The sequence below is a fragment of the Pogoniulus pusillus genome, unplaced genomic scaffold (assembly GCF_015220805.1).
Source record: "Pogoniulus pusillus isolate bPogPus1 unplaced genomic scaffold, bPogPus1.pri scaffold_64_arrow_ctg1, whole genome shotgun sequence".
NCBI lineage: Eukaryota > Metazoa > Chordata > Aves > Piciformes > Lybiidae > Pogoniulus > Pogoniulus pusillus.
Genome location: NW_026974714.1, coordinates 610830 through 677445, shown reverse-complemented (window position 1 = coordinate 677445; position 66616 = coordinate 610830). Strand labels below are relative to the sequence as shown.

The 66616-nt window shown below is 64.2% G+C and overlaps 2 protein-coding genes across 2 annotated transcripts in view; one reads left to right on the top strand and one right to left on the bottom strand.

Moving 5' to 3' along the window:
• The window catches only part of BCDIN3D (BCDIN3 domain containing RNA methyltransferase), a 2895-nt gene extending 1626 nt beyond the window's left edge, over positions 1–1269 (top strand). The window contains exon 2 of the mRNA XM_064141728.1: positions 1–1269. This exon is cut by the window's left edge and continues 81 nt beyond it. Coding sequence (XP_063997798.1) covers positions 1–519 — 519 coding nt within the window. The 3' untranslated portion in view covers positions 520–1269.
• A 30918-nt stretch (positions 1270–32187) lies between these two features.
• Positions 32188–64444, bottom strand: LOC135174435 (keratin, type II cytoskeletal 80-like). The gene is made up of 9 exons (XM_064141703.1): positions 64109–64444; positions 56447–56661; positions 50878–50938; positions 44822–44917; positions 42828–42992; positions 35884–36009; positions 35558–35778; positions 34090–34145; positions 32188–32688 (listed from the first exon to the last, which is right to left on the bottom strand). Exons 1-9 carry the CDS (start codon positions 64313–64315, stop codon positions 32552–32554), a joined length of 1284 nt encoding a protein of 427 aa, XP_063997773.1. The 5' UTR covers positions 64316–64444; the 3' UTR covers positions 32188–32551.
• Between the last annotated feature and the right edge of the window lie 2172 nt (positions 64445–66616).

Genomic DNA, 66616 nt, shown 5'->3' with positions numbered 1-66616 from the left:
AAGCTCCTCTGCTGTGACATCGACCCCACGCTGGTGGCCAGGGCCCAGCAGGGCAGCCCCTTCCCCACCCACATCTCCTTTGCCACCCTGGACATCATGGACCCCCCTGCCAGGGCCGCCCTGCTGGGCTCCTACCTGCGCCGCTTCGGCCGCTCTGCCTTCGACCTCTGCTTCTGCATGTCCCTCACCATGTGGATCCACCTGCACCACGGCGATGGAGGCCTGCAGCAGCTGCTGGCCCTGCTCAGCTCCCTCTGCTCCTACCTGCTGCTGGAGCCTCAGCCCTGGCGCTGCTACCGGGCAGCAGCTCGGCGCCAGCGCAGGCTGGGCCGGGGGGGCCTGGAGCACTTCTGCTCCCTGGGCATCCGCGGGGACATGGCCCAGGAGCTCAGCCTCATCCTCACCAGGGACTGCTCCATGCAGCTCGTGGCCTCCTTCGGCCCCACCAGCTGGGGCAGGAGCCTGCTGCTCTTCAGGGCGGGCAGGCGGCAGGGCGGGGAGGGGCACGGCCAGTCCTAGGGGGCTGGGACACAGCAGGGGTGGCAGAGAGAGCCCCCAGCTGCCCCCGGGCCAGAACAGACCCCCCCGGGCCAGAACAGACCCCCCCAGCACAGCCCACCCCCCCCCAGCACAGCCCAGACCCCAGCCCAACTCAGACCCCCCAACACAGCCCCCCCCAGCACAGCCCAGACCTCAGACCAGCCCAGCCCCCAGCCCAACTCAGACCCCCCCAGCCCAGACACCCTCAGCCCAGCCCAGACCCCAGCCCAGCTCAGACCTCCCCAGCCCAGCCCCCAGCCCAACTCAGACCCCCCAACACAGCCCCCCCCAGCACAGCCCAGACCTCAGACCAGCCCAGACCCCAGCCCAACTCAGACTCCCCCAGCCCAGCTCAGACCCCCCCAGCCCAGATCAGACCCCAGCCCAACACAGCCCCCCCCAGCACAGCCCAGACCTCAGACCTCAGACCAGCCCAGACCCCAGCCCAACCCAGACACCCCCAACCCAGACCCCCTCAACCCAGCCCAGACCCCAGCCCAGCTCAGATCCCCCCAGCCCAGACCCCCCCACCCATGCTCTTCCCCAGCCCAACTCAGACCCCAGCCCATCCTCTCCCCCTGCTCAACCCAGACCCCAGCCCAACCCAGACCCCCCCAAGCCCATCCTCTGCCCCATCCCCATCCTCTCCCCAGCCCTGTGCAGTCACCCAGCCCTTGGCACTGAGTGTCCCACCCAGGCCTGGCTTCAACACGAGCAGAAGGCACCAAAGCAGCTCCACAACCTCCTTGGACGAGAGCCTCAAGGTCTCTGCCTCTGCAGCTGCAGGGCAGGGAGAAGAAGCAGAAGTGGACCCAGGTAGGGGGGGGAGGCTGCTGGCTGGGGAGCAGCAGGGATGGGGGCTGAGTTGTTGGGGCTGAGCTGTTGGGGCTGAGCTGTTGGGGCTGAGCTGCTGGGGGCTGAGCTGTTGGGGCTGAGCTGTTGGGGCTGAGCTGCTGGGGCTGAGCTGTTGAGGCTGAGCTGCTGGGGGCTGAGCTGCTGGGGCTGAGCTGTTGGGGGCTGAGCTGCTGGGGCTGAGCTGCTGGGGGCTGAGCTGCTGGGGCTGAGCTGTTGGGGGCTGAGCTGCTGGGGCTGAGCTGCTGGGGGCTGAGCTGCTGGGGGCTGAGCTGTTGGGGCTGAGCTGCTGGGGCTGAGCTGTTGAGGCTGAGCTGCTGGGGGCTGAGCTGCTGGGGCTGAGCTGCTGGGGCTGAGCTGCTGGGGCTGAGCTGTTGGGGCTGAGCTGTTGGGGCTGAGCTGTTGGGGCTGAGCTGTTGAGGCTGAGCTGCTGGGGGCTGAGCTGCTGGGGCTGAGCTGCTGGGGGCTGAGCTGTTGGAGCTGAGCTGCTGGGGCTGAGCTGTTGGAGCTGAGCTGTTGGGGGCTGAGTTGTTGGGGCTGAGCTGCTGGGGCTGAGCTGTTGGGGCTGAGCTGCTGGGGCTGAGCTGTTGGAGCTGAGCTGTTGGGGGCTGAGTTGTTGGGGCTGAGCTGCTGGGGGCTGAGCTGTTGGAGCTGAGCTGCTGGGGGCTGAGCTGTTGGGGCTGAGCTGTTGGGGCTGAGCTGCTGGGGGCTGAGCTGCTGGGGCTGAGCTGTTGGGGCTGAGCTGTTGGGGCTGAGCTGCTGGGGGCTGAGCTGCTGGGGCTGAGCTGCTGGGGCTGAGCTGCTGGGGCTGAGCTGTTGGGGCTGAGCTGCTGGGGGCTGAGCTGCTGGGGCTGAGCTGTTGGGGCTGAGCTGCTGGGGGCTGAGCTGCTGGGGCTGAGCTGCTGGGGCTGAGCTGTTGGGGCTGAGCTGTTGGGGCTGAGCTGCTGGGGCTGAGCTGCTGGGGCTGAGCTGTTGGGGCTGAGCTGCTGGGGCTGAGCTGCTGGGGCTGAGCTGTTGGGGCTGAGCTGCTGGGGCTGAGCTGCTGGGGCTGAGCTGCTGGGGCTGAGCTGTTGGGGCTGAGCTGCTGGGGCTGAGCTGTTGGAGCTGAGCTGTTGGGGCTGAGCTGTTGGAGCTGAGCTGTTGGAGCTGAGCTGCTGGGGGCTGAGCTGCTGGGGCTGAGCTGCTGGGGCTGAGCTGCTGGGGGCTGAGCTGTTGGGGCTGAGCTGTTGGGGCTGAGCTGCTGGGGGCTGAGCTGCCAAAGTCTTCCTCCTTTCAGAAGTTCTTTCATTTTGTGTCCCCTTGCAGGACTTTGCCCTTGAAAGGATGAAGAAGTTGGCACCCAGGAGGGGTCTCTCAGCCAAGGCTTTGGGTGGGGGTTGCCAAAGCCAGGCCCTGAGGAGGGGAAGGGCCCAGGCTTGGTTGAGGGTTTGGAGAGCTGTGGTGGAGGCTCCTTGCCTGAGTGTGGTCAAGAATCCTGGGGCCAAGCAGGTGGGCAGAGAGCTCCAAGCTGCCCCAGCCCTGCCCAATCACCCAGAGCATGGCACTCAGTGCCCCCCAGCCAGGCTTGGCACCAACACCCCCAGAGGTGGGCACGGCTCCCCGTCCCTGGGCAGCCCATCCCAGTGCCAATCACTCTCTCTGGGCACAGCTTCCTCCTACCCTCCAGCCTAGACCTGCCCTGGCACAGCTTGAGGCTGTGTCCCCTTCTCCTGCCCCTGGCTGCCTGGCAGCAGAGCCCAACCCCACCTGGGCACAGCCTCCCTGCAGGCAGCTGCAGGCAGCAATCAGCTCTGCCCTGAGCCTCCTCTGCTGCAGGCTGCACCCCCCCAGCTCCCTCAGCCTCTCCTCACAGGGCTGTGCTCCAGGCCCCTCCCCAGCCTTGCTGCCCTGCTCTGGGCACCTTCCAGCACCTCAACAGCTCTCTGCAATGGAGGAGCCCAGAGCTGGGCACAGCACTGCAGGGGTGGCCTGAGCAGTGCTGAGCACAGGGGCACAAGAACCTCCCTTGTGCTGCTGCCCACACTGCTCCTGAGCCAGCCCAGGATGCCATTGGCTCTGCTGCCCACCTGGGCACTGCTGCCTGCTCTGCAGCTCCTCTCTGCCAGCACCCCCAGGGCCCTTTGCTCTGCTCAGCCCCCACCTGCAGCACTGCCTCCAGCTCTGGGCCCCCCCAGCAGCACAAGGACTTGGAGCTGGTGCTGCAGAGGCTCCAGAGGAGGCCAGCAGGAGCAGCAGAGGCTGCAGAAGCTCCCCTGTGGGGCCAGGCTGGCAGAGTTGGGGCTGCTGAGGCTGCAGAGCAGAAGGCTGCAGGCAGAGCTTGGAGCAGGCTGGCAGGAGCTGAAGGGCTGCAGGAGAGCTGGGGAGGGAGTGGGGAGAAGGGCTGGGGGGGGCAGGAGAGGGCCAATGGCTTGGAGCTGGGAGAGGGGAGAGGGAGAGAGGAGAGGAGGCAGAAGTTGTTGGGAGTGAGGCTGGGCAGAGGCTGGCACAGGCTGCCCAGGGAGGCTGTGGCTGCCCCTCCCTGGCACCATCCCAGGCCAGGCTGTTTGGGGAGCTCTGAGCAACCTTCTCTGCTTGGGGCTTGCTCCTGCTGGCTCCAGGGGGACCTTTTGCTGCCCCTCCCAAGCCCTCTGTGCTGCTTGGGCTCTGCTCAGGCCATGCCTGGGGCAGCTTCCAGCTGCTGCTGTGCTGGAGGCTGGGGGGGGGAAGGTTTGGGGGGGTTGGGGCTGGGGGGGTCAGAACTTTTGGGTGCATTTGGGGCTGAGGGCAAGAGAAAGGAGGGAAGTGCTGGGAGCTGCTGCTGGCTCTGCTGCTGCTGCTTGTGCCCAGGGCCAGGTGGGGGCAGGGCTGAGGCTCCAGAGGAGCTCTGGCAGGGGTTGAGGTCCTGCAGCTGTCGCCGTGGGGCTGAGGCTGTGCTTTGGCTGTGAACCCAAGCAAGAAAGAGATCAGAATTGGAGCTTTGGTGTCACTCGAGGTTGATTTCTGTCCTGCTCTGGGAGCTCTTCACTGCCTCCATCCCCAGCCAGGCCTTTGGCTCGGAGGGAGGCCTGGAGCCAGCAGCCCCTGGGCTCCCAGGGACCCACAGCTGATGCCCCTCAGGGCTTTGTGCCCTCTGCTCCTGCCTGCCAAGGGAGAGGGCAGCTCAGGTGCTGGCTGCTGTCCTGGCAGCTCGGAGGCCTTCTCCTGCAGGAGGAGCTCTGCTCCTGCAGTTCTGCCCAGGGCTGGAGAGGAACCTGAGCAGGCTCTGACCTGGTGTCCTGCCTGGGGCTGCTTCTGCCTCCTGCTGCCCCCAGAGGGGAGAGGCAAAGGCAGCCCTGGGGCTGCTCCAGGGAGGCTTCGAGATCCTTCAGCCCAACCTCTGCCCTGCTCAGCCCCCACCTGCAGCACTGCCTCAGCTCTGGGCCCCCCAAGGCAACCTCCTGAAGCTGAGCAGGGCCCAGGGCAAGGCTCCTGCAATGGCAGCACAGAGCCAGGCTGGGGGAGGAGGGGGCTGGGGGCAGGCTGCAGCAGGAGGGCTTGGGTGGGGCAGTGGGGGGCAAAGTGCCCAGGAGCCAGCACTGGTCGCTGGCAGCCCAAAGCCCTCCCTGTGCTGGGCTGCAGCAGGAGCAGGGAGAGCAGCAGCACAGGGAGGGGATTCTGCCCCCAGCTCTGCCCTGCTCAGCCCCCACCTGCAGCACTGCCTCCAGCTCTGGGCCCCCCCAGCAGCACAAGGACCTGGAGCTGGTGCTGCAGAGGCTCCAGAGGAGGCCAGCAGGAGCAGCAGAGGCTGCAGAAGCTCCCCTGTGGGGCCAGGCTGGCAGAGTTGGGGCTGCTGAGGCTGCAGAGCAGAAGGCTGCAGGCAGAGCTTGGAGCAGGCTGGCAGGAGCTGAAGGGCTGCAGGAGAGCTGGGGAGGGAGTGGGGAGAAGGGCTGGGGGGGGCAGGAGAGGGCCAATGGCTTGGAGCTGGGAGAGGGGAGAGGGAGAGAGGAGAGGAGGCAGAAGTTGTTGGGAGTGAGGCTGGGCAGAGGCTGGCACAGGCTGCCCAGGGAGGCTGTGGCTGCCCCTCCCTGGCACCATCCCAGCCCAGGCTGGGTGATGCCCTGAGCAGCCTGTGCTGGTGGAGCTGTTGCTGGGCATGGCAGGGGCTGGAGCTGGCTCAGCTCTGAGCTCCCTTCCAGCCCAAAGCCATTCTGTGAGCTCAGGTGGAAGAGCCAAGCCTGGAAGTGCCCTCCCTGGCCACAGGCTCCTGGGGCAGGCTGCCAGGCTGTGAGTGGGGTGGCAGGGCCTGAGGGGGTGGCACAGGAGGGCTGTGAGGCTCCTTCCTCACCCAGCTGCAGCCCTCAGCCTTCTGCTCCACAGGGAAGGTTTAGGGAGCTGGGAGCTGCTCTGCCCCTCAGCTGCTGCCAGAGCTGCCTGCCCCTGGGGGCACTGCCTGCAGGAGGACTTCTTGGGCTGGGCTGATGGCACTGCCCCTGTGGGGCTGGCAGGAGAGACAATGTGCCACATCCGTGCTCTGTGCCACATCCTCTGTGCCACATCCGTGCTCTGTGCCACATCCTCTGTGCCTCATCCATGCTCTGTGCCACATCCATGCTCTGTGCCATGTCCTCTGTGCCACATCCATGCTCTGTGCCATGTCCTCTGTGCCACATCCATCCTCTGTGCCACATCCTCTGTGCCACATCCATGCTCTGTGCCTCATCCATCCTCTGCCTCTGTGCCACATCCTCTGTGCCATGTCCTCTGTGCCACATCCATGCTCTGTGCCATGTCCTCTGTGCCACATCCATCCTCTGTGCCACATCCATCCTCTGTGCCACATCCTCTGTGCCACATCCTCTGTGCCACATCCATGCTCTGTGCCTCATCCATCCTCTGCCTCTGTGCCACATCCTCTGTGCCACATCCTCTGTGCCATGTCCTCTGTGCCACATCCATCCTCTGTGCCACATCCATGCTCTGTGCCATGTCCTCTGTGCCACATCCATGCTCTGTGCCACATCCTCTGTGCCACATCCATGCTCTGTGCCATGTCCTCTGTGCCATGTCCTCGGTGCCACATCCTCGCTCTGTGCCACATCCTCTGTGCCTCATCCATCCTCTGCCTCTGTGCCACATCCATGCTCTGTGCCAGGTTCTCTCTGCCATGTGCTCTGTGCCAGGTGGATCCCTGAGGGCTCTCCCAGTGCAGCCTGCAGGGAACATTTCTCACTGCTCTGAGGCCTCTCAGCTGATGTTGGCAGCATCACAGCATGGTGGGAAGGGACCTGTGGCACTCCCCCAGTGCCAGCCCCACCCTGCCCCAGCAGGGCACCCACAGCAGCCTGCCCAGGGGCACAGTGCCCAGGGGGGTTGGCAGCTCTGCACACAAGGAGGCTCCACAGCCTCTCTGGGCAGCCTGCTCCAGGCCTTGGCACCCTCACCCCAAACAACTTTCTCCTCCTGCTGCCCTCCACTCTGTGCCCCTTGCCCCTGGGCACCACTCAGCACAGCCTGGCCCCAGCCTCCTGCCCCCCACAGCTCCTTCAGCTCCTGCTGGGCACTGCCCAGATGCCCTCTGGGGCTGCTCTGCTGCAGGCTCTCAGCCCCAGGGCTCAGCCTCTGCTCCTCCCAGAGCTGCTCCAGGCCCTCAGCCTCTGCCCAGCCCTTCCCTGCCCCTCTGCCCCTGGGCAGCGCAGAGCTGGTGCCAGCGCCAGCTGAGGCTCCAGGGCAGGGCAGAGGGCAGGAGCTCAGCCCGGGGCAGGCTCTGTGCCCGCAGGGCTGTGGCTGAGCCTCCCTGGCCCCTGGCTCTGCTCTGCTCTGCTGCTGTGGCTGCCCCTGGGCTCCTGCTGCTGCCTCTGCCCAGCCTCGCTGCCCTGCGGCTGCCAACTGCTGTGCCACAGCAGTGCCCTGCGCGGAGCTCAGCCCCGGAGCTGCCCTGCAGGGCTGTGAGCAGGAGGAGAAGCCAAAGGGAGCCCCCCGGGAGGTGCCCTCTGTGCCCCCTGCCCCTCTGTGCCTCTGGGGCTGGTGCCGCGGGCTGGGGGCAGGGCAGGATCTGAGCTGGCACAGGCTGAGGCTTGGGCAGGAGAGGAGATGCTGCTGGGCACCTCCTGGGGCCGTTGTGTGCCCTCTGCCCCTGAGGGTTGGCAGAGCAGAGGGCAGCAGCAGCTCCCTCGCCCTCTGCCCACACTCTGCTGTGTGCCCCCCAGAGCTGTGTGCCCCTTGGAGCTTTGTGCCCCCCCAAGCTTTGTGCCCCCCCCAGAGCTGTGTGCCCCTTGGAGCTTTGTGCCCCTCAGACCTTTGTGCCCCCCAAAGCTTTGTGCTCCCTTAGAGCTTTGTGCCCCTCACAGCTTTGTGCCCCTCAAAGCTTTGTGCCCCCTTAGAGCTTTGTGCCCCCTTAGAGCTTTGTGCCCCCCAAACCTTTGTGCCCCTCACAGCTTTGTGCCCCCCAAAGCTTTGTGCCCCCTTAGAGCTTTGTGCCCCCTTAGAGCTTTGTGCCACTCACAGCTTTGTGCCCCTTGGAGCTTGGAGTCCCTCAGACCTTTGTGCCCCCCAGAGCTTTGTGCCCTCCAGACCTTGGTGCCCCCCAGGGCAGGTGGCCCAGCAGGAGCTGGCAGGCTCAGAGCTGCTGGATGTGAGCTGCTGGCAGGGTCCTGGCCCTCAGCTCTGCCTGGAGGTGCCCCAGGGCAGGTCCAGCTTGGCCATGAGGAACAATTTCTGCCCTGGCAGAGTGGTCAGGGCCTGGCACAGGCTGCCCAGGGAGGTGGTGGTGGAGTCCCCATAGCTGGAGGGGCTCCAGACCCCTGTGGCCGTGGGTTGGTGCCCAGGGTGGGGTTGGTTGGTGCTGGTCTGGGCGACCTTGGAGGCCTTCTGCAGCCCACAGCATTTTGTGATGCTGAAGCAGCAGCCTGGAGTGGGAAGGTCCTGCCTGAGCCATGGCCCAGGCAAAGGGCAGGGGGAGCTGAGAGGAGTGGGGGTGGTGCTGGAGCTGCAGAGAGGGGGGGGGAGGTGAGGAGAGCAAAGTGGATGAGGCTTGGGAGGGAGAGGAGATGTTCCTGGGGCACCTCCTGGGGCTTTGGTGTGCCCTCTGTGCCCCTGAGGGTTGGCACATCCTGGGTAGGAGGAGAGGGAGCAGGAGAGAGGAGTTCTGCTCTGCATGGATCCATCCCTGAAGGGCTGCAGGAGAGCTGGGGAGGGAGTGGGGAGAAGGGCTGGGGGGGGCAGGAGAGGGCCAATGGCTTGGAGCTGGGAGAGGGGAGAGGGAGAGAGGAGAGGAGGCAGAAGCTGCTGGGAGTGAGGCTGGGCAGAGGCTGGCACAGGCTGCCCAGGGAGGCTGTGGCTGCCCCTCCCTGGGGGTGCTCCAGGCCAGGCTGTTTGGGAGCTGCATTGACTTTGCCCTGCAGGAGGTGCCCCTGGGCACGGCAGGGGCTGGCACTGCCTGAGCTCTGAGCTCCCTTCCAGCCAAGCCCTTCCCTGAACCTCTGAGCCCTGCAGCCCACTGGGGTGGCACTGTCCAGTTGCTGCCCTGCCCCACCCTGGCAGGCTGCAGGAGGTGCCAGGGCAGTGCCCTGTGGCATTGCTGTGCCCTGGGGGGGGCTGCTGGGCTCGGGCAGACCTTACCTGAGCAACTGCCAGCACCGAGGAGGTTCCTGCTCTGGGCCCTGAGCTTGCTCTGTGCTTTGGGGTTTGAGGATCCTGCAGGGCTGAGCTGCAGCTGGGGCTGGGAACTGCCCCTGGGGCTGGGAACTGCCCTGGGGCTGGGAACTGCCCTGGGGCTGGGATCTGCCCTGGGGCTGGGAACTGAACTGCCCTGGGGCTGGGAGCTGCCCTGGGGCTGGGAACTGCCCCTGGGGCTGGGAACTGCCCTGGGGCTGGGATCTGCCCTGGGGCTGGGAGCTGCCCTGGGGCTGGGATCTGCCCTGGGGCTGGGAACTGCCCTGGGGCTGGGAACTGAACTGCCCTGGGGCTGGGAGCTGCCCTGGGGCTGGGAACTGAACTGCCCTGGGGCTGGGAGCTGCCCTGGGGCTGGGAGCTGAACTGCCCTGGGGCTGGGAGCTGCCCTGGGGCTGGGAGCTGCCCTGGGGCTGGGAGCTGCCCCTGGAGCTGGGAACTGCCCTGGGGCTGGGAACTGCCCTGGGGCTGGGAGCTGCCCTGGGGCTGGGAACTGCCCCTGGGGCTGGGAACTGCCCTGGGGCTGGGAACTGAACTGCCCTGGGGCTGGGAACTGCCCTGGGGCTGGGAACTGCCCTGGGGCTGGGAACTGAACTGCCCTGGGGCTGGGAACTGCCCTGGGGCTGGGAACTGAACTGCCCTGGGGCTGGGAGCTGCCCTGGGGCTGGGAACTGCCCCTGGGGCTGGGAGCTGCCCTGGGGCTGGGAACTGCCCTGGGACTGGGAACTGCCCCTGGGGCTGGGAACTGCCCTGGGGCTGGGAACTGCCCTGGGGCTGGGATCTGCCTGGGACTGGGAACTGCCCTGGGGCTGGGCAGCGCTGCCAGGGGCAGCCAAAGGCTTCTGCCTGAGGAGCTCCCAGGGGCAGGCAGCGGAGGAGAGATTTGGAAGGGTGGAAGGAAGGAAGGAAGGAAGGAAGGAAGGAAGGAAGGAAGGAAGGAAGGAAGGAAGGAAGGAAGGAAGGAAGGAAGGAAGGAAGGAAGGGAGGAAGGAATCCTCCTGTCTCTAGGGCACTCCCCAGGCCTCCCAGCCCAGGCATTCTCCAGCCCTGCCGAGGCTCAGCCCTGGCCCTCAGCACCGCAGCTGAGGTGGGAGCCTTGCTGGGGATCTTCTGCCTCGCTGGGAGCTTCCCAGACCTGGCAGGGAGCTGCAGGAGCCAGGAGCAGCTGAGGCTCAGTCAGGATTGCACAACCCTGCCCTGGGGCACAACCCCTGCCCTGCTCCTGCTGCCCACACCAAGCCCCCTGAGAGCATCCAGACCAGCACCAACCCAGCCCCTCGGTGGGCACTGACCCACGCCCATGAGTGCCATGCCCCACAGGGTGCCCCCCCCCGACCCTGCAGGGCAATGTCCTCCTGGCTCTGCAAGCACAAACTGCCCCCAGGGCTGCAGTGCCTGGGCTGGGAGAGCCTCCTGAGAGCATCCAGGGCAGCACCAGCCCCACCATGGGCACCAACCCATGGGCACAGTGCCATGGGCACAGGGCTCTGGAGCCCCCCCAGGCATGGGCACTGCCCCAGCAGCTCCCTGGGCAGCCTGGGCCAGGCCTGCAGAACCCTCCCAGGGCAGGAATTGTTGCTCAGGGCCAAGCTCCACCTGCCCTGGGGCACCTTGAGGCCATCTCCTCTTGGCCCTTGGCAGCACAGCCCAACCCCCCCCTGGCTCCAGCCTCCTCTCAGGCCCTGCCACAGCCCCACAAGCTCTGCCCTCAGCCTCCTCTCCTCCAGCCTCACCCCCCCCCAGCTCCCTCACCTGCTCCTCCCCAGCCTCTCCTCCAGACCCTTCCCCACCTCCACTCCCTTCTCTGCCTCTGCTGCAGCTCCTCACTGCCCTCCTGCCACTCAGCTGCCCAACCCTGCCCCCACCTCTGCCCTCCCCACTGCCCACTGCGGGGGCACAATCCCTGCCCTGCTCCTGCTGCCCACACCACTGCTGAGCCAGCCCAGGCTGCTGCTGCCCTCCTTGCCCACCTGGGCACCCCCTGGCTCAGCTCCACCTGCTGCCCACTCTCAGTTCCTCCTCTCCGGGGCTGGTTGCAGGCTCTGGGCAAGGTTGGGTTCAGCCTTGGAGCCTCCAGGGAGCAGCTTCCCCTCAGCAGAGCTCCCTGAGCTGCAGCCTGGGCACCATGGTGGGGGCAGGGGAGGGCAGGAGGCAGCTTCCTGGTGTGGGCATAGCAGAGGACCCTTTGGGTCAGTGCCCTTGGGGTGTGCCAACCTCTCTCATGTCCACACACATAGATGTGACCTTTGTGCCCCCCAGAGCTTTGTGCCCCCCAAAGCTTTGTGCCTCTCACAGCTTTGTGCCCCTCAGAGCTTTGTGCCCCTCAGAGCTTGGTGCCCATCACAGCTTTGTGCCCCCCTAGAGCTTGGTGCCCCTCAAAGCTTTGTGCCCCCCAAAGCTTTGTGCCTCTCACAGCTTTGTGCCCCTCAAAGCTTTGTGCCCCTCAGAGCTTTGTGCCCATCACAGCTTTGTGCCCCCCCAGACCTTTGTGCCCCTCAGAGCTTTGTGCCCCCCAGAGCTTTTTGCCCCTCACAGCTCTGTGCCCCCCACAGCTTTGTGCCCCTCAGAGCTTTGTGCCCCCCCAAGCTCTGTGCCCCTGGCAACTCTGTGCCCATCCAGCACAGTGTGAGCCAGCAGAGCTCAGCCCCAGGAGGGTCTCTGCTCTGCTTCCTGCCCTGGAGAGCTTCAGGAGGCTCTGCCAAGGAGTTCTGGGTCCTTGCTGGGGCTGCCCTTGGTGCCTGCCACGGGAGGGCCAAGGAGGACGAGTCCCAGGGTGGTGCCCCCTCCTTGCCCTGCTCCTGAGCTCTGTGCCAGGCTGGGGAGCAGCTGAGCTGAGGCTCTGTGCCCCTGCAGCTGCAGCCCAGCAGCAGTCGTGCTGCAGCCTGCCTGTGCTGCTGCTGCTGCCACATCAAAGCAGCTCCAGGGGCTGCAGATCAAACGCAGGCAGCAGGGAGGCTCTGCCGGCTGCCCCCTGGCACTGCCTTCCTCCTCCTCCTCCTCCTCCTCCTCCAGCTCCCTTTCATCTCCCTCAGCTCCTGGAGGCTCCCCGGGCCAAGCCTGGGAGGCTGTGGGGAGGAGAAGCCACTCTGGGGAGGGAGAGGGCAGAGCTGCCTGGGTGCCTGCTGGGGGAGGCTGCCCTGAGCTGCTGGGGGGGAGCTGTGGTGGTGCCAGCAGCTGCCTGTGCCAGCTGAGCTTGGGGTGTGCCCTGGCTCTGTGCCCCCCACAGCTTTGTGCCCATCACAGCTTTGAGTCCTCTCATAGTTTTGAGTCCTCTCAGAGCTTTGTGCCACTCAGAGCTACCTCAGTGCCCCTCAGTGCCACCCCAGAGCCTCTCAGTGTCACCTCAGTGTCCCTCAGGGCCAACTCAGTGCCACCTCAGAGCCCCTCACTGCCACCTCAGTGTCCCTCAGAGCCCCTCAGTGCCACCTCAGTGTCCCTCAGTGCAACCTCAGAGCCACCTCAGAGCCCACTCAGTGTCCCTCAGAGCCCCTCAGAGCCTCTCAGAGCCTCTCAGTGTTCCTCAGTGCCAACTCAGTGCCACCTCAGAGCCTCTCTGAGCCTCTCAGAACCCCTCAGTGCCACCTTAGAGCCTCTCAGTGTCCCTCAGTGCCACCTCAGAGCCTCTCAGAGCCCACTCAGTGCCCCTCAGGGCCCCTCAGTGCCACCTCAGAGCCTCTCAGTGTCCCTCAGTGCCACCTCAGTGCCACCTCAGAGCCTCTCAGAGCCCACTCAGTGTCCCTCAGAGCCATTCAGTGCCACCTCAGAGCCTCTCAGTGTCCCTCAGAGCCACCTCAGTGCCCCTCAGAGACTCTCAGAACCCCTCAGTGCCACCTCAGAGCCTCTCAGAGCCTCTCAGTGCCACCTCAGAGCCTTTCTGAGCCTCTCAGTGTCCCTCAGTGCCACCTCAGTGCCACCTCAGAGCCTCTCAGAGCCCACTCAGTGTCCCTCAGAGCCATTCAGTGCCACCTCAGAGCCTCTCAGTGTCCCTCAGAGCCACCTCAGTGCCCCTCAGAGCCTCTCAGAACCCCTCAGTGCCACCTCAGAGCCTCTCAGAGCCTCTCAGTGCCACCCGAGTGCAGGACCGAGCTGCTGCGGGCAGTGCCAGGGCCACGGGACCCATCCCCACGCAGCAAGCTGCCAGCTGCCAGCCTGGCTCCTGCCCTCCCTGGGCGCAGCGTTCCCAGCGCGGCGGTGCCAGGCGCGGCGGTGCCAGGCGCGGCGGTGCCAGGCGGCTGCTCCCTGCCCGCAGGCTGGGGCGGAGGCTCTGGAGCTGCTCAGCCTCCTCCCTGCCCTCGCTCCGCGTCTCTGGGCGCTGCTGGCAGCGGCGCTTGGGTGGCTGCAGGTCCTGGCAGGTCCCAGGGCGCCTGCACCGCTGCTGACTGCAGGCTCCGTGCGGGGCATGAGTCAGGAGCGGGGAGCTGGGAGAGGCTCCTGCGGGCTTGGCAAGCTCCGAGCTGGCAGCAGAACAGGCTGGGGGGGAGAAGAGGTGGCCTGGATGCTCCTCAGGTCCAGAGGAGGAGGGAATGAAGCTCCCAGGAGCTGGGAAGAGTCCTGGAGAGGGGAAGGGGAAGTGGGAAAGGCTCTCATGGGCTTGGCAAGCTCTGAGCTAGCAGCAAACTAGGGCTGGGGGGAGAAGAGGTGGCCTGGATGCTCCTCAGGTCCAGAGGAAGAGGGAATTAAGATCCCAGGAGCTGGGAAGGCAGAGGATGGGTCCTGGAGTGGGGAAGAGGAGCTGGGAAAGGCTCCTAAGGGCTTGGCAAGCTCTGAGCTAGCAGCAAAATAAGGAGAGGGGAGGGGAAGAGGTGGCCTGGATGCTCCTCCAGGTCTGAAGGAAGAGGGAATGAAGCTCCCAGGAGCTGGGAAGAGTCCTGGAGAGGGGAAGGGGAGGTGGGAAAGGCTCTTGTGGGCTTGGCAAGCTCTCAGTGGTGAGACACTGGCACAGGTTGCCCGGGGGGGGCTGTGGAGCCCTGGCACAGGTCGCCCAGGGGGGCTGTGGAGCCCTGGCACAGGTCGCCCAGGGGGGCTGTGGAGCACAGAAGCACCGAATGTGATCAGAGATCAAAGAGCAAAGATCAAGGATCCCATTGGGTGCTTCTGTGCTCCACAGCCCCCCTGGAGGTGTTTCAGGACCAGGCTGGGTGAGGCCCTGAGGTGCTGAGAGGTGTCCCTGGGCAGGGCAGGGGCCTGGAGCTGGCTGAGCTCTGAGCTCCGACCCCACCCAGCCCAAGCCATGGTCCTGTGCTCCCTGCTGGAGCTGCTGCCTGGGACCTGCCCCAGGCAGAGCTGCTCTGGCAGCTGCCAGATGTGTGTGTGGGCAACAGAAGTCACTCCTGGTCCTCCTCTCCCCTCCTCTTCCTCTTCCTCTTCCTCTTCCTCTTCCTCTTCCTCTTCCTCTTCCTCTTCCTCTTCCTCTTCCTCTTCCTCTTCCTCTTCCTCTCCCTCTCCCTCTCCTCTTCCTCTCCTCTTCCTCTCCACCTCCACTTCCTCTCCACTTCCTCTTCCTCTCCTCTTCCTCTCCACCTCCTCTTCCTCTCCACCACCACTTCCTCTTCCTCTCCTCTCCTCTCCTCTCCTCTCCTCTCCTCTCCTCTCCTCTCCTCTCCTCTCCTCTCCTCTCCTCTCCTCTCCTCTCCTCTCCTCTCCTCTCCTCTCCTCTCCTCTCCTCTCCTCTCCTCTCCTCTCCTCTCCTCTCCTCTCCTCTCCTCTCCTCTCCTCTCCTCTCCTCTCCTCTCCTCTCCTCTCCTCTCCTCTCCTCTCCTCTCCTCTCCTCTCCTCTCCTCTCCTCTCCTCTCCTCTCCTCTCCTCTCCTCTCCTCTCCTCTCCTCTCCTCTCCTCTCCTCTCCTCTCCTCTCCTCTCCTCTCTCCTGTCTTCTTCCTCTCCCCTCCTCCCTTCTCCTCCTCCTCTCTTCTCCTCCCTTCCTCCTCCTCCTCCTCCTCCTCCTCCTCCTCCTCCTCCTCCTCCTCCTCCTCCTCCTCCTCCTCCTCTCCCTCTCCCTCTCCTCCCCTGCCATGCTCCATGCAGTGTCCCTGGGCAGTGCTCCCAACTCCAGCCCCTTCCAGTGCCCTGAGCAGAGCTCTCAGCAGTGTCTGAGCACTGCAAGGAGCCCTCCTGTGCCCGTTTGCTTTGGGCATCTTCACCAGGGGTTGTGTCAGTGCCAGGGGCATGGTGGGGACTGGAAGAGGCTCAGCCAGTGCCCAACCCCACCCTGCTCCAGCAGGGCACCCACAGCAGCTTGCCCAGGGGCACAATGCCATGGGGAAGCCCTCACAGCTCCCAGGTGCCAGGGGTTGGAAGGGACCCAAGGAGCTCATCCAGTCCAACCCCTGCCAGAGCAGGGCCACAGAGTCCAGCCCAGGGCACACAGGAACAGCTCCAGACAGGGCTGGGAGGGCTCCAGGGAAGGAGACTCCACAACCTCTCTGGGCAGCCTGTGCCAGGCTCTGGCACCCTCACAGCAGAGAAGTTCCTCCTGTGCTGAGCTGAACCTCCTGAGCTGTGCTGCAGCTTCCAGCAGAGCCTGACCCCCCCCTGCTGACCCCCAGAGCCTGTCCCCCTCTGCTGACCCCCAGAGCCTGACCCCCCTGCTGACCCCCAGAGCCTGTCCCCCCCTGCTGACCCCAGAGCCTGACCCCCCTGCTGACCCCAGAGCCTGACCCCCCTGCTGACCCCCGGTGCCTGACCCCCCCCTGCTGACCCCCAGTGCCTGTCCCCCCCTGCTGACCCCCAGAGCCTCTCCCCCCCTGCTGACCCCCAGAGCCTGTCCCCCCCCTGCTGACCCCCAGAGCCTGACCCCCCCTGCTGACCCCCAGTGCCTGTCCCCCCCTGCTGACCCCCAGAGCCTCTCCCCCCCTGCTGACCCCCAGAGCCTGTCCCCCCCTGCTGACCCCCACAGCCTGACCCCCCTGCTGACCTCCAGTGCCTGTCCCCCCCTGCTGACCCCCAGAGCCTCTCCCCCCCTGCTGACCCCCAGAGCCTCTCCCCCACTGCTGACCTCCAGAGCCTGTCCCCCCCTGCTGACCCCCACAGCCTGACCCCCCTGCTGACCTCCAGTGCCTGTCCCCCCCTGCTGACCCCCAGAGCCTCTCCCCCCCTGCTGACCCCCAGAGCCTCTCCCCCACTGCTGACCTCCAGAGCCTGACCCCCCCTGCTGACCCCCAGAGCCTGCCCCCCCCTGCTGACCCCCAGAGCCTTACCCCCCCCTGCTGACCCCCAGTGCCTGTCCCCTCTGCCCCCACCCCTCAGGCACTCACAGACACTGATCCAATCCCCTCTCAGGCTTCTCCCCTCCAGACTCTCAGCCCCAGGGCCCTCAGCCTCTCCTCCTCACCCAGCTCCAGTCCCCTCCTCATCCTCACAGCCCTCCCTTGGACTCTCCCCAGCAGTTCCTGTCCCTCTGCAGCTGAGGAGCCCCAAACTGAAGGCAGAGCTCAAGATGAGCTCTCAGAGGGGCAGGAGAACCTCCCTGGCTCTGCTGGGCACAGTCTCCACACAAGGAGACTCCACAACCTCTGCAGCTGCCTGCAGGGAGGTTGTGCCCAGGTGGGGTTGGGCTCTGCTGCCAGGCAGCCAGGGGCAGGAGAAGGGGACACAGCCTCAAGCTGTGCCAGGGCAGGTCAGGCTGGAGGGGAGGAGGAAGCTGTGCCCAGAGAGAGTGATTGGCACTGGGATGGGCTGCCCAGGGAGGGGGTGCAGTGCCCATGGCTGGAGGTGTTGATGCCAAGCCTGAATGGTGCCCTTGGTGCCATGCTCTGGGTGATTGGACTCTCCCTCTGAGCTTGGGTGCAGCTAAGCCAGAAGAAGGGAAAAGTCTCCTCCCAGAATCCCAGCACAGAGAAGGGAGCCTGGAAGGGACCTCTGGAGCCCCCCCAGTGCCAGCCCCACCCTGCCCCAGCAGGGCACCCACAGCAGCTTGCCCAGGGGCACAGTGCCCAGGGGGGTTGGCAGCTCTGCACACAAGGAGGCTCCACAGCCTCTCTGGGCAGCCTGCTCCAGCCCTTGGCACCCTCACCCCAAACAACTTTCTCCTCCTGCTGCCCTCCACTCTGTGCCCCTTGCCCCTGGACACCACTCAGCACAGCCTGGCCCCAGCCTCCTGTCCCCCCACAGCTCCTTCAGCTCCTGCTGGGCACTGCCCAGATGCCCTCTGGGGCTGCTCTGCTGCAGGCTCTCAGCCCCAGGGCTCAGCCTCTGCTTCCTTGCCCCTTCCCCAGCTCTGCCTTCCTCTGCCTCGCTCTCTGCTGGCCGTGGCTGAGCAGGAGGAGCAGAGGGAGGCAGGAGCAGGCCGGGGGGGGGCAGCTGGGTGGGATCTGTGACTGCTCCCAGGCTGCCTGCAGAACATCCCCACCCCATTCCTGGCGAGGCTGAGATGCTTTGCCCAGCACTTGGCACGCAGCAGTCGCCCTCCCCCCGCCCCGAGGGGCTCAGCTCCAGCTCCCAGACCCTCCCCAGCCTGCTCCCACCCAGCTGCTGCCTCCAGAGCCTTCTGCTGGGCTGGCAGGGCAGGGGCAGGGGCCAGGGATGCTGTGGGCAGGAGCAGAGTGCTGGCCTGAGGGGGAAGCTGAGGTTAATCCTGCAGCGTGCCCAGGGCTCAGTGCTGGCAGCAGCTCAGCTCCATGCCCGCAGGAGGAGACCATGGAGGCTCCCTCGGGCAGCTGCAGCTGGCACTGAGCTGGGTGGGAGTTGAGCTGCTGAGGGCTTGGAGGCTCTGCAGAGGGCCCTGGGCAGGATGCAGCCAGGGCTGAGGGCACTGGGATGAGGGCACCAAGGGCTGGGCCCTGCCCTGGGGGCACAACAAGTCCAGGAGGGCTCCAGGCTGGGGGCAGAGGGGATGGGAACTGCCCCAGGGGAAGAAGGAGCTGGGGGGGGTTGGTGGCAGCAGCTGGAGGTGAGCCAGGGGGTGCCCAGGTGGGCAAGGAGGGCAGCAGCAGCCTGGGCTGGCTCAGCAGTGGTGTGGGCAGCAGGAGCAGGGCAGGGATTGTGCCCCTGCAGTGGGCAGTGAGGAGGGCAGAGGTGGGGGCAGGGTTGGGCAGCTGAGTGGCAGGAGGGCAGTGAGGAGCTGCAGCAGAGGCAGAGAAGGGAGTGGAGGTGGGGAAGGGTCTGGAGGAGAGGCTGGGGAGGAGCAGGTGAGGGAGCTGGGGGGGGTGAGGCTGGAGGAGAGGAGGCTGAGGGCAGAGCTTGTGGGGCTGTGGCAGGGCCTGAGAGGAGGCTGGAGCCGGGGGGGGGTTGGGCTGTGCTGCCAAGGGCCAAGAGGAGATGGCCTCAAGGTGCCCCAGGGCAGGTGGAGCTTGGCCCTGAGCAACAATTCCTGCCCTGGGAGGGTTCTGCAGGCCTGGCCCAGGCTGCCCAGGGAGCTGCTGGGGCAGTGCCCACGCCTGGGGGGGCTCCAGAGCCCGGTGCCCATGGCACTGTACCCATGGTGGGGTTGGTGCCCAGGGTGGGGCTGGGTTGGATGCTCTCAGGGGGCTTGGTGTGGGCAGCAGGAGCAGGGCAGGGCTCATGGAATCCTGACTGAGCCTCAGCTGCTCCTCACTCCTGAAGCTCCCTGCCAGGTCTGGGAAGCTCCCAGCGAGGCAGAAGATCCCCAGCAAGGCTCCCACTGAGTTCTCCTCCTTGGCCCTTGCAGGACCAGGGCTGGGCTCTGCCTGCCCCTGCCAGGGCTGCCCTGCTGGGGGTGGCACAACCTGCAGGGCATGCTCCAGATTCCAGCGTGGGTGACTCCAGCAGCAGAGCTGCACTCCCAGCTCGGGCCAGGGCCTGTCCCATGCCTGTCTGCTGCCATTGGCATGAGCTGGCTGCCCAGGAAGGTGCCAGCTGGCCCACGAGTGGATGGAAGCCTTCTGCTTCCAGCAGGCACTGCACAGCTGCTTGGTGCAGCCAGAGCCAGGCTGGGGATGGAGGAAGAAGAGCAGCCCCAGACCCGGCGTGGGGGCAGCTGGTGGTGAGCAGCAGCTTTGGTGTGACCTGGGGCAGGCATGGAGGGGGCAAAAGAGCATCCAGAGCGACCCTGCCCCACCGTGGGCACCAACTCAGTGGGTGCCAACTCAGTGGGTGCCTTGCTGGGGACCTTCTGCCTCGCTGGGAGCTTCCCAGACCTGGCAGGGAGCTGCAGGAGCCAGGAGCAGCTGAGGCTCAGTCAGGATTGCACAACCCTGCCCTGGGGCACGACCCCTGCCCTGCTCCTGCTGCCCACACCAAGCCCCCTGAGAGCATCCAGGGCAGCCCCACCATGGGCACCAACCCATGGCACAGTGCCATGGGCACAGGGCTCTGGAGCCCCCCCAGGCATGGGCACTGCCCCAGCAGCTCCCTGGGCAGCCTGGGCCAGGCCTGCAGAACCCTCCCAGGGCAGGAATTGTTGCTCAGGGCCAAGCTCCACCTGCCCTGGGGCACCTTGAGGCCATCTCCTCTTGGCCCTTGGCAGCACAGCCCAACCCCCCCCCTGGCTCCAGCCTCCTCTCAGGCCCTGCCACAGCCCCACAAGCTCTGCCCTCAGCCTCCTCTCCTCCAGCCTCACCCCCCCCAGCTCCCTCACCTGCTCCTCCCCAGCCTCTCCTCCAGACCCTTCCCCACCTCCACTCCCTTCTCTGCCTCTGCTGCAGCTCCTCACTGCCCTCCTGGCACTCAGCTGCCCAACCCTGCCCCCACCTCTGCCCTCCCCACTGCCCACTGCAGGGGCACAATCCCTGCCCTGCTCCTGCTGCCCACACCACTGCTGAGCCAGCCCAGGCTGCTGCTGCCCTCCTTGCCCACCTGGGCACCCCCTGGCTCAGCTCCAGCTGCTGACAGCAACCCCCCCCAGCTCCTTCTTCCCCTGGGGCAGTTCCCATCCCCTCTGCCCCCAGCCTGGAGCATTGCCAAAGTGATTTTGGGGGTCTTGGTGCCCTCATCCCAGTGCCACAAACGTGGGCACAGCTGGGCAGAGGGACCTTGGGAGCTGGGACAGGCTCAGGCCAGGCTTGCTGATGCCAACTGCCAGCCAGACCCATTCCCAGGAGCAGGACGGGGAGGTGAGGGGGGGATGGTGCCAGAGTGCAGTGGAGCAACCCTTAGGGCAGGAGCTGATGCTGGACCCCCCCCTCCATGCTGGGCTCCAGGCAGCAGCAGCTCCCTGGAGGCCTTCAAGCTGCTGTGCCAACAACCTGGAGCCAGGGGGGGTTGGGCTGTGCTGCCAAGGGCCAAGAGGAGATGGCCTCAAGGTGCCCCAGGGCAGGTGGAGCTTGGCCCTGAGCAACAATTCCTGCCCTGGGAGGGTTCTGCAGGCCTGGCCCAGGCTGCCCAGGGAGCTGCTGGGGCAGTGCCCATGCCTGGGGGGGCTCCAGAGTCCTGTGCCCATGGCACTGTGCCCATGGGTTGGTGCCCAGGGTGGGGCTGGGTTGGATGCTCTCAGGGGGCTTGGTGTGGGCAGCAGGAGCAGGGCAGGGGTCGTGCCCCAGGGCAGGGTTGTGCAATCCTGACTGAGCCTCAGCTGCTCCTGGCTCCTGCAGCTCCCTGCCAGGCAGAAGATTCCCAGCAAGGCACCCACTGAGTTGGCACCCACTGAGTTGGTGCCCACGGTGGGGCAGGGTTGCTCTGGATGCTCTTTTGCCCCCTCCATGCCTGCCCCAGGTCACACCAAAGCTGCTGCTCACCACCAGCTGCCCCCACTCCGGGTCTGGGGGCTCAGACTCTGGGTCCCAGCCCAGGGGCACTGCCCCAAGCTCTCCTTTCCAGCAGTGGGCACCGAGGAGCTGCTGAGGCTGCCCAGCTGCTGCAGTGCCCATCCCCTGCAGGTGCTCCAGAGCCCTGTGCCCATGGCACTCGTGGCTGTGGTGTGGTGCCCATGCTGGGGCTGGGCTGCTGCTGGGCCTGGGTGACCTTGGAGGTCTTCCCCACTCCAGCAGGGCTCTGGAGCTCAGCCCTGAGCCTCCCTGCCCACGGTCCCAGCCCTGCTGCTGCCTGCGCCAGAGCCTCACTGCCAGCCCTGACTCACTGCTGCCAGTCCTCAGCTCTCAGCTGCTTCCTTCTCCTTCATTCCTTCTTCCTCCACCTCCTCCTCCTCCTCCTCCTCCCCAGGTGCTGAGCTTTTCTGTTTCCAAGCCCTGAACTGCAGGGAGTGGCCCTGAAACCTCGCAGGCAGGCAGGGACCTGTGGCACCCACCCCAGCTCCCTGCTCAGCCCCTGGCTGGGTGCCAGCGGGGCCAGAGCCAGGCACAGAGCACCCAAAGCTGCTGAGCTCTGAGCTTTGCCTGCCTTGCTCCGGGCCCAGCTCCTGCTCAGGTGGGCATTTGGCTGGCAGCTGCCATCCTCTCACCCTCCCCTGGCAGCACAGCCCAACCCCCACCCTGGCTCCAGCCTCCTCTCAGGTCAGGATTCCACAACCCCTGCCCTGCTCCTGCTGCCCACACCAAGCCCCCTGAGAGCATCCAGCCCAGCCCCACCCTGGGCACCAACCCATGGGCACAGTGCCATGGGCACAGGGCTCTGGAGCCCCCCCAGGCATGGGCACTGCCCCAGCAGCTCCCTGGGCAGCCTGGGCCAGGCCTGCAGAACCCTCCCAGGGCAGGAATTGTTGCTCAGGGCCAAGCTCCACCTGCCCTGGGGGCACCTTGAGGCCATCTCCTCTTGGCCCTTGGCAGCACAGCCCAACCCCCCCCCTGGCTCCAGCCTCCTCTCAGGCCCTGCCACAGCCCCACAAGCTCTGCCCTCAGCCTCCTCTCCTCCAGCCTCACCCCCCCCAGCTCCCTCACCTGCTCCTCCCCAGCCTCTCCTCCAGACCCTTCCCCACCTCCACTCCCTTCTCTGCCTCTGCTGCAGCTCCTCACTGCCCTCCTGCCACTCAGCTGCCCAACCCTGCCCCCACCTCTGCCCTCCCCACTGCCCACTGCAGGGGCACAATCCCTGCCCTGCTCCTGCTGCCCACACCACTGCTGAGCCAGCCCAGGCTGCTGCTGCCCTCCTTGCCCACCTGGGCACCCCCTGAGTTCCTTTTCCCTCGCCCCAGCCTGGGGCATTGCCAAGGTGATTTTGGGGGTCTTGGTGCTGATCTCAGTGCCACAGACGTGGGCACAGCTGGGCAGAGGGACCCTGGGAGCTGGGACAGGCTCAGGCCAGGCTTGCTGCTGCCAGCTGCCAGCCAGACCTGTGGCACCCATCCCAGCTCCCTGCTCAGCCCCTGGCCGGGTGCCAGCGGGGCCGGTGCCAGGCACGGAGCAGCCAAACCTGCTGAGCTCTGAGCTTTTGCTGCCCTGGGCCGGGCTCAGCTCCTGCCCAGGTGGACACTTTGCTTTCATCTGCCCTCCCCTGCCCCCCCCCCCCCGGCCCCTCGCTGCCTTCCCACGCTCGGCAGCTTGCCCCGGGGGCGCTGGGCTGGCACAGGAGGCTGGCAGAGCCCAGCAGGGCTGCGCCTCCCTCCCCTCCTGCTCTGCCTGACTCATCCTTGGCCAAGCCTCCAGCTCGGAGCTTTCCCTTGCCCTGCACACGCCTGGCACTGCCCCTGCTGGGCCAGGACCCCCCTGCCAGGAGCTCAACCCCCCCCGGGGGCTGCAGCAGCTTCCACATGGGCCTGGGGCTGGGAGGGAGCTGGGAGCTGCTCTGCCCCTCCCCTGCTGCCACAGCTCCTGCCCAGTGGGCACTGCCTGCAAGAGGGCATCTGAGGCTGGGCTGATGGCACTGCCCCGTGGGACTGACAGGAGAGACATTGTGCCAGGTGCTCTGTGCCATGTCCCTTGTGCCATGTCCCTTTGTGCCATGTTCCTTGTGCCAGGTTCTCTGTGCCATGCCCTCTATGCCATGCCCTTTGTGCCATGTTCCTTGTGCCAGGTCCTCTGTGCCATGTCCCTTTGTGCCATGTCCTCTGTGCCATGCCCTCTGTGCCAGGTCCTCTGTGCCATGCCCTCTGTGCCATGCCCTTTGTGCCATGTCCCTTTGTGCCATGTTCCTTGTGCCAGGTCCTCTGTGCCATGCCCTTTGTGGTGTGTCCTTTGTGCCATGCCCTCTCTGCTGTGTCCTCTGTGCCATGCCCTCTGTGCCATGTTCCTTGTGCCCTATCCCTTGTGCCCTGCCCTTTGTGCTATGCCCTCTGTGCCATGTCCCTTTGTGAAGTGCCCTTTGTGCCCTGTTCCTTATGCCATGCCCTCTGTGCCCTGTTCCTTATGCCATGCCCTCTGTGCCATGCCCTCTGTGCCATGTCCCTTTGTGATGTGCCCTTTGTGCCCTGTTCCTTGTGCCATGCCCTCTGTGCCATGTTCCTCCCAAGGTCCCTTCCCAGCCAGCCCACCCTGACCCCACAGCTCCTGCCCTGCATGCCCAGGCTGGCACTGCCCCTGGCTGCTGCTGGGGAGCAGGCAGCAGGGCAGGAGGTGCTGCCAGGGGCTGCCCTCCCACACTCACTGCTCCCCAACCCTCCCACGCCAGGCTCTGGGCTCCTGCAGGGCTCTGGGGGACCAACTCTGGGCCCCCACCCAGAGGGAGTGGATGGAAGCCTGAGGAGGGGAGGCTGAGGCTGGAGAGGGGAAGAGATGCCCTGAAGTGAGGCTGGGCAGAGCCTGGCACAGGCTGCCCAGGGAGGCTGTGCCCTGCTTGGGGCTTCCTTGTCCTGAACTCCTGCAGTGAGAGGGGAGGGGGAAAGGCAACCCTGGAGCTGCCCCAGCAGAGCTTGGAGCTCCTTCACCCTCTGCTGTGCCCTGCTCAGCCCCCACCTGCAGCACTGCCTCCAGCTCTGCCCCCCCAGCAGCACAAGGACCTGGAGCTGGTGCTGCAGAGGCTCCAGAGGAGGCCAGCAGGAGCAGCAGAGGCTGCAGAAGCTCCCCTGTGGGGCCAGGCTGGCAGAGTTGGGGCTGCTGAGGCTGCAGAGCAGAAGGCTGCAGGCAGAGCTTGGAGCAGGCTGGCAGGAGCTGAAGGGCTGCAGGAGAGCTGGGGAGGGAGTGGGGAGAAGGGCTGGGGGGGGCAGGAGAGGGCCAATGGCTTGGAGCTGGGAGAGGGGAGAGGGAGAGAGGAGAGGAAGAAGTTGTTGGGAGTGAGGCTGGGCAGAGGCTGGCACAGGCTGCCCAGGGAGGCTGTGGCTGCCCCTCCCTGGCACCATCCCAGCCCAGGCTGTTTGGGGAGCTCTGAGCAACCTTCTCTGCTTGGGGCTTGCTCCTGCTGGCTCCAGGGGGACCTTTTGCTGCCCCTCCCAAGCCCTCTGTGCTGCTTGGGCTCTGCTCAGGCCATGCCTGGGGCAGCTTCCAGCTGCTGCTGTGCTGGAGGCTGGGGGGGGGGGGAAGGTTTGGGGGGGTTGGGGCTGGGGGGGTCAGAACTTTTGGGTGCATTTGGGGCTGAGGCCAAGACAAAGGAGGGAAGTGCTGGGAGCTGCTGCTGGCTCTGCTGCTGCTGCTTGTGCCCAGGGCCAGGAGCTGGGGGCAGGGCTGGTGAGGGAGTGAGGCTGGGCAGAGGCTGGCACAGGCTGCCCAGGGAGGCTGTGGCTGCCCCTCCCCGGGGGTGCTCCAGGCTGGGGGTGCCCTGAGCAGCCTGTGCTGGTGGAGCTGTCCCTGGGCACAGCAGGGGCTGGAGCTGGCTGAGCTCTGAGCTCCCTTCCCACTCATGCCAACCCATCCCATGCCATCCTCCCAGCCCAGTGCCCACCCTGTGCCCCAGCTGGACACTGCCTGCTGCCCTGTGGTGGCTCTGCAGGGCTCTGGGCTGGGTGTGGAGCGTGGTGGAGCTGCTGCCAGGGTGAGTCCCTGGCATGGCTGCAGGCAGAGTTGTGGGCACCTGTTAGCACTGCCAGCCTGAGGGGCAGGAGGCTGGCACCAGGCTGCTGGAATCCAACCTGATGGGAGCAGGCTTTGCTTGGCAGGAGGGCACCCAGCACTGGCAAGAGGGCACTCAGCCTTGGCAGGAGGGCACCCAGCCTTGGCAGGAGGGCACTCAGCCTTGGCAGAAGGGCACCCAACACTGCAGGAGGGCACCCAGCATTGGCAGGAGGGCACCCAGCATTGGCAGGAGGGCACCCAGCACTGGCAGGAGGGCACTCAGCCTCGGCAGGAGGGTACAAAGTGACCTCGAGAGGTCCCTCCTGGGCACGGGGGGGGTGTGCACAAAGTGACCTTCAGAGCCTGCTGGAGCTGGAGAGGTCCCTGCTGGGCACAGGGCGGGCACAAAGTGACCTTCAGAGCCTGGGCACAGGCTGCAGGGATGGGCACTGCAGGGATAGGCACTGCAGGGGTGAGCACTGCAGGCATGGGCAGCACTGCAGGGATGGGCACTGCAGGGGTGGGCACTGCAGGGGTGGGCACTGCAGGGGTGGGCAGCACTGCAGGGATGGGCACTGCAGGGGTGGGCACTGCAGGGGTGGGCAGCACTGCAGGGATGGGCACTGCAAGGGTGGGCACTGCACCACCTCCCTGGGCAGCCTGGGCCAGGCTCTGCCCAGCCTCACTGCCTGCAGTTGCTTCCTGCTCTCCACTCTCCCCCTCCCAGCTCCAAGCCTTTGTCCCTCGATGGGATGGAAACTTCAGGGATGGATCCCTCAGGGATGGATCCTTTGGGGATGGATCATTTAGGGATGGATCATTTAGGGAATGGAGCCTTTGGGGATGGAGCTTTCAGGAATGGATCCTTCAGGGAATGGATACTTCAGGGATGGAGCCTTTAGGGATGGAGCTTTCAGGGATAGATCCCTCAGGGATGGAGCCTTTGGGGATGGATCATTTAGGAGATGGATCCTTTAGGGATGGATCCTTCAGGGAATGGAGCTTTCAGGGAATGGATACTTCAGGGATGGAGTCTTTAGGGAATGGAGCTTTTAGGGATGGATCCTTCAGGGATGGATCATTTAGGAGATGGAGCCTTTAGAGATGGATCCTTTAGGGATGGATCCTTTAGGGGATGGATCCTTCAGGGGATGGATCCTTCAGGAGATAGATCCTTTAGGAATGGATCCTTTAGGGAATGGAGCCTTCAAGGGTGGATCCTTCAGGGGCCGGCTCCCTGCAGAGCAGGATGCCCTCCCCCTGCAGTGTGCAGGCAGCCTCCTTGCCCTGCCCTGCCCTGCCCTGCTGCAGGTGGAGCAGGCTGGGAGCAGGCAGGGGAGGAGCAGCCCTGGCAGGGGCTCAGCTCCTCACATTCCAGCCTGGGTTGGGCACCCAGAGCACAACCTGGCCTTATACGGGCAAAGAACAGGCCACTGCTGGCTGCTCCTCCTCCTCCTCCTCCTCCTCCTCCTCCTCCTCCTCCTCCTCCCTGCCCTGGGTGGAGAGCTGGGGATGGGCCGATGGGGTGGGGCAGCTCTGCCTCCACCCCCCCTGCTTTCCCCTCCCTCCTCCAGGTGCCCTGCAGGCGAAGAGGGCGGCGCTGCCTTTGTGCCAGTCTGGCTGGTCCCTGCGGGTGGCAAAGAGGCTGCTGCCAGCCAGGGAATTGGGTTTGTGCCCCCAAATGCCAGGGTGGGTGGCAGAGGAGGACCCTCGATGGGGCTGGGGGTGGCTGCGAGCTCAGGTAGACAGCAGGAAGATGCTGCCAGGCAGCTCAAGTCCCTGCTGCTGGAGTCCACCCTGCTGGAGCTGCCCTGAGGTGTCCTGCCCTGAGGTGTCCATCGCTGAGCCTGTCCCAGATCCACCCTGCTGGAGCTGCTCTGAGCTCTCCATTGCTGAGCCTGTCCCAGATCCACCCTGCTGGAGCTGCTCTGAGCTCTCCATTGCTGAGCCTGTCCCAGATCCACCCTGCTGGAGCTGCTCTGAGCTCTCCATTGCTGAGCCTGTCCCAGATCCACCCTGCTGGAGCTGCTCTGAGCTCTCCATTGCTGAGCCTGTCCCAGATCCACCCTGCTGGAGCTGCTCTGAGCTCTCCATTGCTGAGCCTGTCCCAGATCCACACTGCTGGAGCTGCTCTGAGCTCTCCATCGCTGAGCCTGTCCCAGATCCACCCTGCTGGAGCTGCTCTGAGCTCTCCACTGCTGAGCCTGTTCTAAAATCCACATTTCTGGACCTTGTCCTAAAATTCACCTTTCTGGACCTGTCCTAAACCCTCCATTTATAAGCCTGTCCCCAGCTCCTCATCCCTGGACCTGTCCCCAGCTCCCATTCCTGGACCTGTCCCCAGCTCCTCATCCCTGGACCTGTCCCCAGCTCCCATCCCTGGACCTGTCCCCAGCTCCCATCCCTGGACCTGTCCCCAGCTCCCCACTCCTGAGCCTCTCCCCAAGTCCCCAGTTCCAAATCCCTCTCCCAGGCTCCACATTCTCAGCCCTCTGCCTCCCCCCACCCCAAAATCTCCATCTCAGGCTGCAGGCAAAGCCCAAAGGGGAAACTGAGGCAGGGCAAAGAACCCAAACTCCTTTCAGCCTCTCCCGGGGGTCCTCCTGCTGCCAGCAGCTATCTCTTGGGATGAGCTTCCCCCACCCCGGGAAGGGAGGCAGCAGCCGCTGGGAGATGACCCTGGCGGGGGGGGGAGGGGAATTCTTGTCCCTCCTCTCTCCTGCCCTGACCCCTGCAGTGGCTCCAGGTGGGAGGTGGACCCCGGAGGGGGGGGAAGGGAGGAGCTGCTGTGGGTGAGGTGAAGCTGGGGGTGGGCTTGGGGGTGTTGGTGGAGGGGCAGGAGTGGGGGCTGGGAGGTGTGGAAGGGCTCTGGCAGCTCCAGCCCTGCCCCTGCAGCACTTCTCCACTTGCGTGGCCGAGGTCACCTCGGGGGGTCCCTTCCCAGCCGATGCTGTCTGTGCCCCCCCCCGGGGCTGGGAGCTGCTCCAGGGGAAGCTTCTCCCTCCTTTGCCTTCCCCAGGCAGAGCCCCCCCGAGGCTGGGAGCTGCTCTGTGCCCGGGGGCAGGAGGCTGAGGCAGCTCTGCCTGGCACCAGCAGGGCCTTGGCTCTGCCCTGCTCTGCCCTCCCGAAGCAGCCAGGCTGAGCTCTTCGGCCTCCTGCTTTCCCTCCTCCTCCTCCCGGGCAGGTTGGGAGAGCTGGGAGGGAAAGGGCGGGGGGGGGGAGGTCAGTGAGGATGTGGAGGCTGAAGAAGATGAAGGGAGGGAAGGAGGTCGGCGGGGATGAGGAGGCTGCTGGAGAGGCAGGGGCTGGGGGGGAAGGAGGTCAGTGAGGATGAGGAGGGTGCTGGAGATGAAGGGGCTGGGGGGGAGGAGGTCGGTGAGGATGAGGAGGCTGAAGGAGAGGCAGGGGGGAAGAGGTCAGTGAGGATGAGGAGGCTGAAGAAGAGGCAGGCTCGGTGGAGGCCTCCGGGCCGCCTGCTCGGTGCCCCTGCAGCGGTGCCAGCTGCCCAGCAGAGGGCGCCTGCAGCCCGCACTTGGCTGCTGCCCTGCCCGGGTGCGGTGCCCTGCCCGGGTGCGGTGCCCTGCCCGGGTGCGGTCTGGGCTGGCTGCCGGCGGAGCAGCTCCGCAGCTGCGGCTGGTCCCGGCTGGCACCTGGGCAGAGCTCAGCCTGCTCTGCCAGCCCCACCCAGCCCAGAGTGGGCACTGGCCTGGCCCTGGGCTCTGCCCCTGGGCTCTGGAGCACAACCCAAGGCACGGCAAGGTCGGGGGGGGTTGGGGCTCGGAGCAGGCAGCGGTGCCCACCCTGCCCTCCGGGCAAACATCTGTGCCCACCCTCCCTCCAAGCTGACATCTGTGCCCACCCTCTCCTCCATGGAGGCATCTGTGCCCACCCTGCCCTCCGGGCAAACATCTGTGCCCACCCTCCCTCCACAGAGGCATCTGTGCCCACTCTCCTTCCAAGCTGGCATCTGTGCCCACCCTCCTTCCAAACACACATCTGTGCCCACTCTCCTTCCAAGCTGGCATCTGTGCCCACCCTCCTTCCAAACACACATCTGTGCCCACTCTCCTTCCAAGCTGGCATCTGTGCCCACCCTCCTTCCAAACACACATCTGTGCCCACCCTCTCTCCAGGCTGGCATCTGTGCCCACCCTCCCCTCCAGTTTAGGAGGTTGGATGCTGAGACCCTGGCCCAGGTGGGGGAGGTTGGCACCGTGCCAGGGCAGGTTGTTTGGGGCTCTTAGCAGCCTGCTCTGGCTGGGCACAGCTCTGCTGGCTGCAGGGGGTGGCACTGGCTGAGCCTTGCTGGGCACTTCCCCCCGGGGTGGTGGTTCAGGCTCTGCCTCTTTGCAGTTGCCCTTAGCAGAGGCTGAGAGGGAGGCCCAGCTGGGGGGGGGGGGGCAGCTGGGTGGTGCCAGCCTGGCACGGGTGGCACAGCCTGGGGCAGGACACTGCTGAGCTGCTTCCCACCCTGCCAGGAGCTCCTTTGCCTTCTCTGAGCAGATCCCAAGGCTGGGAGCTGGAGGGAGGAGACCTCTCTGCCAGCTGGGGAGGGAGGGTGGGCACAGATGCCAGCTTGGAGGCAAGGTGGGCAGAGCTGAGCCTTGCTGGGCACTTCCCCCCGGGGTGGTGGTTCAGGCTCTGCCCCTTTGCAGTTGCTCTTAGCAGAGGCTGAGAGGGAGCCCAGCAGGGAGGGGGGTGGGGCAGCTGGGTGGTGCCAGCCTGGCAGGGGTGGCACAGCCTGGGGCAGGACACTGCTGAGGTGCCCAAAGCCTTAGCTGCTGGCTCCAGCCTTGTGCCCTTCTCCCTGGGGCTGGGGACCTTTGGGAGCCCTGCCAGGGGCATTTGGCTGCCAGGTGGAGCCACAGCCCTGGGGTGAGCCCTGCTGGCAGCTGGGCAGGGAACTGCAGGTCCTGGTGGGCACTGCTGTGGGATTTGGCTGGCAGCAAACCCAAGCCAGGACCTGGCATCTGCTGTCTCCTGTGCCCAGGCTTTGGGCAGGTTCTCCACCAGCTCTGGCTCCAGGCAGGCTTTGGGATCAGCTCTGGGAAGCCTCCTGGCAGCCAAAGGCGCCAGACTCTGCCTGGAGGCTGTGCCAGGCTGTGCCAGGCTGTGCCTGGAGGCTGTGTCCAGAGGTGGCCTGGAGGTGGCCCCGGCTCTGGGCTGCTCAGATGCAGCTCACCAGGGAAGGGGAAAGATTTTCGTCCTCCTCCAGAGCCCAAAGCTGGGTGGGAGTTGAGCTGCTGAGGGCTTGGAGGCTCTGCAGAGGGCCCTGGGCAGGATGCAGCCAGGGCTGAGGGCACTGGGATGAGGGCACCAAGGGCTGGGGCCTGCCCTGGGGGCACAACAAGCCCAGGAGGGCTCCAGGCTGGGGGCAGAGGGGATGGGAACTGCCCCAGGGGAGGAAGGAGCTGGGGGGGGGTTGGTGGCAGCAGCTGGAGCTGAGCCAGGGGGTGCCCAGGTGGGCAAGGAGGGCAGCAGCAGCCTGGGCTGGCTCAGCAGTGGTGTGGGCAGCAGGAGCAGGGCAGGGATTGTGCCCCTGCAGTGGGCAGTGGGGAGGGCAGAGGTGGGGGCAGGGTTGGGCAGCTGAGTGGCAGGAGGGCAGTGAGGAGCTGCAGCAGAGGCAGAGAAGGGAGTGGAGGTGGGGAAGGGTCTGGAGGAGAGGCTGGGGAGGAGCAGGTGAGGGAGCTGGGGGGGGTGAGGCTGGAGGAGAGGAGGCTGAGGGCAGAGCTTGTGGGGCTGTGGCAGGGCCTGAGAGGAGGCTGGAGCCGGGGGGGGTTGGGCTGTGCTGCCAAGGGCCAAGAGGAGATGGCCTCAAGGTGCCCCAGGGCAGGTGGAGCTTGGCCCTGAGCAACAATTCCTGCCCTGGGAGGGTTCTGCAGGCCTGTGCCAGGCTGCCCAGGGAGCTGCTGGGGCAGTGCCCATGCCTGGGGGGGCTCCAGAGCCCTGTGCCCATGGCACTGTGCCCGTGGGTTGGTGCCCAGAGTGGGGCTGGGTTGGTGCTACCCTGGATGCTCTCAGGAGGCTTTCCCAGCCCAGGCACTGCAGGCTCCATGTGGCACTGCAGACTCCCCTCATGTGGCACTGCAGACTCCCCTCATGTGGCACTGCAGGCTCACTCCATGTGGCACTGCAGGCTCCCCCCGTGGCACTGCAGGCTCACTGCGTGTGGCACTGCAGGCTCTCCCCATGTGGCACTGCAGGCTCACTGCATGTGGCACTGCAGGCTCCCCCCATGTGGCACTGCAGACTCACTGCATGTGGCACTGCAGGCTCACTGCATGTGGCACTGCAGGCTCCCCCCATGTGGCAGCTCAGACTCTCTCCTTGTGGCAGTGCTTTATTGAGCAGCCCCAGCCCTGGGAGCAGTTTGGGCTGGCAGAGGCAGGAGGCCATTGCCTGCCCTGCAGGGCCAGGGGCACCCTGTGGGGCATGGCATGGGAGAGCAGCAGGAGCCTGGCAGCAGCTCCTCAGGCTTCCAGTGCCCAGCAGAGGTGGGGGTGAGGCTGCATGGCAGAGGCTGAGGCCATTGCTTGGCCTGGGCAAGGAGGATCCTGCAGGGTTGTGCCAAGGTTGGGTTGTGCAAGAGGAGAGGCTGTGGAGAGGCCAAGGAGAGCCCCCAGAGCTCCCAGGTGGCCATGGCACCTCAGGAGGTTCTTCACTGGGTGGGTGAGGAGAGCCTGGCACAGGCTGCCCAGAGGAGCTCACTCTGGAGCTGCTCCAGGCCAGGCTGGAGGGAAGCTCTGAGCCACCTGGGCCGGTGGAGGTGTCCCTGGCACGGGATGGGCTTCGAGGTCCCTTCCAAGCCAACCCAGCCCCTGGATCTGAGAACTTCTTTCCTTGGAGGGTGGTGGGAGCCTGGCACAGGCTGCCCAGGGAGGCTGTGGGAGCCTGGCACAGGCTGCCCAGGGAGGCTGTGGGAGCCTCCTCCTGCAGCTCTTCCAGGCCAGGCTGGGTGGAAGCTTTGGCCAGGCTGGGCTGGTGGAGGTGTCCCTGCCCCTGGCACTGGATGACCTTCAAGGTCCCTTCCAGCTCAGCCCAGTCCCTGACCTGCCAGGCTGGCTCCAGGAGCTCTGGTGGGACCTGGCTGGTGGCATCCAGGCCAGGTGGAGGCTGCTGGGCAAGGTCCCTATGCCCAGGGGCAGGTCCTGCTGGCTGTGGTTGAGTGGGAACCAGTGAGGAGCTGGCACCAGAGGTGTGCAGGGGCTGGAGCAGCTTTAGCTTGATGCTGCCAGGGGCAGCCTGGTGCCATGGGCAGGACTGAGAGGCCACCAAAGACTGGCAGCAAGCTCAGTTCAGTGCCCTGAGGTGGTGCCAGTCCAAGCAGTGTGGCTGGCACCAGCTGTGCTGGGACAGGTCCACCTGGCTGGGGTTGGTTGCTTGCATCTCCCCCTGCCCCCCACACCCCCCCCCAGCTCAGCCTGGGCAGCACAGAGAGGGGCAGAGCAGGGATGAAGGATTTTGGGGTCCTCAGTGCCAGGGCTGCTGCCCTCAGGCTGCTCTGCTGCTGCTTCCCCTCCTGCCAGGTCTCTGGGGCAGGAGAGCTTGGAGGGGTCCCCACCCGGGGCTGGGCACTGGTGTGGGCACCTGGTGGGGCTGGGGGAGGTCTCTCTGGGCTCTGGGGTTGGTTTCTGCTGGGGCAGAGCTGGGGCTGGGCTGGCACCGGGGGGGGGGGGCTGGTGGAGGCAGAAGGGGCAGCCTGGGGGGGGCTCTGCTCCTGTGCCCCTTGGACGTTGGCTTCAGCTGGGGAGGAAGTGCTTGGCCCCAGCTGGCTGAGGGGCCAGGAGGGCTCCTGGCTGCGCTCTGGGGGGGCTCTGCCCCCCAGCTAGGAGCACTCAGCAGCAGGCAGGGGGGGGCCAGGCTGTGGCAGGGCAGCAGTGCTGAAGGCAGTGCCCCCCTCGGGCCTCACCTCCCCCTCGGCTCTGGCAAACAGCTTCGAGTTCCTCAGGGTGCTGGCAGACACTGCGGGGGGGGGGGGAGGGAGGAAGAAGAGGGTCAGTGGCTCACCCCCAAGGCCTGTCCTGATGGTTGACCCCCCCAATGGTTGACCTCCCCCCAATGGTTGACTCCTCCCAATGGTTGACCTCCCACCATGATTGATCTCTCCCAATGGTTGATCCCCCCCCAATGGTTGACCCCCCCCAATATTTGACCCCCACCAACGGTTGCCCCCCCCCATAATTGACCTCCCCAATGGCTGACCCCCACCAATGGTTACCCCCCCCAATTGACCTCCCCAATGGTTGACTCCCCCAATAGCTGACCCCCACCAGTGGTTGACCCCCCCCTATGATTGACCTCCCCAATGGCTGACCCCCACCAATGGTTGATCTCCCCCCAATGGTTGACCCCCACCAATCATTGACCCACCCCATGATTGACCCCCCAATGGATGACCCCCCCCAGTAGTTGACCTCCCCCAATGGCTAACCCCCTCAATGATTGACCCCCACCAATGGTTGACCTCCCCCCAGTGGTTGACCTCCCCCAATGGTTGACCCTCCCCCAATGGCTGACTCCCACCAATGGTTGACCTCCTCCCAATGGTTGCCCCCCCCATGATTGATCTCCCCAGTGGTTGACTCCCCAATAGCTGACCCCCACCAATGGCTGACCCCCACCAATGGCTGACCCCCACCAATGGCTGACCCCCACCAATGGTTGACCTCCCCTAATGGTTGCCCCTCCCATGATTGATCTCCCCAATGGCTGATCCCCACCAATCTTTGACCCCTCCTCCATAATTGACCCCCCCCAATGGCTGACCCCCAAGACCATGTCCAATAGGCCAGGAGGAGACATCTGGGATGGGTTCCCTGGTGGTGACCCCCCCAAAAAAGCCCATGTCCTCAGCCCAAACCAGTCCAAGCCAGTTTAAAACAGTTCAAACCAGCCCAAACTAGTTCAAACCAGTCCAAGCCAGTTTAAAACAGTTCAAACCAGCCCAAACCAGTTCAAACCAGTTTAAAACAGTTCAAACCAGCCCAAAACAGTTCAAACCAGTCCAAGCCAGTTTAAAACAGTTCAAACCAGCCCAAACCAGTTCAAACCAGTTTAAAACAGTTCAAACCAGTTCAAACCAGTTCTAACCAGTTCTAACCAGTTCTAACCAGTTCAAACCAGTTCAAACCAGTCCAAACCAGTTCAAACCAGTTTAAAACAGTTTAAAACAGTTCAAACCAGTCCAAACCAGTTTAAAACAGTTTAAACCAGTTCAAACCACTTCAAACCAGTCCCATCACGATGCCTTTATTTGGGGAGGGTCTAGGCCCAGTCTGAAGTGGGGGGGGGGGGGGAGGGGGCATGGCCCTGGGGGGAGGCCACAGCCCAGGAGTGCTGCTGGGCACCGAGGGAGCCACTTACGGTGCCTGGGCCTGGAGTGGACACTGCTGATGACAGTGGGGATTGGCTGCTCCATGCTGTGGGCACAAGGACAGAGGGTGAGGCACCTCTGGCACCTCTGGCACCAGCAGAGCTTGGGGTTGGGCACAGGGAACAGGTTTATGCCCTGCAAGAGTGGGCAGGGACTGGCACAGGCTGCCCAGGGAGCTGCTGGTGCAGTGCCCATGCCTGGAGCTGCCCCTGAACCCTGTGCCCATGGCACTTGTGGCCATGGGTTGGTGCCCAGGGTGGGGCTGGCTGAGGGCTGGACTGGGTGAGGAGAAAGGTCCTCAGTGCAAGGGTGGGCAGGGACTGGCACAGGCTGCCCAGGGAGCTGCTGGTGGAGTGCCCAAGCCTGGAGCTGTCCCTGAACCCTGTGCCCATGGCACTTGTGGCCGTGGGTTGGTGCCCAGGGTGGGGCTTGGTGGCCTTGGAGGTCTCTGCCAACCAAGACAGTTGAGTGGCACTAAGAGCAGCTGGCAGCAGCTGGAGCAGTGCCAGGTTGGTCACTGCCCATCAGGATCCATCCCTGGGGGCTGAGTGGGGCAAAGCTTTCCTCTGCTCCAGGCTCTGCTTTGAGTGGAAGGGAAACCGAGGCAGGAGCAGATCCTTGGTGCAAGAGAGGGCAGAGACTGGCACAGGCTGCCCAGGGAGGGGGTGGTGCAGTGCCCAAGCCTGGAGCTGTCCCTGAACCCTGTGCCCATGGCACTTGTGGCCATGGGTTGGTGCCCAGGGTGGGGCTGGCTGAGGGCTGGACTGGGTGAGTAGAAAGGTCCTCAGTGCAAGGGTGGGCAGGGACTGGCAGAGGCTGCCCAGGGAGGGGGTGGAGGAGTGCCCATGCCTGGAGGGGCTCAAGGAATGTGTGGCTGTGGAGCCTGTGGCCATGGTGGGGCTGGGCTGGGAGAGCTCAGAGAGCTCTGCCAACCTGGATGGTTCTAAGCTGTGCTGGGCCAGAGGAGCAGGGGCCTGGAGCTTGGCCTGGGTGGGCAGAGCCAAGGGTGGATGATGGAGAACACCTCAAGGGCACCTGGCAGAGCACCCCCTGGGGAGGGGCTGAACCCCCCTGGGGGGACTCCAAGGGAAGCTTCAGAGCAGGAAGCTGGAGCCTGCTGGTCGTGGTGGGACCTTCTCTGCCCTTCCCCAGCAGGCTGCCAGCCTGGGGGCTGTGCCAGTCTGAGGGCTGTGGCAGCTTGGGGGCTATGCCAGTCTAGGGGCTGTGGCAGCTTGGGGGCTGTGGCAGCTTGGAGGCTGTGCCAGTCTGGGGACTGTACCAGCCTGGGGGCTGTAGCAGCTTGGAGGCTGTGCCAGTCTGGGGGCTGTGCCAGCCTGGTGGCTCTGCCAGCCTGGTGGCTGTGGCAGCTTGGAGGCTCTGCCAGTCTGGGGGCTGTGCCAGCCTGTGGGCTGTGCCCGGGGTGGGGGGGATGCCCCTGCAGCACGAAGCCAACCTTACCTGCTCTCCTCCCCCTCCACCAGCTTCCTGTAGGTGAGGATCTCCACGTCCAGGGCCAGTTTGATGTTGAGCAGCTCCTGGTAGTCCCTCACCAGCTGGGCCATGTCCTCCTTGCTCCTCTGCAGGGCAGCCTCCAGCTTGGCCAGCTTGGCCCTGGCATCGCCCAGGGCCACCTCGCCCTGCTCGCCTGCATCCCTGATGTGCTCCTCCAGGTACAGGCACTGCTGGGGCAAGAGGGGGAAAGGGCAGGGTGGGGGTGGGGGGGTGAGGGGTGCTGCAGCCTCAGGGCTGCCCCTCGGGGGGCTGCCTCCCACCCCAGCTCCCACCTGGCTCCGCTGGGACACGATGCAGGACCTCAGCTTCTGGATCTGGATGTTGAGGTCTGCGATCTGGCGGCGGCTGTCGAGGAGGTGACCCCCACAGGCCCCTGCCTGGCTGCTGCCCTCCTTCAGCTGCAGCAGAGGTGCAAGGGAGAGGTGGGTGAGGAGGCCTGGGTCCAGCTCTGGGCTGCTCTAGCTCCAGGCTGAGCTTGGAGCTCCTTCACCCCTTTCGCTTCAGGGAGGCTGTGGCTGGTCGCTGGCAGCCCAAAGCCCTCCCAGTGCTGGGCTGCAGCAGGGCACCCCCTGGGGCCTTTGTGTGCCCTCTGCTCCTGAGAGTTGGCAGAGCAGAGGGCAGCAGAACCTCCCTCACCCTCTGCCCACACTCTGCTGTGTGCCCCTCACAGCTTTGAGTCCCCTCAGACCTTTGTGCCCCTCATAGCTTTCTGCCCACCAGAGCTTTGTGCCCCCCAGACCTTGGTGTCCCCCAGGACAGGGAGAGCAGCAGCACAGGGAGGGGATTCTGCCCCCAGCTCTGCCCTGCTCAGCCCCCACCTGCAGCACTGCCTCCAGCTCTGGGCCCCCCCAGCAGCACAAGGACCTGGAGCTGGTGCTGCAGAGGCTCCAGAGGAGGCCAGCAGGAGCAGCAGAGGCTGCAGAAGCTCCCCTGTGGGGCCAGGCTGGCAGAGTTGGGGCTGCTGAGGCTGCAGAGCAGAAGGCTGCAGGCAGAGCTTGGAGCAGGCTGGCAGGAGCTGAAGGGCTGCAGGAGAGCTGGGGAGGGAGTGGGGAGAAGGGCTGGGGGGGGCAGGAGAGGGCCAATGGCTTGGAGCTGGGAGAGGGGAGAGGGAGAGAGGAGAGGAGGCAGAAGTTGGTGGGAGTGAGGCTGGGCAGAGGCTGGCACAGGCTGCCCAGGGAGGCTGTGGCTGCCCCTCCCTGGCACCATCCCAGGCCAGGCTGGGTGATGCCCTGAGCAGCCTGTGCTGGTGGAGCTGTTGCTGGGCATGGCAGGGGCTGGAGCTGGCTCAGCTCTGAGCTCTCTTCCAGCCCAACCCATGCCATGGATCTCCTCCTGAGAGGCTCAGGACTGTGTGAGCCCTGCAGGAAGAGCTCCCCCCAGGGCTGCTGCTTTTTCTTGGCTGCATTCCCACCTGGGCTGTGCTGGAGGCTCCATTCCTGCAGCCCTCCAAGCTCAGCCTGGCTGTGGCCCAGGGCAGCCTGCCCTGGCTGGAGCTGTCCCTGCTGCCTGCAGGGGGTGGCCAAGACGACCTCGGAGGGTCCCTCCCAGCCTGATGCAATCTGTGGCTCTGCTCTGCTTCGAGGACGGATCCCAGGAGGGTTCCAAGCGCCCTGGGGGGCAGCAGGGGCTGTGGGGAGGCCTTTGGGGCTCCTTCTCCTTTCCTCCCCTGGCTGCAGCTGTGCTGCTCACTGCCTCCTGGGCACAGCCTCTGCTCTCCTGGCAGGAGACCTCTCCTGAGGCTCATGGCATGGCAGGGGCTGGAGGGGGCCTTGCAGATCCACCCAGTGCCACCCTCCCTGCCATGCTCAGGGACACCTCCCACCAGCATCTGGGGGTGCTCAAGGCCAGGTTGGATGAGGCCCTGAGTGACCTGTGCTGGTGGGAGGTGTCCCTGGGCGTGGCAGGGAGGGTGGCACTGGGTGGATCTGCAAGGCCCCCTCCAGCCCCACCCATGCCAGGAGCCTCAGCAGGGGCAGCCCAGCAGTGGGAGATGTATTCTGCTCTGCTGCACTGAGCCTGGGGACCCTGAGCAGGGAACTGAGCTAGGAGGAGGTTGGGTTGGAAGGGACCTCCCAAGCTCATCCAACCCCCTGCAGGCAGCAGGGAACCAGAGCCACAGAGCCACAGAACCACAGAGCCACAGAGCCACAGAGCCACAGAACCACAGAGCCACAGAGCCACAGAACCACAGAACCACAGAGCCACAGAACCACAGAGCCACAGAACCACAGAGCCACAGAACCACAGAACCACAGAGCCACAGAACCACAGAGCCACAGAGCCACAGAGCCACAGAGCCACAGAGCCACAGATGCACAGAACCACAGAACCACAGAGCCACAGAACCACAGAGCCACAGAGCCACAGAACCACAGAGCCACAGAGCCACAGAACCACAGAACCACAGAGCCACAGAGCCACAGAACCACAGAGCCACAGAACCACAGAACCACAGAGCCACAGAGCCACAGAACCACAGAACCACAGAGCCACAGAGCCACAGAACCACAGAGCCACAGAACCACAGAGCCACAGAACCACAGAACCACAGAGCCACAGAACCACAGAGCCACAGAGCCACAGAACCACAGAACCACAGAGCCACAGAGCCACAGAGCCACAGAACCACAGAGCCACAGAGCCACAGAACCACAGAGCCACAGAGCCACAGAGCCACAGAACCACAGAGCCACAGAACCACAGAACCACAGAGCCACAGAGCCACAGAGCCACAGAGCCACAGAGCCACAGAACCACAGAGCCACAGAGCCACAGAGCCACAGAGCCACAGAGCCACAGAACCACAGAGCCACAGAGCCACAGAGCCACAGAGCCACAGAGCCACAGAACCACAGATGCACAGAACCACAGAGCCACAGAACCACAGAGCCACAGAACCACAGAGCCACAGAGCCACAGAGCCACAGAGCCACAGAACCACAGAGCCACAGAGCCACAGAGCCACAGAACCACAGAGCCACAGAGCCACAGAACCACAGAGCCACAGAGCCACAGAGCCACAGAGCCACAGAGCCACAGAGCCATAGAAGCATGGAAACATGGAAACATGGAAGCATAGAACCAGGGAAGCAGGGAAGCATTGAAGCATGGAAGCATTGAAGCAGGGAAGCATGGAAACAGGGAAGCAGGGAAGCAGGGAAGCAGGGAAGCAGGGAAGCAGGGAAGCATAGAAGCAGGGAAGCAGGGAAGCAGGGAAGCAGGGAAGCAGGGAAGCAGGGAAGCATGGAAGCATGGAAGCAGGGAAGCATGGAAACAGGGAAGCATGGAAGCATGGAAGCAGGGAAGCAGGGAAGCATAGAAGCATGGAAGCATAGAAGCAGGGAAGCAGGGAAGCATAGAAGCATGGAAACATGGAAGCAGGGAAGCAGGGAAGCATGGAAACAGGGAAGCATGGAAGCAGGGAAGCAGGGAAGCATAGAAGCATAGAAGCAGGGAAGCATGGAAGTAGGGAAGCAGGGAAGCATGGAAGCAGGGAAGCAGGGAAGCAGGGAAGCAGGGAAGCATAGAAGCAGGGAAGCAGGGAAGCATGGAAGCAGGGAAGCAGGGAAGCAGGGAAGCAGGGAAGCATAGAAGCAGGGAAGCAGGGAAGCATGGAAGCAGGGAAGCATGGAAGCAGGGAAGCAGGGAAGCAGGGAAGCGTAGAAGCATAGAAGCAGGGAAGCAGGGAAGCAGGGAAGCATAGAAGCATTGAAGCAGGGAAGCATGGAAGCATGGAAGCAGGGAAGCAGGGAAGCAGGGAAGCATGGAAGCAGGGAAGCAGGGAAGCAGGGAAGCATAGAAGCATAGAACCAGGGAAGCATGGAAGCATGGAAGCATAGAAGCATTGAAGCAGGGAAGCATGGAAGCATGGAAGCAGGGAAGCAGGGAAGCAGGGAAGCATGGAAGCATGGAAGCAGGGAAGCATGGAAGCATGGAAGCATGGAAGCAGGGAAGCATGGAAGCAGGGAAGCAGGGAAGCAGGGAAGCAGGGAAGCAGGGAAGCATAGAAGCAGGGAAGCATGGAAACAGGGAAGCAGGGAAGCAGGGAAGCAGGGAAGCATGGAAGCATAGAAGCAGGGAAGCAGGGAAGCAGGGAAGCAGGGAAGCAGGGAAGCATGGAAGCATAGAAGCAGGGAAGCAGGGAAGCAGGGAAGCAGGGAAGCAGGGAAGCATGGAAGCAAGGAAGCATGGAAGCATAGAAGCATGGAAGCATGGAAGCAGGGAAGCAGGGAAGCAGGGAAGCAGGGAAGCAGGGAAGCATAGAAGCAGGGAAGCATGGAAGCAGGGAAGCAGGGAAGCAGGGAAGCAGGGAAGCATGGAAGCATAGAAGCAGGGAAGCATGGAAGCAGGGAAGCAGGGAAGCAGGGAAGCAGGGAAGCATGGAAGCATGGAAGCAGGGAAGCATGGAAACAGGGAAGCATGGAAGCATGGAAGCAGGGAAGCAGGGAAGCAGGGAAGCATAGAAGCATGGAAGCATAGAAGCAGGGAAGCATGGAAACAGGGAAGCATGGAAGCATGGAAGCAGGGAAGCAGGGAAACAGGGAAGCATGGAAGCATGGAAGCAGGGAAGCAGGGAAGCAGGGAAGCATAGAAGCATGGAAGCATGGAAGCAGGGAAGCAGGGAAGCATGGAAACAGGGAAGCATGGAAGCAGGGAAGCAGGGAAGCATAGAAGCATAGAAGCAGGGAAGCATGGAAGTAGGGAAGCAGGGAAGCATGGAAGCAGGGAAGCAGGGAAGCAGGGAAGCAGGGAAGCAGGGAAGCATAGAAGCAGGGAAGCATGGAAGCATGGAAGCAGGGAAGCAGGGAAGCAGGGAAGCATGGAAGCATGGAAGCAGGGAAGCATGGAAGCAGGGAAGCATAGAAGCATTGAAGCAGGGAAGCATGGAAGCATGGAAGCAGGGAAGCAGGGAAGCAGGGAAGCATGGAAGCATGGAAGCAGGGAAGCAGGGAAGCAGGGAAGCATAGAAGCATAGAACCAGGGAAGCATGGAAGCATGGAAGCATAGAAGCATTGAAGCAGGGAAGCAGGGAAGCATGGAAGCAGGGAAGCAGGGAAGCAGGGAAGCATGGAAGCATGGAAGCAGGGAAGCATGGAAGCAGGGAAGCAGGGAAGCAGGGAAGCAGGGAAGCATAGAAGCAGGGAAGCATGGAAACAGGGAAGCAGGGAAGCAGGGAAGCAGGGAAGCAGGGAAGCAGGGAAGCATGGAAGCATAGAAGCAGGGAAGCAGGGAAGCAGGGAAGCAGGGAAGCAGGGAAGCATGGAAGCATAGAAGCAGGGAAGCAGGGAAGCAGGGAAGCATGGAAGCAAGGAAGCATGGAAGCATAGAAGCATGGAAGCATGGAAGCAGGGAAGCAGGGAAGCAGGGAAGCAGGGAAGCAGGGAAGCAGGGAAGCATGGAAGCATAGAAGCAAGGAAGCATGGAAGCATAGAAGCATGGAAGCATGGAAGCAGGGAAGCAGGGAAGCATGGAAGCAGGGAAGCAGGGAAGCAGGGAAGCAGGGAAGCATGGAAGCATAGAAGCAGGGAAGCATGGAAGCATAGAAGCATGGAAGCAGGGAAGCAGGGAAGCATGGAAGCATAGAAGCAGGGAAGCATGGAAGCATGGAAGCAGGGAAGCAGGGAAGCCGGGAAGCAGGGAAGCAGGGAAGCATGGAAGCATAGAAGCAGGGAAGCAGGGAAGCAGGGAAGCAGGGAAGCAGGGAAGCAGGGAAGCAGGGAAGCATGGAAGCATAGAAGCAGGGAAGCAGGGAAGCATAGAAGCATAGAAGCAGGGAAGCAGGGAAGCATGGAAGCAGGGAAGCAGGGAAGCCGGGAAGCAGGGAAGCAGGGAAGCATGGAAGCAGGGAAGCAGGGAAGCAGGGAAGCCGGGAAGCATGGAAGCAAGGAAGCATGGAAGCATAGAAGCAGGGAAGCAGGGAAGCAGGGAAGCAGGGAAGCATGGAAGCAGGGAAGCATAGAAGCAAGGAAGCATGGAAGCATGGAAGCATGGAAGCATGGAAGCATAGAAGCATGGAAGCATAGAAGCAGGGAAGCAGGGAAGCATGGAAGCAAGGAAGCATGGAAGCAGGGAAGCATGGAAGCATGGAAGCATAGAAGCATGGAAGCAGGGAAGCATGGAAACAGGGAAGCAGGGAAGCATGGAAGCAGGGAAGCATAGAAGCAAGGAAGCATGGAAGCATAGAAGCATGGAAGCATAGAAGCAGGGAAGCAGGGAAGCAGGGAAGCAGGGAAGCAGGGAAGCATGGAAACAGGGAAGCAGGGAAGCAGGGAAGCAGGGAAGCATAGAAGCATAGAAGCAGGGAAGCAGGGAAGCAGGGAAGCATGGAAGCAGGGAAGCAGGGAAGCATGGAAGCATAGGAGCATGGAACCAGGAAGCATGGAAGCATGGAACCAGAGAAGCATAGAAGCAGGGAAGCATAGAGCCATGGATGCATAGAAGCATTGAAGCATGGAAGCATAGAAGCATAGAAGCATGGAAGTAGGGAAGCATGGAAGCATGGAAGCATGGAAGCATAGAACCAGGGAAGCAGGGAAGCATGGAAGCATGGAAGCATAGACCCAGTCCAGGCTGGGAGGGACCAGAAGGATCATCCATTCCCAGCCCCCTGCCATGCCCAGGGACAGCTCACACCAGAGCAGGCTGCCCACAGCCTCCCCCAGCCTGGCCTTAAACGCCTCCAGGGCTGAGGCTGCCACCACCTCCCTGGGCAGCCTGTGCCAGGCTCTCAGCACCCTCCTGCTGAAGAGCTTTTTCCTACCATCTGGAATGCCTCCCGAGATGGAGGCTCCAGCACCTCCCTGGGCAGCCTGCTCCAGTGCTGGGCAGCACAGAAGCTCCTCCTCGTGTTCAGGAGGAGCTGCTGCTGGTTGAGTTGGTTCAAAGGGGCAACCTTTGCCCTGCCACTGGGCACTGCTGGGCAAAGCCTGCCCCCAGCCTCCTGCCACCCACCCTTGAGGTGTTGAACAGCAGGGATCAGATCCCACCCTCCCCAGGCTGCTCTTCCCCAGGCTAAGCAGCCCCAAGCCCTTCAGCCCCTCAGCAGCTTGCTCAGAGCCTCCTCCAGCCTCACCCTGAAGCTCTCCATGGACAGGGCAAGCTGCTGAGCTGGGCTAGGGCCCAGCACCCTCCCTCCAGTCCCAGCTCTGCTCTGCCCCCTCCAGCTCTTGCTGCTTGCTGGAGCTCCCAGGCTGATGTCTCTCCACCTCCCCTTTACCTTCCTCCTGGTGAGAGCCTCAGCCTCCTCCCAGCTGCGCAGGGCCAGGGCCTCGTACTGAGCCCTCACTTCCTCCACGATGCTGCTCAGGTCCAGCTTGCAGGAGCTGTCGATGCCCAGCACCACGGAGATGTCCTTGATCTCTGTCAGCAGCTCCTCCAGCTCCTGAGGAGAGAGAGATGCCCCCAGGGGGGCCAGGAGAGAGCTGGAGCCTGGCAGAGGGGTGGAGGTGCTGAGGCTGCAGCCTCTGAAGTGAAGGCTGGGCAGAGGCTGGCACAGGCTGCCCAGGGAGGCTGTGGCTGCCCCTCCCTGGCACCATCCCAGGCCAGGCTGGCTGAGGCTCTGAGCAGCCTGTGCTGGTGGAGCTGTTGCTGGGCATGGCAGGGGCCGGAGCTGGCTCAGCTCTGAGCTCCCTTCCAGGCCAACCCCTGCCATGGATCTGCAGAGGCTGCAGGAGCCCTTTGAGATCATCCAGTCCAGGCACTTAGGGAGGTGCTCTGAGAGCCCAGGGGGGACAATCATGGAGGGGCCTGGCTGGAAGAGACCAAAGTCTGCTGTCCCCTGGTGTCCCAAATCCAGTGCTGCTGTCCCGAGTCCAGCTCTGCTGTCCCCAGCACAGGGAGGACTCAGAGCTGCTGGGGGGAGCCCAGAGGAGGCCACAAAGATGCTGCCAGGACTGCAGCAGCTCTGCTGTGAGCTCAGGCTGGGGGGGCTGGGGGGGTGCAGCCTGCAGAGGAGAAGGCTCCAGGGGCAGCTGAGAGCTGTGCCAGAGCCTGCAGAGAGGCTGCAGAGAGCCTTTGGCTGAGGGGGGGTGAGGCAGGAGCAGGGGCAAGGGTGTGGAGCTGAGGCAGAGCAGGGCTGGAGTGGAGCTGAAGCAGAAGCTGCTCAGCAGAGGGGGCAGAGACTCTGGCCCAGGCTGCCCAGGGAGGCTGTGGCTGCCTCCTGCCTGGGGCTGTGCCAGGCCAGGCTGGATGAGGCCCTGAGCAGCTGAGTCTGGCTGGGAGCTGGCCCTGGGCATGGCAGGGGCATGGAGGAGATGAGCTCTGAGCTCCCTCCCAGCCCAACCTGTGCCAGGAGGCTCTCAAGTTTGGTTCTCTTCTCTGCCCAAGCTCAGGCTCAGCTGAGAGGTTGCCCTGGGACCTTTGGCCACCTCCTGGCACGAGTCTGTGCTTGTGGCACAGCAAGAGCAGGTTGGTGGAGCTGGTGCTGGTGCTCTGGCACCTACCAGGGCTCAGGGCTTGGCCATGAGTGCCCTGGGCAGGGCATGGCAGTGGTGTGAAGCCTGCTGCAGGCTGCTGGGGCTGGAGAGATGCCTGTGCTGGGCAGCTGGAGCTGAGGCTGCCACTTGTGGTGGCTCCATCCAGCTCAGGCTGTGGTGAAGAGGGGGCTCAGGGGACACCTCCTGACCCCCAGGGACTCCCTTAAAGGAATCACAGAATCAGAACTGTTTGGGCTGGGAAAGGCCTCCAAGGTCACAGCCCAACCCTCCACCCACCCCAGCATGGGCACCAAACCATGGCACCAAACCGTGGGCATCAAACCATGGGCACCAAGCCACAGGCACAAAACCATGGGCATCAAACCATGGGCACCAAATCATAGGCATCAAACCACAGGCACCAAACCATGGGCACCAACCATGGGCACAGTGCCATGGGCACAGGGCTCTGGAGCCCCCCCCCAGGCATGGGCACTGCCCCAGCAGCTCCCTGGGCAGCCTGGCACAGGCCTGCAGAACCCTCCCAGGGCAGGAATTGTTGCTCAGGGCCAAGCTCCACCTGCCCTGGGGCACCTTGAGGCCATCTCCTCTTGGCCCTTGGCAGCACAGCCCAACCCCCCCCTGGCTCCAGCCTCCTCTCAGGCCCTGCCACAGCCCCACAAGCTCTGCCCTCAGCCTCCTCTCCTCCAGCCTCACCCCCCCAGCTCCCTCAGCTGCCTTCTTTGCCCCCCCAGGACCCTGTGTGCCCCCAGGTCCCCTCTGCACTGCCTTTCACCTGCTCATAGATGGTTTTCTTCAGCTCCATCAGCTCCTGCAGGCCGCTGAGTTTGACCTCCAGCTCTGTCCTGTGCAAGGTGCTGACATCTAAGTCCTGCAGGAGAGGCAGAGGGCACAGAGCAGAGGCTTGAGGCTGCAGGGAGAAGCCTTCCCCACTGCCCCCTCCCTCCCAGCAAGTGTCCTGCTTGCAGGTGAGGCTCACAGGGCAGGAAGGGACCTCCAAAGGTCTTCCAGTCCAAGCCCTGCTGCAGGCAGCAGGCACAGCCCCAGCTGGAGCAGGCTGCTCAGAGCCACCTCAGAGCTCGCCTGGATGGCTCAGGAGCAGGGAAAGGTTTGGGTTGGAGAAGCTCTCTGGGGGGCAGCCAGGCCAAGCAGCAGCCCAGCCCCACCATGGGCACCAATGGAGCCTGCCCTGCCTGGGCTGGGGTGAGTCTGATCCTCTCTCTCGTCCATCAGTGAAGACAAAGGTTGCATTGTCCCTCCTTAACCACCAAAGATAGAGAAGATTGCATCACCTCTCCTTAACCTTCTTGCTTCTGGGACTCGGACTCAGGGGCTTGGCCTGAAGCTCAGGGATGCAAATCAACAGACAACACCTTTGAAACTCCTGGAGCTCAGCCTGGCTGGACTGCCCAGGAAGCCTCCATCCTATCTCAGCTACCCTCCAAGGGAAAAGGTTTCTGTGTATGCAGGGTGTGGGCAGCTGCAGCCCGGGAGGGGGTGGAGGCCTTCTCCCCGGTGGCACCAGACCCCTGCGGAGGCCTGAGAATGCACAGGAAGATGCCCTGGGGGCTGCAGCTGGGCACTGAGCAGAAAACTGTATGGAAAGGCAGGAGAAATGCCTGCCAAAGGGTGGCACTCCCAGCAGACCACCAGTGCCAACTCCATCGGACCACCAGTGGCACTCCCAGCAGACTAAGGGTGGCACTCCCAGCAGACCACCAGTGGCACTCCCAGCAGACTAAGGGTGGCACTCCCAGCAGACCACCAGGGGCACTCCCAGCAGACTAAGGGTGGCACTCCCAGCAGACCACCAGGGGCACTCCCAGCAGACTAAGGGTGGCACTCCCAGCAGACCACCAGGGGCACTCCCAGCAGACTAAGGGTGGCACTCCCAGCAGACCACCAGTGGCACTCCCAGCAGACCACCAGTGGCACTCCCAGCAGACCACCAGTGGCACTCCCAGCAGACTAAGGGTGGCACTCCCAGCAGACCACCAGTGGCACTCCCAGCAGACTAAGGGTGGCACTCCCAGCAGACCACCAGGGGCACTCCCAGCAGACTAAGGGTGGCACTCCCAGCAGACTAAGGGTGGCACTCCCAGCAGACTAAGGGTGGCACTCCCAGCAGACTAAGGGTGGCACTCCCAGCAGACCACCAGTGGCACTCCCAGCAGACCACCAGTGGCACTCCCAGCAGACTAAGGGTGGCACTCCCAGCAGACCACCAGTGGCACTCCCAGCAGACTAAGGGTGGCACTCCCAGCAGACCACCAGTGGCACTCCCAGCAGACCACCAGGGGCACTCCCAGCAGACCACCAGGGGCACTCCCAGCAGACCACCAGGGGCACCTCTACCAGACCACCGAGGGCAGACCATCAGCAGACCACCAGAGCTGCACAGCACCTGAAGAACCTCTGACAGACTCCACAGCAGATCAGCCCTGGGCCATGCACCAGTCTCTCTCCCTCCCCTCCATCTGCGGCTGAGGGCAATATGATCACAGCCTTCTTCCTTCCCTGCTCCCTCTTCTCTTCTCCATCCATCTCTTTATCTTTCTCTCTCCCCCTTCTCCTCTCTCTCCCTCTGTTCTGATCTCTCTCTCCCCTTCTCCCCTCTCTCCCTCTGTTTTGCCCAACCTTACCCTTTAACAAACAGTTTCATGCTGGTCTCTGGTCTCGTTTGCACCTTAATTTCACAACACAGAGTCCATCAGAACTGCTCTTGCTCCTCTGGACAGAGATGCTGCTCATCTCTGCTCCTCCAGACCCTGACAGCTGGGAGAGCCTCCTGGGAGCATCCAGGGCAGCACCAGCCCAGCCCCACCATGGGCACAGGGCTCTGGAGCCCCCCCCAGGCATGGGCACTGCCCCAGCAGCTCCCTGGGCAGCCTGGGCCAGGCCTGCAGAACCCTCCCAGGGCAGGAATTGTTGCTCAGGGCCAAGCTCCACCTGCCCTGGGGCACCTTGAGGCCATCTCCTCTTGGCCCTTGGCAGCACAGCCCAACCCCCCCCTGGCTCCAGCCTCCTCTCAGGCCCTGCCACAGCCCCACAAGCTCTGCCCTCAGCCTCCTCTCCTCCAGCCTCACCCCCCCCAGCTCCCTCACCTGCTCCTCCCCAGCCTCTCCTCCAGACCCTTCCCCACCTCCAGTCCCTTCCCTGCCCTGCTCCATCTCTGCCCACAATGGCAGAGTGGTTGGAAGGGACCTCCAGAGGTCCTCAAGTCCAACCCCTGCAGTGAGCAGGCTCAGCCCCCACTAGATCATGTCCAAACCCAAACTGATCTTCAGCCCAACCCCACCGTGGTTGAGCATGGGGCTGGGCACTGCCACCTCCCTGGGCAGCCTGGGCCAGGCCCTGAGACCCCTCCCAGTGAGGACACTTCCCCTGGTGTCCAACTGAAACCTCTCCTGAGACACCTTGAGGCCATCTCTCCCCCAGCTTTGTCTGCAGGGATGGGACCTCCAGCACCTCCCTGGGCAACCTGTGCCAAGCTCTCCAAGAGCTTCGTGGAAGGAGCTGGGTTGGAAGGGAGCTGAAGGCTCAGGCAGTGCCAGGGGCAGGGACACCTCCACCAGCCCAGCTTGCTCAGAGCCTTCACCCAGCCTGGCCTGGAACAGCTCCAGGGGAGGGGGCAGCCAAAACCTGCCTGGGCAACCTGTGCCAGGCTCCCCCCAACCTGTGCCAGTGCCTCACCAGCTCCTTCCCAACGTCCCAGCTAAGCCTGCCCTGCTCTGCCTCCATCCCATTGCCTCCTGGCCCACAGAGCCTCACGTCCAGACCTCTCCTGCAGCTCTCAGGGAGGCTCTTTGGGCACCTTCCTGCTGCTTTGGGCTGGGTTGGTTTTGTGCTCCTCTTGTTTGGGAGTGAGAGCTGTGCTGGGAGCCTCCTGGAGGAGGTGTGGGTGGAGGAGGAATCAGGCAGAGCTGCTGCATCCCCAATCCTCCTTCCTTCAGCTCCACAAAGCTCCCTGAGAGCTCTGCTGCCAGCCCCAGCATGGTCCTGCCCTTGAGGGGCAAGCTGCAGTGTGGCCAGCAGGGCCAGGGAGGGGATTCTCCTCTGCTCCCCTCTGCTGAGACCCCACCTGGAGCACTGCACCCAGCTCTGGAGCCCCTGGGACAAGAGGGCTGTGGAGATGCTGGAGCCTGTCCAGAGCAGGGCCAGGAGGATGCTCAGAGGCTGCAGCAGCTCTGCTGTGAGCACAGCCTGGAAGAGTTGGGGCTGTGCAGGCTGGAGCAGAGGAGGCTCCCAGGGGACCTTCTTGTGGCCTGCCAGGAGCTGAAGGGGGCTCCAAAAAAGCTGGGGAGGGACTTTTGAGGCTGTGAGGGAGTGGCAGGAGTGGGGGGGATGGAGCAGAGCTGGAGGGAGGCAAAGTTAGGCTGGAGGGGAGGAGGAAGTTCTGCAGCAGGAGAGTGGTGAGAGCCTGGCAGGGGCTGCCCAGGGAGGGGGTTGAGGCTCCATGGCTGGAGGGGTTTGAGGCCAGGCTGGGTGAGGCTGTGGGCAGCCTGAGCTAGGGCAGGGTACCCTGGGCACGGCAGGGGCTTGGAGCTGGCTGAGCTCTGAGCTCCCTTCCAGCCCAGCCCATGCCATGGAGCTATGAGTTAGGGTCCCCAGCAGGGCAGGTGGAGATGAGGAGAGTCAGCCTGGAGGGGAGGAGGAAGTTCTGCAGCATGAGAGTGGTGAGAGCCCAGGGAGGGGTTTGAGGCCAGGCTGGGTAAGGCTGTGGGCAGCCTGAGCTAGGGCAGAGTGTCCCTGGGCATGGCAGGGGCTGGCACTGGCTGGTCCCCGTGGTCCCTTCCAGCCCTGAGGGTTTGGAAGCCCCAGGAGGAGCAGGCAGGAGGCAGGAAGGGTTGGGGCAGTGCTGGCTTGGTTGCAGGTGGCTGCTGGCACTGCCCTGTGTGCCAGCCTGGAGTTGTCCCAGGCCAGGTTGGATGGGGCTTGGGCAGCCTGGGCTGGCAGGAGGGTCCCTGCCCATGGCAAGGGGGGGGTTGGGATGGAAGATCCTTGGGGTCCCTTCCAACCCTTCTATGGCTTAGCAGCCCCGGGGAAGGTTTCCTCTCCCTCCTGCCCCTCTGCTCCCTCCTGGCCCAGGTTTGTTTGGGGTTCTTGGGTGGTGCTGCACAAAAATCCCTCCCTTGGCAGCCACCTCTGGGCCAGGCAGTTTGCCCAGGGTGTGGCTGTCAGGCAGGAGGGCAAAGCAAACACTTTAACCAGCCCCCAGCCTTTGCCAACCTTCTGGTGGCATCCTGAGGGGGCAGAGGGCTTGGCTCAGAAAGGGGCCTGGGGTGTGAAGACCTCCCCAGGTCAGGTCTGGGTGGTGCTGTTGGTGAACCAGGATCCACCCCTGGGGGCTGAGTGGGGCAAAGCTTTCCTCTGCTCCAGGCTCTGCTTTGAGTGGAAGGGAAACCGAGGCAGGAGCAGATCCTTGGTGCAAGAGAGGGCAGAGACTGGCACAGGCTGCCCAGGGAGGGGGTGGTGCAGTGCCCAAGCCTGGAGCTGTCCCTGAACCCTGTGCCCATGGCACTTGTGGCCATGGGTTGGTGCCCAGGGTGGGGCTGGCTGAGGGCTGGACTGGGTGAGTAGAAAGGTCCTCAGTGCAAGGGTGGGCAGGGACTGGCAGAGGCTGCCCAGGGAGGGGGTGGAGGAGTGCCCATGCCTGGAGGGGCTCAAGGAATGTGTGGCTGTGGAGCCTGTGGCCATGGTGGGGCTGGGCTGGGAGAGCTCAGAGAGCTCTGCCAACCTGGATGGTTCTAAGCTGTGCTGGGCTTGGCCTGGGTGGTCTCAGCTGGGTGGGCTGGAGGTGATGAGACAAAATCATTCTCTGCTCTATTGGCTGAGGACCAAGAGCCAAAGACCTTTCTGGCAGCAGAGGTGGCCCAGGCTGTGCTTTAGGCTGCCAGGGAGGGCCAGGACTGGGGGGGATGGAGTCAGGCTGGAGGGGAGGAGGAAGTTCTGCAGCAGGAGAGTGGTGAGAGGCTGGCAGGGGCTGCCCAGGGAGGAGGTTGAGGCTCCATGGCTGGAGGGGTTTGAGGCCAGGCTGTGGGCAGCCTGAGCTAGGGCAGAGTGTCCCTGGGCACAGCAGGGGTTGGCACTGTCTGCTCCTTGTGGTCCCTTCCAGCCCTGGCTGATTCTGTGACTCCCTCTTGACTCTTCCCCACTCTGCTGCCCTCCTCCAGACCACAGAACCTCTGTGGTGCAAGAGCTGCATCACCAAAACAGCTGCAGAACTCCAACCTGTGCCCAGCTCTGGGCTCCTCCACTGCAGAGAGATGTTGAGGTGCTGGAAGGTGCCAGAGCAGGGCAGCAAGGCTGGGGAGGGGCCTGGAGCACAGCCCTGTGAGGAGAGGCTGAGGGAGCTGGGGGAGTGCAGCCTGCAGCAGAGGAGGCTCAGGGCAGAGCTGATTGCTGCCTGCAGCTGCCTGCAGGGAGGCTGTGCCCAGGTGGGGTTGGGCTCTGCTGCCAGGCAGCCAGGGGCAGGAGAAGGGGACACAGCCTCAAGCTGTGCCAGGGCAGGGTCAGGCTGGATGTTAGGAGGAAGCTGTGCCCAGAGAGAGTGATTGGCACTGGGATGGGCTGCCCAGGGAGGTGGTGCAGTGCCCACCCCTGGGGGTGTTTAAAGGAGCCTGCATGGGGCACTCAGTGCCAGGGCTGCGTGGATCAGAAGGTGCCAGGTGAGAGGTTGGACCTGGTGGTCTCAGAGGCCTTTTCCAACCTGTGAGCAGAGCAGGCCCTTGGGTCACTCTGGGCTCTCTCCCAGCTGTGCCCTGGCTCTGCTGGGAGGGCACAGAGGTGGCACAGAGCCCAGGGTGGTGAGCAGCTGCTGCTGGCACTCACCTTCTTGAGCTCCATGAAGGTGTACTCCATGCCGCTGCAGAGGCGAATCTCATCCTCGTACCTGCGGGGAGGCAACGCAGCAGTGAGCAGCTGCAGCTGCAGGAAGCCTCTCAGCTGCTGGGGGATGGCCCTCAGGGGCCCCCAGGAGTGCTCCTGGCCTCAGAGCTTCCTCCTTTGGCTGTGCCATGGCAGCTGCCTGGCACGCAGTGGGCAGCAGGGAGGGTGGTGGAGGTGTCCCAGGGAGGTGCTGGAGGCTGCCCAGGGAGGTGGTGGAGGCTGCCCAGGGAGGGTGGTGGAGGTGTCCCAAAGGGGTGGTGGAGGCTGCCCAGGGAGGTGGTGGAGGCTGCCCAGGGAGGTGGTGGAGGTGTCCCAGGGAGGTTGGTGGAGGCTGCCCAGGGAGGTGGTGGAGGTGTCCCAGGGAGGTGCTGGAGGCTGCCCAGGGAGGTGGTGGAGGCTGCCCAGGGAGGGTGGTGGAGGTGTCCCAAAGGGGTGGTGGAGGCTGCCCAGGGAGGTGGTGGAGGCTGCCCAGGGAGGTGGTGGAGGTGTCCCAGGGAGGGTGGTGGAGGCTGCCCAGGGAGGTGGTGGAGGCTGCCCAGGGAGGTGGAGGCTCAGCAGGGCTCTGGGCAAGCTGCTGCACTGGGGGAGGTCCCTGCAGAGCACAGGGGGCAGGGCTGGAGGGGGCTGGGAGGCTGCTTCCAGCCAGGGTGGTTGCTGCCTGCAGCTGTTGGTGCTTCCTCTGCAGGGAGGGCAGGAACCTTGGAACCTTGGAACCATGGAACCTTGGAACCATAGAACCTTGGAACCATAGAACCTTGGAACCTTGGAACCATAGAACCTTGGAACCTTGGAACCATAGAACCTTGGAACCGTGGAACCATAGAACCTTGGAACCTTGGAACCATAGAACCATGGAACCTTGGAACCATAGAACCTTGGAACCTTGGAACCATAGAACCATGGAACCTTGGAACCATAGAACCTTGGAACCTTGGAACCTTGGAACCTTGGAGCCATAGAACCTTGGAACCTTGGAACCATGGAACCTTGGAGCCATAGAACCATGGAAACATAGAACCATGGAACCATGGAACCTTGGAACCTTGGAACCTTGGAACCTTGGAGCCATAGAACCATGGAAACATAGAACCTTGAATCCATGGAACCTTGGAACCTTGGAACCATAGAACCATGGAACCTTGGAACCATAGAACCATGGAACCTTGGAACCATAGAACCATGGAACCATGGAACCATAGAACCATGGAACCTTGGAACCATAGAACCATGGAACCTTGGAACCATAGAACCAAAAAACCTTGGAACCATAGAACCATGGAACCTTGGAACCATAGAACCAAGAAACCTTGGAACCATGGAATCATAGAACCATGGAAACATGGAACCTTGAATCCATGGAACCTTGAAACTACGGAATCATAGAACCAAGGAACCTTGGAACCACAGAACCATGGAACTTTTGAACTATAGAACCTTGGAACCAAGGAACCTTGGAATTATAGAACCTTGGAACCTTGGATCCATGGAACCTTGGAACCTTGGAATGATGGACCCATAGAACCTTGGAACCTTGGACCCATAGAACCTTGGAACCATAGACACTTGGAACCATGGAACCTTAGAATCTTGGATCCATGGAACCATAGAACCAAGGAACCTTGGAACCACAGAACCAAGGGACCTTGGAACCATGGAACCATAGACCTTCAGAACCCTAGAACCTTGGAGCCATGGAACCCTGGAACCTTAGAACCACAGAAACAAGGAACTTTAGAACCATAGTACCACAGAACTGTGGAACCATAGCACCCTGGAACCATGGAACCACAGAACCATGGAGCCTTGGAACCATGGAAGTCTGGAACCACAGAACCCTGGAACCATAGAACCACAGGGGCCACAAGGACCATCCAGCTCCAACCCCCCTGCCAGGGGCAGGGACAGCTCACACCAGAGCAGGCCTCACCCAGCCTGGCCTGAAACCCCTCCAGGGCTGAGGCTGCCACCACCTCCCTGGGCAGCCTGTGCCAGGCTCTCAGCACCCTCCTGCTGAAGAGTTTCTTTCTCACCTCCAGGCTGACCCTACCCATGTCCAGCTCTGTTCCACCCCCCCCAGTCCTGTCACTCCCTGGCAGCCTAAGAAGTCCCTCCCCAGCTTTCCTGTGGCCCCCTTCAGGCACTGCAAGGCCACAGTGAGGTCACCTCAGAGCCTTCTCCTCTCCAGGCTGCACAGCCCCAACTGCCTCAGCCTCTCCCTGCAGCAGAGCAGCTCCAGGCCTCTGCTCAGCTCTCTGGCACCTTCCAGCCCCTCCACATCCCTCCTGTCCCTGGATGCTCCAGGAGGAGATCCTCTCAGAGCTGATCAAGAGCTAAAGGGTGGAGGGTAGGAGGATGGGGCTGGGCTCCCCTCTGTGGTGCCCAGTGGCAGGGCAGGAGGTGATGGGCACAAACTGGAACCCACTCGAACCTGAGCAGAAAGTGGACCTCAGGAAGAGGTTCTTGGGCAGCAGGAAGAAGTCCTCTGCTCTGAGCCTGCTGGAGCACTGCAACAGGCTGCCCAGGCAGGTGGTGGAGCCCCCATCCCTGGAGACACTCCAGGTGAGTTCTGATGGAGCTCTGAGCTGGGAATGTCCCTGCTGAGGGCAAGGGGGTGAGGGTTGGACAAGATGACCTTTGGAGGTGCCTTCAACCCTGTTCCTTCTCTGAGGGTGCTGCAGGCCTGGAGCAGGCTGCCAAGAGAGGTTGTGGAGTCTCCTGCTCTGGAGCCTTGCAGAACCCTCCTGGACATGCTCCTGTGCAAGCTGCCCCAGGCTGCCCCTGCCTGAGCAGGCCTGGATGGGCTCCCAGGTCCCCCAGCCCCACCACTCTCTGCTTCTGCCACCTGCCAGCCACTTGGGCACCCTCCAGGTCGCTCTTGAAGCACCTCCATGGTCTCCAGCTCCTCCTCTCTCCTCTCCTGCTTCCAGCCAGCAGAGGAGCCTCACCCAGCTGCTTCCTCTGCTCCGCAGCTGCAATCCTGCCCTGCTGCCAGCAGCTCCCTGCTAGAGCTTAACTGCAGCCTGCCCCCTGCCTCCAGCCTGCCCCAGCCCTCTCTGCCCCAGCCTGCAGGAGCATTTCTGGCCTCTGACATCACCTCTGGGCTGCAGCCCAGCAGGCTCCGCCAGCCCCGGGACGCTGCCCACAGGGCGCCGGGGGCCAGGAGGTGACTCAGCTGCGGCTGCAGCGTTCCACAGCCTTGCACCATCCACCTGCAGGGAGGCAACCCCCAGCAGCAGGCAGCGAGGTGCAAACCCAGCCCAGCTGCAGACAGGCTCCAGGCAGGCGTCTGAGCGCCTCGGGCTGCTGCCAGGGGCAGGGCAGCAAAGCCAGGGGGAGGCACCGAGGGAGGTGCCCAGAGCTGCCCTGCAGGTGCCAGCTGCAGCTCCTCCCAGGAGTGGGTTGCAAAGGCACATCTGAAGGAGAAGGCCTCACTCGACAATTCCTTCCTCCTCTCCTCTCTCCCTCTCCCCTCTCCCAGCTCCAAGCCATTGGCCCTCTCCTGCCCCCCCCAGCCCTTCTCCCCACTCCCTCCCCAGCTCTCCTGCAGCCCTTCAGCTCCTGCCAGCCTGCTCCAAGCTCTGCCTGCAGCCTTCTGCTCTGCAGCCTCAGCAGCCCCAACTCTGCCAGCCTGGCCCCACAGGGGAGCTTCTGCAGCCTCTGCTGCTCCTGCTGGCCTCCTCTGGAGCCTCTGCAGCACCAGCTCCAGGTCCTTGTGCTGCTGGGGGGGCCCAGAGCTGGAGGCAGTGCTGCAGGTGGGGGCTGAGCAGGGCAGAGCTGGGGGTAGAATCCCCTCCCTGTGCTGCTGCTCTCCCTGCTCCTGCTGCAGCCCAGCACAGGGAGGGCTTTGGGCTGCCAGCGACCAGTGCTGGCTCCTGGGCACTTTGCCCCCCACTGCCCCCCCCAAGCCCTCCTGCTGCAGCCTGCCCCCAGCCCCTTCCTCCCCCAGCCTGGCTCTGTGCTGCCCTTGCAAGGCAGCAATGAACCTGGGCCCTGCAAGCTCTCTCTGGAGCCTTCTTTTCCATCCTCACCTCCCTCAGCCTGCCCTTGCAGGACCTTCCAGAGCTGCCCTGCTCCAGGGAGGCTGTGGATGCCCAAGCTCCTGGTCCCTCCTCCAGCTCCAGCACTGTGAGGCACTCAGCTGCTGGGTCCCAGGGACTCTCACATGGGGGCTGTGGCTCCTTGCCTTAATTTGCAGCCCCCCCTGAGCTGCTGATTTAATCAAAGCCTCCTGCAGAGAGCTGGAAGGGCCTTGGCTAAGCTCTCTGGACCTGGCAGTGCCACTCTTTGGGCACCACTTCTGCAGCAGGAGCAGGTTTGGGCTTCTCCTGCAGTGCTCCCTCAGCATCAGCCCTGTCCATGGCCCTGCCACACAGCAGGGTGGAAGCTTCCAGGGGTGTAAGGTGGGACTGGGAGGGGAAGGAGCTGCTCTGTGGGTTCAGCTGTGGCGTGCAAATAGGTCTGGTGATGAGAGCAGCTTTGTCTCCTTCCATCAGCCAGGGCACAGCTCCCCTGCCCCTCTCTGCAGGGCTCAAAGCTCAGAGCAGCCCCAAGCACCTGGCAGCTGCTCCTCAAATCCTACAACCCTGCAGTGGGTTGGGTTGGAAGAGACCTCCAAGGGTCAGCCAGGCCAAGCAGCAACCCAACCCCACCATGGGCACCAGACCAGGTCAGCAGAAGGACTCAGAGCTGCTGGAGGGAGCCCAGAGGAGGCCACAAAGATGCTGCCAAGGCTGCAGCAGCTCTGCTGTGAGCTCAGGCTGAGGGGGCTGGGGGGGTGCAGCCTGCAGAGGAGAAGGCTCCAGGGGCAGCTGAGAGCTGTGCCAGAGCCTGCAGGGAGCCTGCAGGGAGGCTGCAGAGAGCCTTTGGCTGAGGGGGGGTGAGGCAGGAGCAGGGGCAAGGGTGTGGAGCTGAGGCAGAGCAGGGCTGGAGTGGAGCTGAGGCAGAAGCTGCTCAGCAGAGGGGGCAGAGACTCTGGCCCAGGCTGCCCAGGGAGGCTGTGGCTGCCTCCTGCCTGGGGCTGTGCCAGGCCAGGCTGGATGAGGCCCTGAGCAGCTGAGTCTGGCTGGGAGCTGGCCCTGGGCATGGCAGGGGCATGGAGGAGATGAGCTCTGAGCTCCCTCCCAGCCCAACCTGTGCCAGGAGGCTCTCAAGTTTGGTTCTCTTCTCTGCCCAAGCTCAGGCTCAGCTGAGAGGTTGCCCTGGGACCTTTGGCCACCTCCTGGCACGAGTCTGTGCTTGTGGCACAGCAAGAGCAGGTTGGTGGAGCTGGTGCTGGTGCTCTGGCACCTACCAGGGCTCAGGGCTTGGCCATGAGTGCCCTGGGCAGGGCATGGCAGTGGTGTGAAGCCTGCTGCAGGCTGCTGGGGCTGGAGAGATGCCTGTGCTGGGCAGCTGGAGCTGAGGCTGCCACTTGTGGTGGCTCCATCCAGCTCAGGCTACTCTTGCTGCTGAGAGCTGAACAGAAGCCTCTGAACCCCCATCCTGTGCCACCCCCCCCGGGCTGGACACCTACTTGCTTCGGAAGTCATCCATAGTGTCCAGGACCTTTGTCAGCTCCAGCTCCAGGCTCCCCTGCTCGTAGCTGAGAGCCTTCATCTCCTGAGTCATTTTGCTCATGTAGTGCTCGTAGATGTCTTTGATGTCTGACTCCGAGTGGGAATTGTCCTGATCCTTCAGGAAGTTCCACCTGGTGGTCAGGACCTTGTTCTGCTGCTCCAAGCATTGCACCTGCAGAAGAGGTCCCAGAGATGTCAGAGCCAAAAGAAGCAGAGCAGGGCAGGAGGCATCGAGCTGGAGCTGGGCAGAGCAGGGCAGGAGACACTGAACTGGAGCTGGACAGAGCAGGGCAGGAGGCATCGAGCTGGAGCTGGGCAGAGCAGGGCAGGAGGGATTGAGCTGGAGCTGGGCAGAGCAGGGGGAAGCTGCTGGAGCTGGGCAGAGCAGGGCAGGAGGGATTGAGCTGGAGCTGGTCAGAGCAGGGCAGGAGGCATTGAGCTGGAGCTGGGCAGAGCAGGGCAGGAGACACTGAACTGGAGCTGGGCAGAGCAGGGCAGGAGGGATTGAGCTGGAGCTGGACAGAGCAGAGGGAAGCTGCTGGAGCTGGCAGAGATTTCCAGGCAGCAAGAAGAAACACCCCTGGAAAGCAGGGCTGAGGATCACAGCAGCAGCAGCAGCACTGGGCTGGAAGGGACCCCCCCAAGGTCATCTTGTCCAACCCCCTGCAGGCAGCATGGAGACCTCCAGCTTGAGCAGCTTGCTCAGGGCTCCATCAAGTCTGACTTTGGATGTCTCCAAGGATGGAGCCTCCACCACATCCCTGGGTGAGGATGCAGGCTTAGAGGCACTTGTGGAGGGCTCAGACCTCACCTCCTGACTCCCCAGGAGCCAGCAGTGGCCTCATGCAGCCCAGGAGCCAACCCTGTGCTGGCTGCAGCCAGAGCAGTGTGGGCACAGGGCAGGAGAGGGCATTGTGCCCCTGGGCTCTGCTCTGCTCAGACCTCACCTCCAGCCCTGCCTCCAGCTCTGCTGTCCCCAGCAGAAGGACTCAGAGCTGCTGGGGGGAGCCCAGAGGAGGCCACAAAGATGCTGCCAGGGCTGCAGCAGCTCTGCTGTGAGCTCAGGCTGAGGGGGCTGGGGGGGTACAGCCTGCAGAGGAGAAGGCTCCAGGGACAGCTGAGAGCTGTGCCAGAGCCTGCAGGGAGCCTGCAGGGAGGCTGCAGAGAGCCTTTGGCTGAGGGGGGGTGAGGCAGGAGCAGGGGCAAGGGTGTGGAGCTGAGGCAGAGCAGGGCTGGAGTGGAGCTGAGGCAGAAGCTGCTCAGCAGAGGGGGCAGAGACTCTGGCCCAGGCTGCCCAGGGAGGCTGTGGCTGCCTCCTGCCTGGGGCTGTGCCAGGCCAGGCTGGATGAGGCCCTGAGCAGCTGAGTCTGGCTGGGAGCTGGCCCTGGGCATGGCAGGGGCATGGAGGAGATGAGCTCTGAGCTGCCTCCCCCAGGCTCAGCCTCTCTGCTACTCTCTGCTGCTCTTCCATTCCAAGTCCACATCCAAAGAGGCTGCCCAGGGAGGTGCAGTGTCCAGGGAGGTGCAGTGCCCATCCCTGGAGCTGCTCCAGAACCCTGTGCCTGTGGCACTTGGGGTGGTGGTTTGATGCCCACGGTGGGGCTGGGCTGATGCTCTCAGGAGGCTTTCCCAACCCAGCCAATCCTCTGACTCCTCTGTTCAGTCACTCTGAGATCAGCACTGCCCAGTGCCAGGCCCTGAGACCAGACAGTCTCAGCCTGGGCTGGGCTGGGAGGGAGCTCAGAGCTCAGCCAGTGCCAACCCTGCCATGCCCAGGGACAGCTCCACCAGCACAGCCTGGCCTGGGATGGTGCCAGGGAGGGGCAGCCACAGCCTCCCTGGGCAGCCTGTGCCAGCCTCTGCCCAGCCTCCTAAGGAGGAATCTCCTCCTCCTGTCTCATCCCAGCTCAGCTTCTTCTGCTTTGAAGCCACCACCCTCAGCCTGGCACTGCCAGCCTCAGCCCAGCCCCTCCCCAGCTCTCCTGCAGCTCCTTCAGCTCCTGCCAGCCTGCTCTGAGCTGCCCTCAGATCCTTTTCCTCTCCAGCCTAGGCAGGGCACTGCCCACGGCCTGATGCTGCAGGGGCACAGCTCTGGGTGCTGCAGAGAGCAACCTGTGCCAGGCTGTCCCCAGCCTCACTGCCAACCTGTGCCAGGCTGTCCCCAGCCTCACTCCCAACCTGTGCCAGGCTCTCCCCAGCCTCACTGCCAACCTGTGCCAGGCTGTCCTCAGCCTCACTGCCAACCTATGCCAGGCTGTCCCCAGCCTCACTGCCAACCTGTGCCCGGCTGTCCCCAGCCTCACTGCCAACCTATGCCAGGCTCTCCCCAGCCTCACTGCCAACCTGTACCAGGCTCTCTCCCAGCCTCACTCCCAGCCTGTGCCAGGCTGTCCCCAGCCTCACTGCCAACAATTCCTTCCTCCTCTCCCCTCTCCCAGCTCCAATCCTCCTTGGTCCTGCCCCCCCCAGCCCTTCTCCCCACTCCCTCCCCAGCTCTCCTGCAGCCCTTCAGCTCCTGCCAGCCTGCTCCAAGCTCTCCCTGAGGCACATCCTGGAGGGAAGGCTGCAGATGCCACTCAGGCCAGGCAGGGCTGTGCGAGGTGAGAGGAAGTCAAAGCTTCTCTCAGAGCAGCTCCCCCCTCTCAGGGCAGGATTGCACCATGGGGAAGCTTGGGGCATGAATCAGAGCCTGGTGGCACCTGCAGAGCAGGAGGGACCTTAATTACAGGCTGGAGCTGGGACACTCCTGGCCCTCTCTGTGCTCCTGCTCAGAGCCTCCACAGCAGCAGCGTTCTCAGTGGGGAGCAGTTTCCACCCCCAGAGCTCTTGGCCAACCTCAATTAGTTCTCTAATTGCTACCTGCCAGGGCTCTGGGCACACAGACCCAGCTCAGGCACCTTTGGGATGCTGAGCTTCGGGAGCTGACTCCCAGCAGTGCCCTGCCCCCACCCCCCCCCCCCCCCCCCCTCCTGCCACGGAGGTGATTCAGGGAGCCAGAAAAGCAGACTGGGAAGGGACTTTGAGGGTCCCCCTGTGCAGCCTCCCAGCAGGGACACCCCAGCCAGAGCAGATTGCTCAGAGACCCTGCAAGCCTGACCTGGGATGGTGCCAGGGAGGGGCAGCCACAGCCTCCCTGGGCAGCCTGTGCCAGCCTCTGCCCAGCCTCACTCCCAGCAACTTCTGCCTCCTCTCCTCTCTCCCTCTCCCCTCTCCCAGCTCCAAGCCATTGGCCCTCTCCTGCCCCCCCCAGCCCTTCTCCCCACTCCCTCCCCAGCTCTCCTGCAGCCCTTCAGCTCCTGCCAGCCTGCTCCAAGCTCTGCCTGCAGCCTTCTGCTCTGCAGCCTCAGCAGCCCCAACTCTGCCAGCCTGGCCCCACAGGGGAGCTTCTGCAGCCTCTGCTGCTCCTGCTGGCCTCCTCTGGAGCCTCTGCAGCACCAGCTCCAGGTCCTTGTGGTGCTGGGGGGGCCCAGAGCTGGAGGCAGTGCTGCAGGTGAGGTCAGCCCAGAGCAGGGCAGAGGGGCAGGATCCCTTCCCCCTGTTTGCTGGCCACATCCAACCCTGCTGCTGTGCCCTGGGTGGGCTCTGTCAGGGCCTTCTCCTTCTGCTGGCCTCCAGCTGTGACTTTCAGTGGCAGCAGCACCTTACAGAGCCCCAGCATGGCTGGAAGGGAACCCTGGGATCATCTCCTTCAACCCCCTCGCTAGGACAGAGTCCAGACAGAGCAGGGTGCCCAGGATGGTGCCCAGGATGGTGCCCAGGATGGTGCCCAGGATGGTGCCTAGGATGGTGCCCAGGTGGGTTTGGAATCTCTGCAGAGGAGACTCCACAACCCCTCTGAGCAGCCTGCTCCAGCCAAGAAGCTTTTCCTGCTGGAAGCACTGAGGAGGTTCCCAGCTGCTGCCCACAGATGGACCTGGTGAGGGACATCCTCCTGCCCAGGGTGCAGAGGCAGGAGCAGGGCAGGAGCAGAGGCAGGAGCAGGGCAAAGTGGAGCCACTGTGATGCTCAGGCAGCTCTCAGCAGCTGCCATGGGAGGTTTGGGGTCTCCCAGACCTGAACCTCAAGCCATGACTGGAGACATCCCAGCAGATGCCCCCTGATGGGGGCTGAGAGCCAGGAGGGGCCACTGCAGGTGGCACAAGCAGTGCCTGGGGCTGCCAGGGCCCACCTGGGCCATCTCTTCTCCTGGGCACCCTGCAGCAGGGCTGGGGCCAAGCTCTCCTCTTCAGGCAGTGTCCCCCTGGGGACACAAAGTCCATCTTTGACTCCCCCAAGCCAAGTCTCAGCTCCTTGCCCTTGCTCCTAACCCACAGTTGCTCTTCTCCTCCCTCTCCCAAACCCTGCAGCCCCTTGGCTGCTCCCAGCCCCCTGCCCTGGGCTCAGCTGCTTGCATCTTGGCTTCCCTGCAGCTCCCACCCGAGCAGAAGCTCCTCCTCCAGGGTGAGCTTTGCAGGGGAAGGGTCCCCCAGAGCTGGCCTCATGGCCTGGAGAAGTGGCCAAGGCCAAAGCAAGCTCTGTGCTGCTGAGGCTGCAGGGAGGGCTCCAGGCAGGGGCTCCATGCCTTGGCTGTGCCCTGGCTCCCTCCTGGCCACAGCTGGGTGGGAAAACTCAGAGTGCAGCAGGTCTGGAGCAGGCTGCTGGAAAGCCTTGGGAGGCCAAGAGCTGCTCAGGCTGGGGCTCCACCTCAGCTGTGCTCCAGAGGGCAGGACCTGGCATGGAGGTGTCCTCCCCTCTGAGGACCCTTCTTGGACAGGGAAGTGTCCTGAGGCTGGAGCTTGCCCCTGGCTGTGCCCCCCAAAGCTGCAGCCTTGGGAGCCAAAGGCAGGAGCTGGCAGCAGGGAAGTCAGAGCCACCCAGGTGAGGCTGCTGAGACCTCCAGGGGTCACAGCCAGGGCTTGGGAAGGACCTCCAGAGAGCAGCAAGTCCAAACCCCCCTGCAGAGCAGGACCACAGGGGTGGTGCTGGGGAGGCAGACCCTGAGGTGCTGAGCAGCACAGGGGTGGTGCTGGGGAGGCAGACCCTGAGGTGCTGAGCAGCACAGAGGTGGTGCTGGGGGGGCAGACCCTGAGGTGCTGAGCAGCACAGGGGTGGTGCTGAGGAGGCAGACCCTGAGGTGCTGAGCAGCACAGGGGTGGTGCTGGGGAGGCAGACCCTGAGGTGCTGAGCAGCACAGGGCAGCACAGGCTGCCAGGGGGGTTGCAAGTCCCCAGAGGAGACTCTGCCCCCCCCCAGGTGCCCACCAGGCAGCCTTGGAGGTTCTCCCTTCTCCCCCTGCTGCTGCTGCTGTGGCTCACAGGGCCCTTGGCCCTGCCTGCTCCCCTGCCCTGCTGCTGGCCTCTGGCTGCTGAGCAGCTCTGGCACCCACACAAAGCCTGAGCCTTCCGTGGGGGGGGCCCAGAGGAGCAGTCCTGCTGCACGACCCCCCCTGAGTGCCCTCCCCCCCCCCCCCCAGGGGCTCTGCAGGCTCAGTGCATGGAGGCTCCTCCAGCCCTGCTCCCACTGCAGGCTGCTTGCTGGGGGGGCAGGGGTCTGGCTCCTGCAGAGCCTGCAGGGTGGATGGGTGCTGGGGGGGTGTGGGGGTGTGGGGGTCCTGCTCCTCTCCTGCCCAGTGCCCATTCAGCTCCTCCTAGAATCACAGCAGCAGAATGGTTTGGGTTGGAAAAGCTCTCTGAGATCATCCAGTCCAGAACCAGCCCAGCCCCACCATGGGCACCAACCCATGGGCACAGTGCCATGGGCACAGGGCTCTGGAGCCCCCCCCAGGCATGGGCACTGCCCCAGCAGCTCCCTGGGCAGCCTGGGCCAGGCCTGCAGAACCCTCCCAGGGCAGGAATTGCTCCTCAGGGCCAAGCTCCACCTGCCCTGGGGCACCTTGAGGCCATCTCCTCTTGGCCCTTGGCAGCACAGCCCAACCCCCCCCTGGCTCCAGCCTCCTCTCAGGCCCTGCCACAGCCCCACAAGCTCTGCCCTCAGCCTCCTCTCCTCCAGCCTCACCCCCCCCAGCTCCCTCACCTGCTCCTCCCCAGCCTCTCCTCCAGACCCTTCCCCACCTCCACTCCCTTCTCTGCCTCTGCTGCAGCTCCTCACTGCCCTCCTGCCACTCAGCTGCCCAACCCTGCCCCCACCTCTGCCCTCCCCACTGCCCACTGCAGGGGCACAATCCCTGCCCTGCTCCTGCTGCCCACACCACTGCTGAGCCAGCCCAGGCTGCTGCTGCCCTCCTTGCCCACCTGGGCACCCCCTGGCTCAGCTCCAGCTGCTGACACCAACCCCCCCCAGCTCCTTCTTCCCCTGGGGCAGTTCCCATCCCCTCTGCCCCCAGCCTGGAGCCCTCCTGGGCTTGTTGTGCCCCCAGGGCAGGCCCCAGCCCTTGGTGCCCTCATCCCAGTGCCCTCAGCCCTGGCTGCATCCTGCCCAGAGCCCTCTGCAGAGCCTCCAACCCCTCAGTAGCTCAACTCCCACCCAGCTCAGTGCCAGCTGCAGCTGCCCGAGGGAGCCTCCATGCCCAGGCACAGGGCAGAGGTTGTGCTCCCAGCTCAGCCATGGCAGCCTGGGCAGAGGCAGTGCCAGGAGATTGCCATCTGTGCCCAGAGCTCTGCAGGGACCTGCCTGGGCTGCAGGAGCTGTTTTCCTCTGGGAACCTTTCTGCCTCCTCCTGCACCTCCAGAGATGAAAGCGACTCCTCCTTGGCTGCCCCTCGCAGCCTCCCACCGCAGCCAGCACAGGGCGGGGGCGGGGGTGAGGCTCTCCCTTGCCCACTGCATCTCTCTGGAGCTAAGCTCCCAACCCTGCTGGAGCAGCTGCAGCCTTCTCCACCTGCGGCTGCTTGCCCCAGGGCTGCCCTCTGCAGCCCTTCCTGGTGCCCAGGGGCAGAGCTGCTGCTCCCCTCCCCCCGCGGGCACCCCCGGGGTGGGCAGGGGGAGGTGGCTGAGGGCGCCCAGCCTGGAGGTGATGCTGGCCCCGGCCAGGGCAGGCAGCGGCACAGCAGGAGCCGATTGGCTGAGCAGCCTCGGAGCGGAGCCTGGCAGCGACCGAGGGTCCTGAGGAGGCTGCTAGGAGTGCTCAGTGCCTGCCCCCAGCACCATCCTGCGCTGCTCAGCACCACCCTGTGCTGCTCAGCACCTCAGTGCCTGCACCCCAGCACCATCCCAGTGCTGCTCAGCACCTCAGTGCCTGCCCCCCAGCACCACCCTGTGGTCCCCAGCACCATCCCAGTGGTCCTCAGCACCTCAGTGCCTGCCCCCCAGCACCACCCTGCACTGCTCAGCACCATCCCAGTGCTGCTCAGCACCTCAGTGTCTGCCCCCCAGCACCACCCCTGTGGTCTCCAGCACCATCCCAGTGGTCCTCAGCACCTCAGTGTCAGCCTTCCCAGCACCATCCTTGTCCCTGTGGTGCTCAGCACCTCAGTGTCTGCTTCCCCAGCACCTCCCTGTGGTCCCCAGCACCATCCCTGCCCTCATCACCTCAGTGTCTGCCCCCCAGCACCACCCTGTGCTGCTCAGCATCACCCCAGTGCTGCTCAGCACCTCAGTGTCTGTCCCCCCAGCACCTCCCTGTGGTCCCCAGCACCATCCCAGTGCTGCTCAGCACCTCCGTGTCCCCCCCCAGCCCCGCACCTTCTCGATCAGGCTCACGAACTGGTTGTTGAGCGCTTTGATGTCCTCTGCCTCCTGCTGCCGCACTGCCTGCAGCTCGCTGTGCCCGCGGAGGCTGCCGCGGGGGGCGCAGGGGCCGCGGGGGCAGCTCCGCTCCGCTCCGGCCCCGTCCCCGCTGGGGCTGCGGCGGCTCAGGCGCTCCGGCTCAGCGCTGCCTGCTCGGCTCATGCTGCCTGCGGCTCCCGGGGGCGCAGGCAGCCGCTGGGGAGGGCTCGGCAGGGCTTGGTCCTGGCAGCTCCGCGGGGGGGCAGGGGAGGGCAGAGCAGGGAGCTCCGAGCGCCGAGACCCAACCGGAGCTGAAGGCTGCTGCCTGCTGCTGCCTGCTGCTGCCTGCCGCTGCCTGCCGCTGTCTGCCGCTGTCTGCTGCTGTTGTCTGCTGCTGCCTGCTGCTGCCTGCTGCTGCTGTCTGCTGCTGTCTGCTGCTGCCTGCTGCTGCTGTCTGCTGCTGTCTGCTGCTGCCTGCTGCTGCCTGCTGCTGCCTGCTGCTGCCTGCTGCTGCTGTCTGCTGCTGTCTGCTGCTGCCTGCTGCTGTTGTCTGCTGCTGCCTCTGCTGCTGTCTGCTGCTGTCTGCCGCTGTCTGCTGCTGTTGTCTGCTGCTGCCTGCTGCTGTCTGCTGCTGTCTGCTGCCTGCTGCCTGCTGCTGCCTGCTGCTGTCTGCTGCTGCCTGCTGCCTGCTGCTGTCTGCTGCTGTCTGCTGCTGCCTGCTGCTGCCTGCTGCTGTCTGCTGCTGCTGCCTGCTGCTGCCTGCTGCCTGCTGCTGTCTGCTGCTGCTGCCTGCTGCTGCTGCCTGCCGCTGCCTGCCGCTGCCTCTGCTGCTGTCTGCTGCTGTCTGCTGCTGTCTGCTGCCTGCTGCTGCTGCCTGCCGCTGTCTGCCGCTGCTGCCTGCTGCCTGCTGCTGCTGTCTGCTGCTGCCTGCTGCTGTCTGCTGCTGTCTGCTGCCTGCTGCTGCCTGCTGCTGTCTGCTGCTGCCTGCTGCTGTCTGCTGCTGTCTGCTGCTGCCTGCTGCCTGCTGCTGCCTGCTGCTGTCTGCTGCTGCCTGCTGCCTGCTGCTGTCTGCTGCTGTCTGCTGCTGCCTGCTGCTGTCTGCTGCTGCCTGCTGCCTGCTGCTGTCTGCTGCTGTCTGCTGCTACTGCCTGATGCTGTCTGCTGCTACTGCCTGCTGCTGTCTGCTGCTGCCTGCTGCTGCCTGCTGCTGTCTGCTGCTGCCTGCTGCTGTCTGCTGCTGCCTGCTGCTGCCTGCTGCTGTCTGCTGCTGTCTGCTGCCTGCTGTTGCCTGCTGCTGTCTGCTGCTGTCTGCTGCCTGCTGCTGCCTGCTGCTGTCTGCTGCTGTCTGCTGCTGTCTGCTGCCTGCTGCTGCCTGCTGCTGCCTGCTGCTGTCTGCTGCTGTCTGCTGCTGTCTGCTGCTGTCTGCTGCCTGCTGCTGCCTGCTGCTGTCTGCTGCTGTCTGCTGCCTACTGCTGTCTGCTGCTGCTGCCTGCTGCTGCCTACTGCTGCCTGCTGCTGCCTGCTGCTGTCTGCTGCTGCCTGCTGCTGCCTGCTGCTGCCTGCTGGGCTCAGGGGCCGTGAATGGCCCTCGAGCAGCTGTGCTGCTGCCTCCCGCACGGGCAGGGTGTGCCTCCTGATGTCATCCAGCCCAACCTGTTGGCTTCTCTCTCCCTCGCTTTATTTTCCCCTTCCCTTCTCCTCCTCCTCCCTCTCTCTTCCCTTCCCCTCTCTGTCTCCAGCAGTTTGTTTGTGTGGGGAGGGCACAGGCAGCCAAAACCACAACCCCAATGCCTCAGCAGCTGCTGAAGTGAGGTGAGGGGAAGCAGGCAAAGGTTCTGAGCTGCAGCAAGCTCAGGAGGAAGGGCCCCAAGAGCAGCAGGAGCTGGCACCTGGGGCTTGGGTACAGAGCCTGGAGTGAGTTTGGGGTCAGCCCCTGGTGCTTGGGGTTCAGCCCTTGGAGCTTGGGTACAGAGCTTGGAGCTTGGGGTTCATCCCCTGGAGCTTGGGTACAGAGCCTGGAGCTTGGGGTTCATCCCCTGGAGCTTGGGTACAGAGTCTGGAGTGAGTTTGGGTTCAGCCCCTGGAGTTTGGAGTCAGTCCCTGGGGCTTGGGTACAGAGCCTGGCGCTTGGGGTCAGCTCCTGGAGCTTGGGGTTCAGCCCTTGGAGCTTGAGTACAGAGCCTGGAGTGAGTTTGGGGTCAGCCCCTGATGTTTGGGGTTCAGCTCCTGGAGCTTGGGTACAGAGCCTGGAGCTTGGGGGTCAGCCCCAGGAGCCTGGGGGTCAGCCCCTGACTGCTCTCCAGCCCAGAGCTGCAGGAGGAGTTGAGACTTGGGTGGGGTTTAGGGGGCTGGGGGGTGGTGGGGGTTGAAATCCTAAAGTAAGAGCCTGAGTTGGCTGCAGATGTTGGAGACATCTCGAGCTCCCTGTGGTTAGAGGTGCCCAAGGTCCTCCTCTGGCCTCACCATGGCAGCTGCTGGTGCCCA

Coding starts and splice junctions, on each gene's coding strand:
- LOC135174435 (XM_064141703.1), bottom strand. CDS start 64,315: ATGAGCCGAGCAGGCAGCGCTGAGCCGGAGCGCCTGAGCCGCCGCAGC. Junction 42,993..44,821: donor AGAAAACCATCTATGAGCAG/GTGAAAGGCAGT, acceptor CTCTCTCCTCAG/GAGCTGGAGGAGCTGCTGAC. Junction 34,146..35,557: donor GTGGAGGGGGAGGAGAGCAG/GTAAGGTTGGCT, acceptor TTGTGCCCACAG/CATGGAGCAGCCAATCCCCA.